We start from the raw sequence: 50595 nt of genomic DNA on the forward strand, positions 1-50595 counted from the left end.
GTCAGATGCCTCTGATTTACATTATGTATGTTAATCTGCTAAAATATGACAAATATATGCAATATGTGTGTTTGCAAAGAAGGAGGACATGTTAAAGCTGTAATTCGCAATGCTAATTTAAGAGTTTTCTTCATTAAGCTGACATAGAACAGCTGGTCTAGAATATTTAAATGAAGCATAGAAAGAAAAAAATCCTGAGTTCCTGCTGTACAGAATTATAGTATTTAACCGAAAACAAAAAAGCACCCCTAACCCAAAATTATCTGTGCAAATGGTTAATTTCCAACTGTTTTAATCATTTACAATTAACTATAAGAGGATAGGCTAATGTGAGATGTTGCATTAAGTACATAATTTACGCAAGGTGTATATCACTCAGATCTACGAGTACTTGTCACTTTTAAAAATGCATCTTGTCAGCCTCACATTTGGTATGGAAGAGTTGGCAGGAAAGAATTAGCATGCAAACAAGTAAGTGAGCAAGCAATAGAGGTTGCTTAGCCTGCTCTTTATTTTCCCACCCACTTTTCCCTTTAGCCCTCTATGCTTATTATTATTCAATTTATCTCATAAAATGTATAGGAATCACTAGGGATTTGCAAAACTCTGAGTTGTTTTTCTGATCGTGGTATGGTTTATAATGAGATAAAGTGCAGGTAATATAATAATGTGATTTTAAAGTTGACCCAACACAAACTGAAGATGTTTTTAGTCACTAATGCCATGATCTGCAGAAGAAAATAATATGTAAGCATTCAAAAGCAGCATTTTCCAGCTATTAGACAAAACCATGTGTCCATTAAACATTTATTCACTCTTTACATCTATTTCAAAATTTATTAAGATGAAAACTGTCTAGTTTTACTGTCTTGTTTTCCAGCTCCCAAGGAGTCTACAGGTCTAAGTTAGCAATCAGTTTACATATTGTAAAACAAAACCTGTGCATTATTTTTTTCTTAATTCTTGAAGCCTCTGTGTGAGGTAAAAATATTTCAGCACCTAATACAGGGGTGTCAAACTGCCAGCCTGCGGGCCAGACACATCACGTGGAAGCCGCGCCCACCCCATTGCCAGCAATGGCAAAATCGGCCCGATACGTTGCGCGATGTCATGTGACTTCGCGAGTTTGACATGCCTGATCTAATACATTAAAGCCTAAATTAAATATCTGCAATCTACATGACTTCCATCCTTTGACTTCATACAAATGAAAATTTAATAATTTGAAAGCCAGCTGTTTTACCTCTTTCTATTCCCCCATACTTGGTTTATAATCTTGAGACCAGGAAAACTCAAAAGCTTACTCTGTATTTTATGAACTAATGAGCCAAATAAAGAGATTTTTCTATATGGATTCCTAATATTTAAATCCATGGGCAAAACATTTTCCCATTTGACCATTAATTTATCTGTTGCAGCCTTGGAAAAATAGTTAAAATGCTATATTTAGCTTGATTCTATTTTCTTTTAATATGGATCATTTTCTTTATTCAAAAAATTTCCTCTGAAGGAACAATATACAGGTAGCCCTCGACTTACGACCACAGTTGAACTCAAAATTTTGTTGAGGCATTCGTTAAGTGAGCTTTGCCCCATTTTGTAACCTTTCTTGCCACAGTTGTTAAGTTAGTAACACAGTTGTTAAGTGAACCTGGCTTCCCCATTGACTTTGCTTATCAGAAAGTGATCACATGACCCCTGGACGCCGCAATCGTCATAAATATGAACAAGCTAATTAGATATATGGTAGAACCCTAATAAACATTCAGTTCTATTAAGGAGAATTTGAAGAGCATGCCTGTACAATTATTTACAATTCTTTTAATAAAACATCCTCTGCTAGGGTTTACTACGCTATGCATACGTCTATAGATTATTTTTTATGCTATATGTATGGAAAGCCTGTCGGCATCCTAATGCTGTTGTACACTACTCCAAATACTATTGTTCCTAAGCAAGAATGGGCAATAGAGGAACCCATTATATATAGTAGCAGAACATTGAAAATAATGGTCCCTTGCTGACATTTATCAATGATTAAGAAGTCCTTGTCTTTTACCTTATTTTTACACATTTTAAATTCATTAATTTCAAAAATTTTCGTTAGAGGAACAGCAATTTCCTTCTATTTCTTATTACCTGAACTAAATTTAAAAGTTCCTTACATCCCTAATGGCTTCCAGTAACAAAGACATGCAGTAAGATGAATATAGATTAGGAACTGATGGAAAGCTCTGCTTTTTTTCTACTACACTGATTCAGGCCCTACGCCCTTTTGCACTGAGCTGCCACAATTCCTTCGGCTACATTGCTCCTTCATTCTTCTGTATAATCCAATCCACAGGCCATAATCTTCCTGAGAGGAAAAAATAACTTGCAATTGTTAATTTTAATATTGTTATATAACTCTAAAAGGAATATGTATATTTTTATCTTCTGAGGTAGTTATGGTTTACAGTAATACTTTTTGGAACATGCCCATTTCACACAAAAAAAATGAAAAATCGAATATTTACTTTATGTGTTTTAAATATGGTTATCTGTGCTTTTGCCACCAAAGGGTCAAATGTGATTGACTGAAACTTACATTTGTTCATTTTTTTTCTTTAAAAAACAAATAAACATCAAAACAATGCCCAGGAAGTCAAATAGACTCTAAACTGAATTAAATAAAATGAAAAAGAAAAGAAGCTAAAAACAAATCATTTTAAAACAGTTTTAAGATTCCTGAAGCTGCAAGTGTTTCAAACCAAAGCATAAGGTTGTGTTTAGAGTTTCAGTTTTCCATTGAGGGAATAATAATCCTTAGTCAATCATCGCATTACTATCCTGTCAGCAAACCAGAGCCTTAGAATTTCTCATTTCACAATTCAAAATTCCTATGAAAAGCCTTACCTTCCTATTAAGCTCTGTTCCTCTTTTTTGTAAACTGGAACCCAACAACCATTGTTTCAGTAGTGTGGTAATCTTCCTCCTCTTGAATTGCACTCCATAACAGCAAACTATTATGCCAACAGTGGTTTTGTCCATGTATTTATTTAAACTGAGAGATGAACAAGATTTTAGAAAGTGAGCCACATTTCAGTTTCACACCTGTTCGTTTTCTTAAAAGATCCCATTCTCAGAGCCCAATGTCTATGGAGATTCTTAGTCATCCAGGTCATAGTTATCCCATAGTTATCTTGGATGAGAAGCGAAACGTCTTCAAAGAAAAACAAGAAAAGTCCAGTTGCCTCGTGGAAAAGCATCTTTAGGATCTCAGAGCCCAAGTTATGTCATTTGCAATATGTGATACTATTAAAATGAAAATTTATATAGTTTGTTCAGATCAATTTAGTTTGCACCCCATGAAAAAGCACTTACCTTTTCAAAATATAAATGCCAATAACTATTCTCATATAAAGAGCATAACATTTGTCTTTACTTTCTGACTTAGTAAAGGCCTAGAATTTCAGTTAAGGCAAAATACAACTATGAAAGTAACCTCTTTTTGCAAACAGCCATTGACTCTTGTCTCAAACAGAGTGTTCTATTTTTAAATACTGTATATTTCTATAACAGTAACAATTATATGTTCCTCTGTTTGTGTGCATTTGCATGTATTCCTTGCACCACCATTTTCTTTTTGTGTTTTTTTTTTAAGACCGTAAGGTAGGAAATTATTTTGCTTTTTACTGATCTATAAACTGTTCTGCAAACCATTCTGGCCATATAAGCAATATATACATTTAAAATAAATAACTTTGAAACCAATTTCCATTACTGGAGTACAAAGAAAATCTGGATCTATTTTTTAAAAATTAAAATTGAATAATTATCTCTGATGAAAGTTGTTCCCAATTTGATGCATATGACCTAAATGTTTACTGTTAAATATTATTTTATTTATTCACGTATTATCAGATTTATAAATTCATAAATTGCCTCACCCCAGAGGTCTCCTATTCAAGTAGGGGGTTGGATCATTAGAAGACTCCGAGGTCCCTTCCCAACTCTATTATTCTATGTTCTAAAGGATTAGATATTGTAAATGAGGTTACAATACAAATGCAATAGAATACAAAATAAACAAAAGCAGTATCATAGTATTGCAGATCTTAACTTTAGCTGTTTACTCTCCAAAGGCTTTCCAGAACAGCTTGGCCATAACTATTATCTGTAAAGCCATAAAGAGGGGAGGTGATTGTTGCCTTGAAGCATAAGACAGCAGTCAAGAATACCTGACTGTACGCCCCTCTCATTTATCTTCCTGAGATACCTCTTAATAGGAGGGGGCTTTCAGCTGCTCCCTAGTCACCCAGGATGGAGGGGCAAAATATCCTTGGGACAGGCAAAGATGATATATTATCTATCTAGAGATAAAAGAATAAGTAAGATATCCAGAAACTGGGCCATATAAGACTTCCAAGATGTTGCCAAATATATTTGTTTGCTTTTGTTGTATTCTGATAACTTTAGCAGATATTACTAAGATTATTGATAGTGATGCAACCAGGATTCTACTGGGACATTTTCTCTTTGCAACAGCAATAGCACTTAGACTTATATACCAGTCCATAGTGCTTTACAGCAGTTTCTGAGCTGTTTACCATGTCAGCACATTGTCCCAGTAGTCGACCTCAGAAGGATAAAAGGCTGAGTCAACCTTGAGCCCATCAGGATCAAACTCCAGGCTATGGGCAGAGTTACCCTGAAATACTGCATTCTAATCACTATGCCACCAGGGATCTAATGACCATTACCAAATATTCCAGTCCCAGCTTTGAGGGTGACTGAATGATTGGGACTGCTAATTATTCATTAGGATTTTGTTACATACAGGATATTTTGAGGTGTCCTAAAAATTTAACATGGCTACAAATTTTAAACAAGCCTTTGTGACAAACAATAAAGCATCTCTGAGTTGCAGTTAGGGAAACATGCAGTGAAATACAAGCAGAGTTCCCAAATTGCATAATTGTGCAACAACATCAGAACTACCCAATCAGATTGCTATGCCTCAATTAATATTTCCCTACTGGATGCTGAAGTGGTAAAGCAAAGCTAGAAGGAAAAATCAATAATCTTGCCTCTATGATCAGAATACCCACAAATAAGGATACTATGATCCAGAAGGGAGACAGGAAAGCAGTTGATGATGCAGACATAGTTTTGGGCAAACAGAAGTGTGTAGTGCTTAACTCAATATTGGAGAAAAGGTTTTAATCTTCTTCCTTTATCTCTTCTTTCTCCTTGTGCCTTAATTTGCAAGCCTGATAGCTGGGTCCTCTCTTTTTGTTAATGATATAAAAGCTTCAGAATATGTCTGAGAAGGGGAATAAAATTATAATCATTGATGAAAATATTATTTGGAAATGTGTATGATATGCCAATTAAAGATGTTTTAAATAACATTATGTACAAAAAGACCAAATCAAGAAAAAGTTTATTATATTGTGAGCATATATTGTGGTTTCTCCCTAGTAACTTTGAAAGTCAAGTGGCCCCATCATCATATTCTTCAGCAAATCATTTCTTGCCAAGTAGAATGTTGTGGTTAAGATATAAGATAAATTAAGATAACCTTTATTGTCATTTTTATACTGTGGGCACAATGGCATACATCAAAAATGAAATTTAGTTGCCCACTCTCAAAGTGAAACACATACATGGCACACACCTAAACATACTATGAACAACATATGTATAGACCACATCCCTACATATACGTAGGGACTAGAATGTGGGTCTTCTTCAGCCATGGAAACTTAGTGGAAAGGTGACTTTGGGCCATCAACGTTGTGGGAAGAACAAAACAAAGCAATGATTTACTAAATAAGCCATCCCTTGCATACCATGGAAAAGCCTAAATCATGAATTACGAAGTCCAATAGCTAGGATTACAACCTTAAGCCAAAACTTGAAAAGATGATTCCCCCCAGCTTAGCTACTAAGTCTTTCACCTATTATTGTGAAAGGGTTTTTTTTTTTTTACTAGTAACAAGGTAATCGTTTGCCCTTTCACCTTTTTCTTTCAAATGGGAGGCCAAGTCCTACCCTTGGCAAATCCAATAAGGAGTTTAGGTCTCCCTTATCCGCGATAAAATGCATTGCCTTTTTACGAATAAAGTTAGTAAACGACACGTGACTTCAAATTCTTTTGTTTCACAAATGTCTTACAAAATATCTTGATGAGATTCTCTCTTGGTGAAAAAAAAAAAAGGGACAGAAGATCTGAGAAAACCAGCGTACGAAGACAATCTTCCCGCCCATTCTTCGGCCGACCTTCCCAACCCAGCCGTAAAAACGAAAAGGCGAGGTACCCCCCCCCCTTCCTCCCAAATCGCTTCACTGAATCACGTGGCTCGGACAGGCTGCGTTTCTGAGCTTTGAATGAGCGGTTGCTAAGGACGCGCAGAATGAGAGACTGAGTCAATGACGTCAGAGCGGGTTCCCCTGGGCGGAGTCAGGCAAGTGAAGCCTGGCGAAGGGCGGGGCTCACAGGAGGCTTCTCTTTCCCGCGTGGCAAGCGAAAGGGGCGGGGCCCGAGGGAATCGATTTCGATTGTTGCGCCCTTTGCTCTAGTCTAGCTGAAGATTCCAAGCAAGTGCAGGAATCTGAGCGGCCTTGCGAGGCACCAAGGCGCTGTCCCGTCCCATCCGGGCCTGAAATCTGCCCGGCGGTCCCCGCTTTACCTTCGTCGGACCTGGCCATGCTGCCCAACACGGGGTAAGTAGAAATCACGATCAGGGGTCGTTCCTCTTCCTTCGGGACTTGCTGTGCCTGAGAGGTGATCCCCGGGGCTTCCGATCTCTGGGTGAAAGTGGTTTTCAAGGAGCTTGGGGATAAGGGTGACAATTGGCCAACCTGACCTACTTCCGACAACAGCTTGATTTGCTGAAATTCTGTAGAGAAACTTCTAGAGCCAACAAGGTACGTGACACTTCATATTCTCATCATCGCGTAGGTAGATCCATGAGAGCTGATGTGATTTGTTTTAGAAGAGAGGTCAGGATTTTTGGTTGTGATGCAATAGCCTAGTATAACTCTTATCTGGAAACCATTACAAACTTTACATCTTGGACTATTGGCTGGCTAGTTATGTTGGAAACCTGTTATGGTAGCATTGTAGAGGAACTTTTAATCTGAGCTAAAACTACTGTCATATTCTAATGCACACAAAAGTTTTTTTTATTAAAAGAAAACAATCACTTAAAGTAAAAAGTAAAAAGTTAAAATTGTTTGCATATACAGCGAACGGTTTAGTTAGTAAGAAAGCCTCTGATGTGGCTGATTTTGATGGATTGTTAGGATGAATGTAGAACGGAGATCTGTAATTGTGTTCACCCAAATAATTTTCTTGGGCTGCACAAGGCATTTTAAAGGGTGGCTTTGTAAAACAGGTGTATGGGAAGCAAAGCAGTTCTTGATATGTTAAAGCCTTTGTAATTTCTGGAAAGCTCAGAGGGGGGATAGTTCAGAGTCTTTCCTCAGTTGTTTCCACAGGTGTGTATGTACCCAGCTAGTTTGTTTCATTAGTGATCTCAATAAACAAGGGGCTTTCAAAGCAGCCATGTCAAGACCTTTCTGGGATGCTTCCTCAAACTTAATGATCTTTCTTCAGGTTTTTTTACTCAGAGTGTGAAAGACGGCATGGATTGAGCAGGGTATACAGTTCTTGTGTCTTTCAGGGCTGAATGCCCGCATACATGTTCTATTAGTATGAAAATACAGCTTTGCTCTTGGGCTCTTTGCTCCTTGAAGAATGTCTTTAGTAAATTTGGTGAGGGCTCTAAGATAAAATAGGCCAACCTTTATGAGCTAAGTGCTTATAAATTGTGAGGACATGTTGTGGGCATTCCACATTATATGGAGATTCAGGATTTCACAAATGGCCACTTACCAGAAAGCAGACAGATGAAGTTGTTCTCCCTCATGGGTTCTAGTCTTTCAGATATGTTCTTTATTATCTCAGTTTACTTTCCTTTTGGGGAGCTGATAAACACGGTTCTAACAAGTACTAAACTTGAGCCAACCACCTATGAGTCCATCAAAGGCGTTCTTGGGAGTAAAAATATGTAGGAGGGCATTTTGCTTAGCAGCATGCTAGCTTCTGTTCAGTTAAAAACATTAATTTTCAAAGAATTAAAATCTGGTGTGGAATGAAGTTTCTTGAGCAGCAAGGAAGATGTTTGTAAATACTTTGACATAGGAGTCCTCTAAAACAAGTACAGTAGGAGAGCAGGTTTTTTAAAATACTATTATGGTAGACATCATGCGGAGACTTGCAAATTTTCTGGAACACTTCTGAAATATTCAGTTAAATGAAGATTAAGAAATTATCCTTCTGCTGTGAATGAAATATGTGAAAAGTAAAAGCAATCCCTGATTTCAGGGACTGTTTCTGTCTTTTTTTCTGTCTTGTAACCTATCTAAGCTATGATCTCTTAGATGTACTTTAGTTGTTTTTAATTAAGAGCAAAACTATTTTCCCTTGGGAAATAGCTTCCTTGAAATATGTTGCATGAGCAGCTGCCCTTAACGTATTTTCTCCTCCTACTCCTTGCTGTAATTAAACTCAATTCTAGGTATGAGTTTTCAGTATTACTAAGTGTTGTACAAAGTTCATTGTAAACTGGTCCAACACAAAATAAATTGGATCCAACTATTTCAGCCCTCACAGTAATTATCAGTTTTACTACAGTGCAAAGACTTGTCTGTCAAAGAGCTGCCGTTAGTCTGGCCCCATGAACTGTAGCCATCTTGTCAATTCCACCTGCCACTTTAGACCTGAGTAGAACAGCATTGAAGTATTCCTGTCCTCTATTTGTGGAGTTGGCAATGATGTTGAATTGGAGATTTGGGTGCTCTCTGTTTTCTAACTGCTGCTGCTTAATATTGGTCAACCTTTACCATGATTCCCTCATCCCCATCTAATCAAGGAAAAGAAGGCTGCCTTTGCTTGCATTTCTCAAACCTGGCTGGGCACGGAGGGAGAGGTTACCCCCACTGGGTTTCATGTATGTGAACCCTGGGCTGGCAATATATCCATTGTTATCCACAAGATCCTGGTGGCTTCTAGGGGTGCTGCTCAACAGGTAGCTTGGTAGTGAGACCCTATTGTGAAGTATTCAGCTGCAGAACTTAGAAGGGACTGTTGCTCATGTACCAGCCTTCCTGCTATATGGCAACCTCTCTACCTGAGCTGCTAAGGTTTGTGATCAGGTAGAGGAGTTTCCCCAACTTATGGTTCTGGGGGACTTTAATTTGTTCCTGGGTGCAGACTTGGAGGCTGCTCAGGAGTTGATGGCAACCATGGACTGAGTCAAGCTATCTTTAGCCAGCTTCTGGCTAGAGAAGGGGGGGTTGCCACACATGTAATGGGTCAACTCGTCACATCTAACTTGCCATGGAACAACTTGCCACAGCCAAATTGCTGCAGGACAATTCAACAATTCCAATTAATTAAAATAATTTTAAATGATTTTAATTTTTCTCATTCACATTTCATTTTGTCCCTCCTTTGGCACCCTTTCTTTAGGGATTCCATTCCAACACCTCTTCGATATTAGTGTAACTCTTGTTCCACGGCAAATAGTCCCATGGCGAGTTGGCCATGGTAAGCTGTCCCACTGAGAGCTGGATGCTGTAAGTTGGGCTATGGTGAGTTGGCCACGGTGAGTTGCCCTAGACCTGCTACACATTGGACTTGGTTTTTTTTCTTGTAGTAGTGCCATTGTGATCTGGATTTGGAAGATATTATTTATCCCTTGTGAAAATATTGTTTCTTGTTGGGATTGGAGTTTTCTGAGATTGTACATCTCTGCAGAGACGCATACCTATTTGATTTGTCCATGACAGACACCCTACAGGGTTCCGGAGAAAGCTTGGGTTTATTCCTGGGATGATTGAGGCCTTACTCACCACTTGGGTTGTATTGCCCTTCAAGGATTCTCTGCGCAGTCATGCTCGCTGGAGGAAAACAAACAGCAAAGGTCTTTCTTAGGCAACAAGGGCACCTGTGGATAACTAGTCTGTGATCCTGATCAAAGTGATCCAATCATTCCTGGGCAGTGAAAGTTTTGGGACCATCGTAAGGATTATTCTAGGCATCTCTCAAATAAAATCACTTGGATTTGTTCAGAGTTGGACTGAATTGCCTGAAATGAGGTCTTTCCAGCTATCTGGAATGAGTCTGAACTGGTTGGTTCTGATGAAATGGACAGGGTACTTGTGAGTTTGACAATCTGTGTTTTAGAGCAGGGCTTTTCAACCTTTTCACCCATTGTACCACTTTTAGGATATGGCAATATCTGAGTACCACGTCGCCCAGCAAGATGTCAAACAAAAACGTGGTGACAAAAAAAGGAAAAAAGTGATAAAATACAAGTAGTCCTCGACTTACAACAATTCACTCAGTGACTGTTCGAAGTTACAATGGCACTAAAAAAAGTGCCCCCACCCAAGCCACAGCTGAAAAAGACACCTGCCTGCCCGCCCAGTGGTGCTCTTCCTCCTGTCCAAGGTTTTCATTGTTGTGAGCATTTCTGTTGAGGATTGGACACTGTGACCGTCATAAATATGAATCAGTTGCCAAGCATCTGAATGTAAATCACAAGACCCTGGAGATGCTGCAAAATTCCAGCTGATTGGCGCTTCTTCTGGGCTCAGCAGAAGCGCCAGGATCAGCGCTGAGCTCCAGGTGGAGCCTGGTGCTGATCCTGGCGCTTCCACTGAGCCCTGACAGCCCCGAAGAAGCGCCAATCAGCTGGAAAGCAGCACTGATCCTAGCGCTTCCGCTGAGCCCTGCAGCTCCAGCCATCTCACTCAGGCTTGTGCGGTGCTGCCACCAGTTCAGCTCATTCCCCTTCCCCACTACCACTTTTCTAGGATGGTTACTTACCACCTGTCAGGTGCCAATGTACCACAGGTGGTACCCGTACCACTGGTTGAAAAGCCCTGTTTTAGATCCCTATCCTTTCTGCTTGTTTAAAGCCTCATGTAATGGACTATAAAAATAACCTTAAGGAAGAGTTGAAATAGTAAAGTAATGATCAGATAAAAGAAATGTAACCCCAAAGCAGAAATGTAATTTGAAAAAAAAAAACCCCTCACATTTCACCTTTCCTAGTTCAAGAGGCAGGGAAAGAGGAGATGGATTCAGAATTGGCTGTTTGGATAAAACATTGTAAAGAAAGAAGGGGGAATCTCTCTAAGTTTTAAAGAAGAAGGTATTGCTTCTGAATTCATATTGTGCTTTCCTCAGGTCACCGGTACCAGTATTACTTTTAGGTAGTGAGAGTGCTGGTAAGAAAATGAGTTGGAGATAGTGCTTTTTTTTGTTTCTGCTTGGGATTTGTCATTTTTTTAATTTTTCTTTTCAAGGTTTGACTTGATATTCCTTACGAACTTTGCTGTAGCAAAAATGAAATAGCTGTTTCCCTTTATTTTGCTCTGGAGCACCGAAAATGAACTTCCAGAAGACACTATGGTTTTATATGTTTTGGCTGTTTTTGCTTATATTTTGCTTCATCTGCTGATGTTTTTATTGTTGGGGCCTGCCCAGAGTCATATATGTGAGACATACGATTGCATAAATTGACCCAATAAATAAACATACGTTCTGGCAGTGACAAGTCCATCTATTCCATCAAATAAACACTTTTAGTATATTATTGGTTTTAAAATGTGTGTTTGTGTGTACCTTCAAATCAGTCTTGACTCCTGGCAACTGGGTGGATTAGCTCCCTCTCTAGTTCTAAAATTCTTCTGTATGAAGTCACATAGACTAGTCAGCATTTAGAGTTAATTTCCCACTTTTTTAAAAAAAAGTTTGAAAACTGTTTCTAAGTTTTTAATAATGCATCACTTTTGTTTCAATAAGGGAAATCCTTCCTTGTATTGGATCATTAAGGATATTGTTCCACTCATTAAAACTCGGGCAAACAACTTCTTTGGACATTTAATAATAATAATTTAAACAACATTTAAATTATTTTCTTATATGTTTTATCATTGGCCCCAAGATAGATGCTTTTGTGGATGGATTGTGTTCTGCTGAAATAAGTAATCCACTTCAGTGAAGAAAGGGGGGTTTATTGTAGAAGCAAATCCTACAATATTTTCATTGATAATCTGTTGCTCAAATCTACTATTTTTAATGAAAACCTATTTATGCCTATTCATTGGTGACAGAGGGTAAAGGTTTGATGTGGTGAGGGAGAGTAACTTATAGTTGCAGGTCTCTCCTTTTTTTGGCAGCTTCGAGATTTTTCTCACTTAAACAGTGAAGATGACATTGTATGTAGACAGTCATCCAAAATCCCACATGCTTTCTCCTTACATAAAAAAAGTCAGTGTAATTAATCTCTACTGCTTTTTATTATCACTCATGGTTGGATGCCTTGAGCAAAATGAAACTATAAAAGAAATATTTTTTAATCTATTTATCTTGTTTTATTTTATTGCAGTTTTATTGCAAACGCACTGAAATAAAATTACTTATTAAGTCTTGTTAATGTTTCTCTAATCAAGTCTTATTAAATAAAGAAACTGTTCAAAAATCTATGGACATCAAAAATAAGCCTTTTTTTAAAAAAAAGTTATACGGTAAAAATAGTTATTGTTCTGAAAAATTCCTGTGTAATGCACATATGGTCTCTACAGTATTTTCAAAGATGTGTAGTTTGTACATGCTGTTTCAGGGAGTCAGTCACGTTTTGCATTTCTTTGCATTCATAACTACAGGTACAGGAGTTTTGACAAATTGTTCCCAGGCTAGAACTTATTTATAGCCCTCCAATAATTTTATCTTTTGTTTATGAGAGTTAATGGAGCACACTGAGATTACATTCCTTTTCAGCACTGTGAATGTCTTGTGCATACGTTCTGTTTCAGTTTAAGCTCATCTCTTCCTTCCATTGATAGGGATTACTTAGTTTTAGTTAAAGTTATAGAGTTAGGTTACTCTTAAGAACTTATTCTCAGAGTTAGGGTTGCTCTTAATGATGGTTTCTTTGAGCTTTCCTCAAAGCAATAGGAATATCACTTAGACTTACAGTATGTACTGCTTCATAGTGCTTTACAGCCCTCTGTAAACACTTTACATATTGCCCCCAACAATCTGGGTCCTCATTTCATCAACCTCGGAAGGATGGAAGGCTAAGTCAACCTTGAGCCTGTCAGGATCGAACTCCAGGCTGCGGGCAGAATTAGCTTGCAACACTGCATTCTAACCACTGCACCACCAAGTCTCATGGTGTCAAGTTGGTGTCAGCATTTAGTGACCACACAGTTATTCTTTATGATTTTATAGTAAACTATATTTTAACTTGCAGTATGTTAAATTGATCCTGATAGCACTGGGATAGCCTTTACTTTTTTAAGGAGTAAAATGATATTATCATCCATACTATAAAGCTGGCTCTAGGAGAAAGGAGCTCAGGACTTAAAGGAAGAATGTTTTTGAATAAATGAAGTGTAAGTGTTTGAAGAGAGCATAGCCCTAATATCTGCCTGATATCTGCCTGTCCAGAAGGTTTCAAGCATCCTAGTTACCTTAATCAGAAGAAAGTTTGAGGGTTTTTCCCCCCTCCTAAAACAGTTATCTGTGAGCTACCTGTGCATTTGGGGTGGGAGGAGCAGAAATAAAGAATAGTTTGACATTTGGTGAAAATAGAAGATACTATGTGTAAGTGCAAATGAGAAGCAGATTCATAGGAAGATTAATTTTCAATCCTAGATCTTTTTGACATTTGGCTTCTAGCAGTGCATATGTACATTCATGCTCATTATTCTTGGTACTGTTTCTAAGGCCCCAAACAATTCCTATGATTTCTTGGGTTTAGGATTGAAGCAAAGATCTCCTTATGTCTAAGAAGTCAACCATATATTTTGCATGCAAAAGGTCTCAGATTCAATTTTTAATATTGCTAAGTAAGATTGGGAAAAGCTGTATGTAAAAAACTAGGAGAGCACATGTCAGTCAAAGTAGACAGAGCTGAATTAGATGGTCCAATGACAAAATTGGGATGAGTTTGAATTGAATCTATTGGGATAAGTTTGAATTGGTGATGTTCCTGGGGTGAAATTAATACATTGTCCTGAAAATATTACTGGAAATTACGCTATCAGTTTTCTTTGCCATGTAGTTAATGCCAAAAATCCAAGAAAATATGCACATTTACCCAATTCATGCAATAAATGCATTTACTGGCTGGATGCCCTTCCTGACGCCTACGTGAAGTTCTCAGACATGCAGTACAATATTCCCAGTTACTGGATTTGAATCTAGTTGCGAAATTTAAATTTTCAGATATGTACCAACTTGAAGCAACTGAGATTTAAGATTCTCTATTTTTCTAATGTTTAAATGATTTTTTTTCCTGCTTGCATGGGTATATCCGTCTTTCATTTCTGATTTTCTATTTTTCTTTCTTTTATTTTTTTTAGGAAGTTGGCTGGATGCACTCTCTTTATAACTGGTGCAAGCCGTGGCATTGGAAAAGCGATTGCCTTGAAAGCAGCAAAGGATGGGGCAAATGTTGTTATAGCTGCTAAAACGGGTGTACCACATCGCACACTCCCAGGAACAATTTATACTGCTGCAGAAGAAAGTAAGCCTTGAGAAAGAGACATGGGCGATCTGAGTTCCGCTATTTGGTATAATCTCCAAATCATTTGGGAATTTGATCTTTCAACTGAATTGACAGATAGACAGACATGGCTAATCTGTTTCAATTCTGTTGCTTCCTCAAGGGGCATTTTCATGTTTACATTCTTCTGCTTAAATCAACCCAGAGTTGAATGCTGTGTTATAACTCAAAGCCATTCTTCCCTCCGCTCTATTCTCCCTGCCTAAACAATTCTTAAATTGTAATTGTGCAATAAGTTTTATTGATCTAGAACAAAGAACAAAGTGTGGATTTATGCTTAAGGTGTTGCACTGAGGAGTTCGCAGGTGTAAACCTTTGGATGACCAAAGGATGACCTTGAGATTATCTCTATTAGAATTAAATTTTTTTTCCTGCTAACATAACTTTAGGCAATAGGTGCAAAGGCTAAATACATTTGATGAATATCGATACATTTAACAAGATAAGCATACAAACAATACAGGTCACTTTATTAAAACTGTATTAACAACATAGCAAAATGTACAGTAAGGATTTATGCTAGGAATAGGATACTGAAATTTCTTTGTCCCAAGTAGTTATAGACAAAAGGCATGCATACAATGCACATTGCAACAACTCAATCAGGCAGGACTAGGAATAATAAACCCCAAATAAGTCATAAAGGGATACTTACACAATATCTAGAAAAGATCCCTATACATAACTGCAAATTACAATTTTTCACGGGTTTGGCCATATCATGATGAGTTATAACTAAGCTTGTGATTAACTTTAAAGTAATCATGTTTATTAACTTTGAATATGCAAAGGAAAAGTGATTCCTTTTCTAATGAACATAGTTTTTTGACATACACCCCCCTTCTCGTCCTTGTTATTCATATATCTGTCACTTGACAATGCTCTCTCTATATGCACACACAGCACACACACAACATACACGCTGTGGGAGAAAGAATAACAAGAACCAGGCGACTGTGGTAGTGACAGATGTTGTATTGCCAAGTGACAGTAGCATTAGAAAGGAGCATGAGAAGCCGGAGAACTACCAGGACCTGAAGAAAAAATTTGAGAGGGCATGGAAAGTCAAGGCTAAAGTGGTTTCAGTGATGGTAGGAACACTTAGGCCTGTGACTTTTAGCTGTGAAAGTAATTCCAACAGATCCCAAGAAGAACACTAGAGATCTCTGTCCAGAAGAGCGCAGTGTTAGGAACAGCTAAGATACTACACAAAACTCTCAAATTCCCTGGTCCCTGGTAGAGGATTTGAGATTGAGGAAGACACATACCATCCATAGCGGTGAGAAGGGCACTTTTTTTTTTTTACAGAATAAAGAATGAGTAGAGATTCTGAATAAAAATGCTAATTAAAGATCCCTTTAGCTGGATGCAAGATAACCTAGTGTGCACACACTTGATAAAATCTAAACAGAATTAGAAGCCTAAGTGTAGCATAGAAGTAGAATCTGGAAAGAATTATGTTGCTGTCAAGCAAAATAAGGAGTTGCTCAAAGTAGGAGCCTTTAGCACAGTGGTTCTCAACCTTCCTAATGCCGCGACCCTTTAATACAGTTCCTCATGTTGTGGTGACCCCCAACCCCCCATCCAGCTGGCCGGGGAGGGGGGGGCAGGAAGGTTGCTCCGCCGGCTCTGCCCAGCCTGGTTGGAGAAGCGCCATTCCTCTCCCTCTTTCTCTCTTTCTTTCTTCTCTTTCTCTTTCCTCTCTCTCTTCTCTCTCTTTCCTCTTTCTCTCTCTCTTTCCTCCCTCTTTCTCTTTCTCTCTTTCCTCTCTTTCTGTTTCTCTTTCCTCTCTCTTTCTTCTCTTTCTCTTTCCTCTCTCTCTTCTCTCTCTCCCTCTTTCTTCTCTTTCCCTCTTTCCTCTTTTTCTTTCTTCTCCCCGTTTCTCTCTCTCTCTTTCCTCTCTTTTTCTCTCTTTCCTCTCTTTCTCTCTTTCTCTGTTTCCTCCCTTTCTCTTTCTCTCTTTCCCCTCTCTTTCTCTTTCTCTCTCTCTTTCCTCTCTTTTCCTCTGTTTCTCTCTCTTTCCTCTCTTTCTCTCTCTCTCTTACGGCAGCATCGTCGGGGGTCCCCGCCGCCCCCAGCCTGGCCTCCGCTGTGTCCTCAGCTGAACGGGTGGGGAGGGGGAGCAGGATGGGAGGTAGTGGCTGCAGCAGCAGCCGCTGCTGCATCATCAGGAATTCCCGCTGCCCCTGCGCTGCCCGTCCTTGTCCTCCGTCCATTCATGGAGCCACGGTGGGGGCTGGTGCCACACGGCCCATCAGCCCCTTTGCCAGCCCGGCTGCTCCCCCCCAGGCACCCCTCTTCATCCCGACACGAGCCCGTGCCACTTTGGGGGCAGCAGGAGGAAGAAGGAGAGGAGAAGAGCGAGAAAACCACTGCTGCCATCCCCACTGCCCCTGCGCTGCTCGGCCTCGCCCTCCACCCATCCGATGGAGCCGCGGTGGGGCTGGTGCCGTGCGGTCCACCAGCCCCTCCACCAGCCCAGCTGCTCCCCCCCAGGCACCCCTCTTGCCCCGGCGCCCGCTCGAGCTGCCTTGGGGGCAGTAGGAGAAAGAAGGGGAGGAGGAAGAGGATGGCAAGGAAGCCGCCACCAGCGCTGGGCCCCAGGAGGCAGCTCTCCTCTCCTACCTTTGCTGAATCTCCTCTTTCCTTCCCAGCAGCCTGGACTCCGGTGCGCCTTCCTGGCCAGCGGGTCCAATAGTTGGGCTGGCTAGGGATTGCAGCAGCTGGTCTCCCTTGGGCTGCGGCTTGGGGAGGGCTGGCCCACTCAGCGGAGTCTCCAGTGGGCCGCTCCCAGCAGGGATCCCAGGGCTTCCCCGGGCAGCTCCAAGGCCACGAGGCTCTGGCTGTGCTTCTCCCAGGGGGTGGGGCACCCGGGCGCAGGGCCAATCAGGAGCCCTGCAGGAGATAAGTCTGCCTGAGAGAGAGAGAGAGAAGGGAAGCGAAAGTGCCTCTCTCTCTCTCTGCAAATGACGGAAGAGGCCGTGCGGAGACGGATACGGAGTGGTGTCTCGGTTCCTAAGACCATCGGAAATGTGTTTTCCGATGGTCTTAGGCGACCCCTGTGAAAGGGTCGTTCAACCCCCAAAAGGGTCACGACCCACAGGTTGAGAACTGTTGCTTTAGCAGATCACAAGGCTTATGTACCTCCTCTGTCAGGCCTGAGGGCTGCCAACTACAAGAAATATGGGAAACCAACATTTCCACATTCCAAATCTGAATCAAAATGGGCTAAAGGGATCAGAGAAAGCAAACATAAGCCAAACCACAAGAAACCAGGGATCACAAATATTTATGAGCAAAAAAGATAAGGAGTTCATGCTTTACAAACAAAGGAAGCAGTTATCAAAGATAGAAGGTTTTAAGATAAGCTAAGATACTAAACACAAAACATGGTTACCAAGCAGCAACAGGACCATCTTGAGATTATGAGTTGTCTGGAAGAAAGCAAACTGATGTTCATCAATAAGTGGGTCATTGTTCAGATTTCCAAGACCAGGAATTTACACACACACACACACACACACACACACACACACACACACACACACAAATCCTTTAATGAATCTAACAAGAAAAACAAAGCATTTGTCCTATAGGCCAAACACAACATTGGAAATGCATTTCTCAAGCAATATTGTGTTGAGTTACATCTGGAGTGAATGAAATCTCTGAACTGTTTGTGGTACAGATAGAGTAAGGAGTTTTGATGTTTAAACTCTTGCCTAAGTTTTTAACTATTTAGTCTCAGGAGAGTATAACTATTTTCATTTTTAAGCTACTTTATTGTAAAGCAGAGACCCTATTCTCTATTCAGATTGGTGACAATTCTGAGAAACTTATAACTGCTTTCATCAGTGACAAAAAAATAGGTATTGATTTGAAAATTTGATAATTGAATACCTTCACTGGACTTTAACACATCGAGGCCCACAAGCAGAGCTTTGGTCTTGAAAATTCCTATTTCATCCAATGAATCTGTAAATAGATTGGAGGTTACTCCCTTCTTCTATCACCTCCCACCTTTCGTCTTGGTTTTATTTTATTATTTTATTGTATTTTTTAATTTTCTAAAGAACCAGAGTTCTCTGGGTAGATTAACAAATAATTTCAAACAGGGAAACATCAATACAGCAATCAATTTCACAAGAGAAAAGCATAACGATACATATAAATATACATCAGTTGTAGTTCATGGACTTGACTTGTTTCATGTAATGGTATATACAGCTAACTACTGTTTAATATTTGGGACGTGCATTAACCTGTGGATAACCTAAAGAGGAGGAAGTAAAGGGGAAAGCACTGAAATCATGATTTATGGCAATTGAATTTCTAAGAATTCTGTAATCTCAGAGTTGTGTTTTCTTTGTTTTCAAATTTGGGGTGTAACATTAAAATTCTGGAGAGTTTGAAGACTTTCTTTCAAAATGCAATTAAATTTACATTTTTTACAGCTGGTTGATTCTTTTTTTTTAAAAAAAAAAGTTGACTGACTATATTGATTTTCTTATCAGTTGAAGCAGCTGGAGGAAAGGCTTTACCATGTATTGTTAATGTAAGGGAAGAAGATCAAATTGCGGATGCAGTAGTGCTGGCTGTTCAGAAATTTGGAGGTAATGCCTTGTGTCCAGTCTTGAAATATATACTAAATGTATGCATTTATTAAAAGCTATTTAAACGATAAATGCCTAACAGACAAATTGCTAGATTGAAAGATGAGTTCTCAGATATTAACTTGATTTATTTTTAAAACTAGGAATTGATGTTCTTGTGAACAATGCAAGTGCTATTTCTTTAACTGGAACGCTGGAGACACCTACGAAAAAAGTGGACCTTATGATGAGTGCTAACACAAGAGGAACTTACCTTACGTAAGTGATTGTGGATAATGCATCTTTTGAAATATTGAGATTTATGTACCCAATTTAATCCCCTGCATCTAAATGAGACACATTACAAATGAAACGTGTTTCTGGTTGACTCAGTTGCTCTTTAGAGGCTGTTTCAATTTTTGGTTAGAGAGAACCTGAATTAAATGAATGGATTGAGAAACTGTTGAGATGACAGAAACTAGGAAGGGCTAGGAAGACTGTTCTGTCCTTACTACACGTTATTGTGTGTGCAGCTTGACATGCAGCTAAACCCACTTATCCTCCAATAAAACAGACTGTGTTTGTAGATCTGAATGCTTTATTAAAGGAACAAGTTGGGTGAAACTGGGAAAAAATAGAAATACATCTATAATAAAAATCAAAATACAAAATAAGCAGTATTGAGCTACTGGTGGAAATAACAATCAGCAAATATAGATAAATCTAAATCTCACCAGGAATGCTGTGTGTTTGGAATGTGGTTTTTGTCCTCAGATGAGCCATTGCCACAGATTAGGCTGGATTTTTCCTGGTATTTCTATTTCCCTCCAAATGCTAAAGGAAATGGAATCTGGCTTCCCAGCGTGCTCTTGTTCTGGGACACACACATACACCCACACAAACACCCACAAATCAAATGCTGGGGCATGACAAAGACAATATAGAAAACTAGTAAATAACAGCCTCATTGAGCAAGTGGTCAAACTTATAATGGCACTGAAAAAGTAGATTTAGTCTTCCAATTTACCACATTTGCAGCATATCTGCACTTGTGTGATTGCAATTTGGGCTCTTAATAACTGTGATTGCGATTAAGATTCTTGATAACTGGAGCATACTTAAAACAGTCACAGTACAGGTAGTCTTTGACTTAACAACAGTTCCTTTAACGATCGTTCAAAGTTACAGCGCATTAAAAAAGTGACTTACCAGATGTCTGGTTTTCACTGCAGCATCCCCGTGATCATGTGCTCAAAACTCAGACACTTAGCAACTGACTTGTATTTATAATGGTTGCACTGTTCTGGAGTCATGCTATCAGCTTTTGTAACTTCCTGACCAGCAAAGTCAATAGGGAAGCTGGATTCACTTATAACAGCCACGTTACTAACTGAACAACCACAGTGATTCACTTAACAACTATAGGAAGAAAAGTCATAAAACGGGGCAAAACTCACTTAACAACTGTCTTACTTAGCAACATAAATTTTGGGCTCACTAACTTTGGGCTTACTAACATTGAGCACTCCCCTGTGGCCATGCATAAGAGATTCCCCTTGTCGTAAGTTGAGGACTATATGTATCCCACAGTTCCGAAGTAGCCATTTGTGACCTTCAAACTATCTTCAAAGCAGCAAAGACAATGAGGTAGCTAACTGGAAGTCATAAGTCATGTGACATTAGGCATAATGACCTGTGGTGATTTGCTTATTGACTACAATGGAACTCACATATCAGGCATGTCAGGTGATGCTTCATTTAATGGCCTCATTGCTTCGAGACAGAATTGCCAGCCCCAATTGCAATTGTTAAATGAGGCTTTGAAATTGGAAGGAATGTCTCTTCTCCCATATATTTCTATTTGAGCTCTAGAATCTTTAAAGTCCTTATTCCAAATCTCCCTATGTGCTGAGGGGCATCAAGTGACTGTATGGAGATAGGAATTTTCAGTAATTTCTTATCAAGTTTACAGTATTTTTCCCAGAGATGTTGATCTAATGTTGCCTTTGTTTTGCCTTTTAGAGGTCAGGTGAAGATTTTTTCTTGCCTTGAGCCTTTTATTTTTAATTTTCTGCAATATGGCCTCTTAATCACCCTCTTATTTCTGGTTAACAGCTGTCAAATTATTGCTTTATGTTTCTGTATGTATTTTTAGCAATTTTTGTTCATCACTCTTTGCCTTGCAGCTTTGAGATGACTAATATTTTTTGGCAGTAAATAAATGAAAACACATTTTGGAGAAACTGTTTCCACACTTCCTTGCTCCACCCTCAGACATGAAGTTTAGGCAATTTACAAATGAAATGGAGATTTAAGAGAATTGTAGAAATATTTTCAGGTATAAAGGTTCTATTTCACAACTGGATAACAGTGACTACCCAGATTGCTAAATCAGCGCTTTTAACAATGTGAAGTTTTTTTCTTTGTGTTTCATCTGCCAGTCTCTTATGCCTTCCATATTGGAACCATCCATTTAATTTTCTTGGCAACAATCCAAAACTTGTGATTTTTTAAAAGGATGTTTTTCAGTTCCCAGTGTGCTTTAGAGCAGGGCTTTTCAACCAGTGGTACGGGTACCACCTGTGGTACATTGGCACCTGGCAGGTGGTATGCGACCATCCTAGAAAAGTGGTAGCGGGAGAGGGGAATAAGCTGAATTGGTGGCAGCACTGCACAAGCCTGAGTGAGATGGCTGGAGCTGCAGGGCTGTCAGGGCTCAGCGGAAGCGCCAGGATCAGTGCCAGGCTCCAGCTGGAGCTTGGCGCTGATCCTGGCGCTTCTGCTGAGCCCAGAAGAAGCGCTGATCAGCTGGAATGTTACAGCATCTCCAGGGTCTTGTGATTTACATTCAGATGCTTGGCAACTGATTCATATTTATGACGGTCAGTGTCCCAGGGTCATATGAAGTGATCAAAACCTGCTGCAACCACCCAGCAGATGGGGGCAATAAAAACCAAACACCCCCACCGCACTCCCACTGCCAATCCTCAACAGAAAGGCTCACAACAATGAAAACCTCGGACAGGAGGAAGAGGATGGCCGGGCGGGCAGGCAGGTGTCTTGCTCGGCTGTGCCTTGGGTGGCACTTTTTTCAATGCCATTGTAACTTCGAACAGTCACTAAGCGAAGTGTTGTAAGTCGAGGACTACCTGTACTTTATCACTTTTTTCCTTTTTTTTTTTTTTTTTTTGGTCATCAAGTTTTTGACACCTTGCTAGGCGACTGGTGGTACTCGGATGTTGCCACATTCTAAAAGTGGTACAATGGCTGAAAAGGTTGAAAAGCCCTGCTTTAGAGTCCTGTTAATTCCTGGTAATTTCCCATTCAAATAATAAATATGTCCCGTTCTTAGCTTTTTTCTCTTCCTCCTTCCTAGTTCTATCCAGATTCCTAGGAAAGTTATCTTTGCTGATTTTCCTTTTCTGTTGCAGTCTATTGCCACCACTTCTGCAGTTTTAGTGAATCTCTTTGTATTTTCAGGGAGGAATAAAAAGCCAGTAAGGAAAGACGATATTAGACATATTGCCAATGTAACTGGTGTTGGAAGCATTTTACAAGGAAGATAGGAATCTTTTATTCATACAAGGAACACCTTGCTTTCAGAATGGTATCTTAAGATATCATTGTTACCTAAGTTTCTAAAAACAGTTTCTCCTTAATGTATTGTTGTTTGTTCTCTTTTCTAGCTTAATACATCCAAAATATACAAGGCATATTTTCACATTTCTTAAAGGAAGTGGTTTCTTTAAAAAAAAGGATTTTGTACGAAAGAAATATAAATCATTGATAATTAGTGAGAAAAACAGTGGCTTTACAATGTTGACTACATGTTTCTCAGAATAAATTATCTTGAAAATATAACTTTCCTGTGTGAAAATATTTCAGTCAATACTTTGTTCACACTTCTTGGTTTTTCTGTATGGGAGGCATTTATTGTTATATTTTATTTGCTAGTGATACATTCTCTTTGTGATTGTGTTCAATCACAAAGAGACTGTATCACTAGCAAAAAAAAAGTAGCATGGATACTTTTATTATTGTGGAGTATCAATATTAATTTTATTTTAATTTTGCAATATATTAAGTGGGGAAGGGACCTTTTTCCTGTTATTGCAGAACAAAACTGCGGAGAAAAGGAGGGAGACTGTAAATGTAATTTTATACAATCCACTAAAATGTTCTCAAGCATCTTTAAGCAATTTAGCACAATTTTACTCAGGTTCCTTTCAGCAATGCAGTTTAGGCAGTATGAATTCAGTCCATCTCTTTCTTAAAAACGTTTTGGAAAAAAATCTGAATTTGCATTAGGCTGTTATTTCTCTTCCCTTGAAATAAAGTTTGCAATATGCTTGCTTGCTTTTCATATATTTGCACTGGACCTTTCCCAACAATTAGGCCCTGCTTTTATTTAATGCTAATATTTCTGCCTCAATGATTTTTATTTTATTTTATTTTTTATTTTTGTTTGTTTGTCATGACTTCCAAAAATATAATGTTGCTACCGCTATGGATGAGGAAAATTGTTACAGATTAAGGGAAGAGGTTTGATTTCCCAAATGAAGCAGGAGATCAAGTCTGCACTCATGCAATTATGGACAGAGAATATTAGGGCAAGTCAAATATTAGACCCATGCTAAATATGTTGGCAACATTTTTATTGTGAACGGACAGAAATAAAATTACTTAAAATAACATCTCACATACGTGCAATATTGAACCCTCCTTACGTGGGAGAGAGATCTCTTAAGTTGTTACTGGTGTTCTTTGATTCTGCTTACACATGGATTCCAACAGACGATTTGGAAAGAAGGAAGTGAGAAACTGTACTGCTTTTAAGATGTCACAAATGGATAATGATGCTCCCTTGTTTTCATTCTGCTCTCAAATGTTTGTATTTATTTACTTTCGTGCCTAGAAAGAACTCCTAAAACAATTCTTTTTACGGTTATCTCTTAATTACTAAACTATAACAGTTATCATGAATCTGCTTTATTTATTTATTTAAAAACCAGGATGCATAATTTAAACTCATCCTTCTCCAACCTGGAACAAGAGTAGTAGCAGTGGTAGAAAGGTAAAATCTGACTAGAGATCCAAATACTTTGTTGTGTCTGTTTATATCCTCAGATCTAAACTGTGCCTTCCTTATTTGAGAAAGAGTAAGATCGGCCATATCCTTAATATCAGCCCACCCATCAATTTAAATCCTATCTGGTTCAAAAATCACTGTGGTAAGTACACTTTTACTGCCCATTGATAGTAATTTTTTTTTATATGAAGGAAGCAGTTGTATACCTGGGCATGAGGTGACAAAAATTTCAAGGAGGCCACTGTGATTGCATAATTGAAACTATTTGTTCATGTGTTCCCAGAATTCCCTAGCTAACAAAATCCTTGTTGAGAAACTAGAAGTTGCTGTAAGAAAAGAAATGGCAGAACTACGGGGAGAAGTAAAAAAAAGGGAGAAGTTTAGAATCATTACGTAATCACAAATGTCCTAAATCCAATCCCACTTGAGTGCCGTAGACCTTCTCTAACTCTAACCAGGTACTAACTGTTAGTTGAGAAGATTCCTGGGCATAGGCTTTTAGCAGAGCCCTGGTGGTGTAGTGGTTAGAATGCAGTAGTCAGGCTGACTCTGCTGACTGCCAGGAGTTCGATCCTGACCGGCTCAAGGTTGATTTAGGTTGACTCAGCTTCCATCCTTCCGAGGTTAGTAAAATGAGGACCCAGATTGTTGGGGGCAATATGCTGACTCTATAAACCACTTAGAGAATGCTGTAAATGACAAGGCTGCCTATGGTGATAGTCATACCACCCTTGTATTATGACAGTTTCTTGTTACCTGTTCAGGTGTGAAGTATCCTCTCTACAAGAATGCAGTTTGTTTGATCTTTTATTGTGGTTATATTTTTATATTCAAGATTATGCTTTCCAAAGTACATTTTAACATTTAAAATATGTCATAATGTTGCAATATAAAATATATAACCCGTCTCTCTCTCTCTCACTCACTCTCTCTCTCCCTCCCTCCCTCCCTCCCTCCCTCTCTCTCTCCTCTCTTTCTCTTTCTCTCTCTTACAATTCTTTGTGATCTAACCATGCATATATCCTTTTCTGGACTTAAGCTAAATGATTTCTTATATGTGGGATATTATTTGCAGAGACTATAAAGTCACCAGTGAGATTTAATTTCCTAGTCAAAAGGTCAGAAGATGTTTTTTTTCCTGTATAGAATGGCTCGACCATGTACTGTGGCATTGCAATTTATTTCTTATGCTTTTGAGAGACATAACCTAAAAGCAATCCAATTAATAATCTAAGAGGGAGCTCCAGCTGCCTTCCTTTCACTGATAGTATTGGTTAAGCTGTCATGTTAATGTTATTTTCAAAGATAAATGGCAAACCACTTTTAAAGCTGGATTACTTGCTGATGTAATTGCATCATCAGCAGGCAGCATTATGATTAGGAGATGTGTTTACCGAATTTTCAGAAAGATTATACTAACTAGAATGATATCTAGGCAAGATTTGTACCTAGGACACATGGGTGTATTTGAATTAGCATTGACTCCTGGCTACTGCCTGGATAAGTCCCTGAAATTTTCTTGGCAAGGGTTTTTGGAAATTGTTTTGCCACTGTGTCCTTCCTGGAACTGAGAGAGAATGACTGGCAGAAGGTCACTGAGAAGGGATTTGTGTCTCTTGGTCTCATGATGTCTAGCCTGTTACCTTAATCATTACATCAACTGGTGCTCTAGCTCTCTAGCTGGAGCATAGAAATGTTCAAATCATGGAAGGATATGTTGCTGAGTGAAGCTCTCCTCTTCATTTTGTACTTTCCTTACTTCCTTCCTCCTCCAGCAACTTGCCTTGTCTCAGGAAAGGCTTCCGCCATAGCAGAAGGATGTCCTTAGTCTTACAGCAGGGGTGTCAAACTCAATTTCACTGAGGGCCGCATCAGCATTGTGGTTGCCCTTGGGGGGCCGGGTGGATGTGGCCAGGGTGGGTGCGGCCTACTGGGTGGGCATGGATGGAGTGGGTGTGGCCTACTGGGTGGGTATGGCCAGCTCTACATCGTTCACGTCAAGGGTGCCTGTGGGGGCCTGGGCAGAAGTGGGATAGATCTGGGGGTCTCTGGCAGAAGGGAGTGGGACCAGGGCAAGTGCCAAGGCATGATCCACTGGAGGAGCCTCACTATTCAGCCATGCGGGGGGGGGGGCTTATGGACTGAATGCGTTTCAGCATAGATGGCCACCACAAAATTGTACATTGGCTCCCGGCTGGCCTGGGTCAGGGCCAAGGCAGTGGGGGCCGTTCCCTCACTGTTTCCAGGATGGCTTTGCAGGCCACATGAAATCACTTCGCAGGCCGCATCCAGCCCCCGGGCCTTGTGTTTGACATGTCTGTCTTACAGGCATGATGTATCCTATGTGGTGATAGAAGGATATTGGTGAAGGTTGAGAGCTAGGCAGATCAGCCAGCGGTTATTGCAAAAGTTGCTGCTTTTGTTGGTTTAACACTCATGTTCTTGAAGAATGTACAGGGAGTCCTCGACTAACAACAGTTTAGCAACCATTCGAAGTTAACAGCGGTACTGAGAAAAGTAACTTGTGGTAGTTTTTTTTTTTTATATGACCATTGCAGCCTCCCCACGGTCACGATCCTAATTCAGACTCTTGGCAACTGACTCCTATTTATGACGGTCGCAGTGTCTTGGGATCAAGGGATCAAGTTTTGCGAACTTCCAACGAGCAAAGTCAATGGGGAAGCCAGATCCACTTAACAACCACGTTACTAATTTAACAACTGCACTGATTCACTTAACAATTAGGGCAAGAAAGGTCATAAAAGGGGTTATATTTCACTTAACAACTGTCTCACTTAGCAACAAAAATTTGGGGCTCAATTGTGGTCATAAGTCGAGGACTAATTATACCTATACCAGCTGGGCCCAATTTCAGGTTAGCTGCTTACATACGTAGATGGGATCTCTATTTCTAAATCTTCTTTCTTGGATGAGGCACATAGTGTAACCATATAGGCTGTTAACTAGAACAGGGCTTTTCAACCTTTTCACCCATTGTACCACTTTTAGGATATGGAAACATCCAAGTACCACCAGTCGCCTAGCAAGGTGTCAAAAACTTGACGCCCCCCCAAAAAAAGGCAAAAAGTGATAAAGTACAGGTAGTCCTCGACTTACAACAGTTCGCTTAGTGACTGTTCGAAGTTACAATGGCACTGACAAAAGTACCCCCCAAGCCACAGCCAAGCAACAAGCGCACAGCAGCGCTCTTCCTCCTGTCCAAGGTTTTCATTGTTGTGAGCATTTGTGTTGAGGACTGGCAGCGGGGGTGGGGTGGGGGGGGTGTTTGGTTTTTATTCCCCCCATCTGCTAGGTGGTTGCAGCCGGTTTTGGTCACTTCACATGACCCTGGGACACTGTGACCATCATAAATATGAATCAGTTGCCAAGCATCTGAATGTAAATCACAAGACCCTGGAGATGCTGTAACATTCCAGCTGATCAGCGCTTCTTCTGGGCTCAGCAGAAGTGTCAGGATCAGCGCAGAGCTCCAGCTGGAGCCTGGCGCTGATCTGGTGCTTCCACTGAGCCCTGACATCCCGAAGAAGCACCGATCAGCTGGAAAGTGGCACTGATCCTGGTGCTTCCGCTGAGCCCTGACAGCCCTGCAGCTCTAGCCATCTCTTGCTCAGTCTTGTGCGGTGCTGCCACCGGTTCAGCTCCTTCCCCTCCCCGCTACCACTTTTCTAGGATAGTCGCATACCACCTGCTAGGTGCCAATGTACCACAGGTGGTACCCGTACCACTGGTTGAAAAGCCTTGAACTAGAAGACTGAAGTATCTAACTAGGATGCCCTTTGTGTTGTTTAGCGGAGGAAAAGATGCTTATGGAACAGCTATTATCTATCTATGAATTAAAGCAGAGTTCCCCAACCTTTCCTGGTTTGTGGACTGGCGGAGTGGGGGGGAAAGAGCGAATGGTTCCACACGAGTAGCTGGCAAACATGTACCCGCAGCTCCATTTGCACAAGTGGCATGCACATGTGACCATCGCTCACACAACTAGAGCACACATGCATGTACAGGCCCGCCGCTCACGCAAGTGGGGATGCTCATGCATGCTTGCTGTTTCCACGGCTGTTTCAAACACCGGCCCAGTTTCAAACACTAGTGGGCCGTGGCCCAGAGGTTGGGGACCCTTGAATTAAAGTAAATATTGGAGGGAGGGGAAAGAGACAAGAGAGATTATGCATTCCAGCATAGAAAAGACATAGGAAATGGTCTTATTTAAACTCTGCCTGATTTACTGGCACTGACTTGGGATTCATATAAGGTTTTTTAGTAATACAGGTAGTCCTCGACTTATGACCACAACTGAGCCCAAAATTTATGTTGCTAAGTGAGACACTTGTTAAATGAATTTTGCCCCATTTTACGACCTTTCTTGCCATAGTTGTTAAGTGAATAACTGCAGTTGTTAAGTTAGTAATATGGTTGTTAAGTGAATCTGGCTTCTCCATTGACTTTGCTTGTCAGAAGGTCACAAAAGGTGATCACATGATCCCGGGACACTGCAACTGTCATAAATATAAGTCAGTTGCCAAGTGTCTGAATTTTGACCACGTAACTATGGGGATGCTACAGTGGTCATAAGTGTGGGAAATGGTCATCACTTTTTTCAGTGCCCTTGTAACTTTGGTCACTAAATGAATTGTAAGTCGAGGACTACCTGTATTGAAAAGGTATAGATTAGGTTAGCAGCTTTATATGAATACAGTGAAATTATTGGAGTATTTGAAGACCATGAAAGAATGAAAATAGAGATAGATGAGTGTCTGCTTAGAAAATTGTATCTTACAATGGTGCTGAATGAGCAATACTTAATAACTGTTTCTCAAAGTTACAGCCTCCCTGCGGTTAGCGTGATTGCTGTTTGCAACCTTCAACCCCAGATTCCAATAAGCAAACAAGCAAAGTCATTGGGGAAGCCAGCAGGAACTTGAAAATAGTGACGGCATGATGTTGCACTTAAGAATGGCGCAGGATTTGCTTAATGACATCAATTGAAAGTGCCAGCATTTCCATCACTTAGTGGGGGGCCAAGTGACATTGCACTTTACAGCTGTGTCACTTAATGCAGCGACCCCCAACCTTTTGGGACCAGGGAGAGAGGTTTTTCCATGGACCGGAGGGGGCGTGGTTTCACATGTTGCCTGCATCCCGCGGATGGGGCTTTGCTTGTTTGCGTGGCCCACTTTCTGGCATGCCACATCCCGGTGCCGGTCCACGGACCACGGGTTTGGGAGACCCCTGACTTAGTCACTGCAATTCCAGTCCCAATTTCCATTGTTAACAGAAGGCTACCTGTAGACAAAGGAAGAGTACATGGAGCAAAAGAAAGGGGAAGACCGAGAAAGAGGAAGTCAGTGAAATCCACCAAGCGAGAGAAGAACAAAAGGAAATGCATGACATGCAGGGTGTAGACATGATGAAAGCAGGAATGTTTTGCAATTAGAGAAAAGAATAGAAAATTGTAGCAAATGGTGTTGTGTAAATTAGGTTTAGCTATGTTCCCTTTTTCCTTTTCTTATCAGACATGTTCTTTTTGGTGGCTTATTGTTTCTTACTTGTTTATTATACTTTTCACAATGCTGCTTATCCCAAAATGGAATTGTGAGTATGTGTGTTTGTACTCAGTGATATAGTCATCATCTGCTTCCTAATTCCCTTGGGTTTAGTCTCTTTTTTTCCTATGTGCCATGTAGTCAACTAGCCAGAATATTTAGCTCCTATCCAGTACAGGTAGTCCTCGACTTGTGACTATAATTGAGCCCAAAATTATGAATATAAGCCATAGCATTCATTAAGCCCAGTTTTACCATCTTTTTTGTGGCAGTTAAGCAAAAGCGGTAGTTGTTATGTGAACCCATTGTTCATGGTGGGTTTTTTTTATTGAAAAGCAGAAGTAAACACCCGTTTCTAAAAAAAAAGTTGCAAATCACAGTCATGTGACACTGGGATGCAGCATATCACCATAAATGGGGTCCAATTGCCAAGTGCCCAAAATGCAGTTGTGGTATGTGTGTGTAGGGGCAGCCGACAGAATTTTGAATTCTGATTATTTTCAGTATCCGTTGTAACTTTGAATGGTTGCTAAGCAACCGGTCATAAGTTGAGGACTACCTGAAATTGCAATTACAAAACTGGGTTCCAGGGTCAAGAGTTAAGTTGCCTTCATTAGGCTAGTTGGTAATATTTTTAGACTATCATACAGTATCAAGGAGCATCTATTTATGGCAGGAGTCCCCAACCTCTGAGCTGCGGCCCACTAGTGGGCCATGAGCTGTTTGCAACCAGGCCATGGAAACAGCGAGCCCGTGCACATGTGCATCCCCACTTGTGTGAACAGCAGGTAAAGGCATGCAAGTGCTCTCCATTTGTGTGAGCAGTGGGCACACATGTGCATGCCACTTGCGCAAATGGATCTGCGCATGCACCACTCGCACGGAACCATCCCCTCCTTCCCCACACCGGTCCACAAAGCTGGAAAGGTTGGGGACCTCTAATTTTTGAGATTACATTCTGTTTACAGTATTCCAATAAAGTGAAAAAGAAAGCAGATTAGGTGATCCTTGGTGGATCATATCAGAAGTGGGTCTGAGCCAGCTTTTTATTTCCCACAATGGTAAAGCAGATGTCTCTGTTTCATTTTCTATCTTTCTCTTCCCTCACAGTGGGATTTTTTTGTTGTTGTTTTATGAAATATAGCATGCTGTGTCTGCGTATAAAGGAAATTAAACTTTCAACTGTTGTAAAGGACTGAATCTTTGTGTTCTGTTTTAGCCTATACTATTTCTAAGTACGGAATGTCCATGTGTGTGCTGGGAATGGCGGAAGAATTTAGAGGAGAAGTCGCTGTTAATGCTTTATGGCCTCAAACAGGTATGAGTCTTTTATTATTGTTGTTGTTGTTGTTATTATTATTATTATGGATCATCGCACAGTCAGCCAGATGTTCAGACTGGATTTGGCATTTTGTCTACCTATCGAGTCCTTACCCAGGACCTGGGATAGGCAGATGTGGATGTTTGATGGTATTACAGGTATCGTCGCAGGATGGAAGCAGTTCCTAATAAGGCCGCCTTTTGCAATTGACTAATAGCGAATTTGTCAATGCCAATTGTGTTCAAGTGGTGCTCCAGTTGTTTTGGGATTGCACCCAAGGAGCCTATGACTATTGTACTACCCTTGCTTGCTTTTGCCACAGTCTTTCTATTTCTATTTGTAGGTCTTTGTATTTTGTTATCTTCTCCAGTTCTTTCTCTTCTATTCTGCTATCTCCAGGCACTGCCACGTCCACTATCCAGACTTTTTTGTCTTTCTTATCGACAATTGTTAAGTCTGGGGTGTTATGTTGCAGGTGCTTGTCTGTTTGAATTCTGAAGTCCCAGAGCAGTTTAATTTTATCATTTTCTATGACTTTCTCTATTTTATGATCCCACCAGTTTTTGCTTACAGGCAAATGATATTTTTTGCAGATCTTCCAATGCACCATTGTTGCTACTTTGTCATGCCGCTGCTTGTAATCAGTTTGTGCAATCTTCTTGCAACAGCTTACCAAGTGGTCCACTGTTTCTTCAGCTTCTTTGCATAGGCGGCACTTACTGTCTGTTGCTGTCTTCTCAATTTTGACTTTGTATGCATTTGTCCTTAAGGCTTGGTCTTGTGCAGCCAGAATTAGTCCCTCGGTCTCTTTCTTCAATTTTCCTGCTCTTAGCCATTGCCAGGTTTTATTATTATCTGCTTTCCCAGCTATTTTTTTCATGTATTGGCCATGTAGTGCTTTGTCTTCCCATGCCTCTATTCTGTTCTTCATTTGGTCTTTCTTGTAGGCCAGTTTGGTCTCTCCAGTAGTAGTAAGCCTTCCTGATATACTAATTTCAGTGCATCTTCATCATTGTTCTTCAGATATTCTTCCAAAGCCATTTTTTCTTCTTCAACCATCTGATGTACTTGTAGCATTCCACGCCCACCTATTTGCCTTGGTAGATAAAGTCTATCAATGTCACTGCGTGGATGAAGGGCATGATTCATTGTCATTATTTTTCTGGTCTGCCTATCCATTGCTTTTAGTTCTGCTTGAGTCCAGTCCACTATTCCAGCTGTGTACCTAATGACTGGGATTGCCCAAGTGTTGATTGCCTTTATGGTATTTCCTCCATTTAGTTTGGATTTTAAGATCTTCTTCACTCTCTTGATGTATTCACCTCTAATCTTTTTTTGACTTCAGTGTGCTTGATGTTGTCAGCTTGAAGGATACCCAAGTATTTGTAGTAATCTTCCTCATCCAGACTCTTAATGTTATTTTCGTGGGGCATCTTGATTCCTTCAGTTTTCACTATTTTTCCTTGTTTGATAGTAAGTGTGGCACATTTGTCCAAGCCAAACTCCATACAATATCTTGGCTATATATACGGACAGTGTTGAGCAGCGATTCTATTTCAGATGATGTTTTTCCATACAGCTTCAGATCATCCATGTAAAGGAGGTGGGATAGTCTGGCAGATGTTTTTGATGTTTGATAGCCATGTCCTGAGTTATTCAGTATTGTTGACAGAGGAAACAGTGCAATAACAAATAGTAATGGTGATAATGAATCTCCTTGAAATATTCCTCTCTTGATATTAACCTCTCCCAGCTTCTCACCATTGATCTGCAATTGTGTCTTCCATTGTGCCATCGATCTTTGCACAAATTTTCTGATGTTTCTACTGACTCCTGTTATTTCTAGGCACTTTATTATGCAATCATGTGGCAGAGAGTCAAATGCCTTTTTGTAGTCAATCCATGCCACATTCAGGTTGGTCTTCCTTCTCTTGCAGTTTTCCAAGATCATTTTGTCTATTAGGAGTTGATCTTTTGTTCCTCTGCTGTTGGGGCGGTTTCCTTTCTGCTCAGGGGGAAAGAGATTGTTTTCAACTAGATGCTGTTGCACTGCATCAGCTACTACACCAGTTAGTAATTTGAAAGTTGTTGGTAAGCAGGTAATTGGCATGTAGTTACCTGGTGTTGCCCCTTTTGCTGGATTTTTCATTATTAGGTAGGTTTTCCCAGTTGTTAGCCACTTTTCAATTTCTCCTCCTTGTAGTATATTGTTGAATTGCTTGGCAATGAGTGGGTGTATAACAGTTAGATGTTTCAACCACAACCCATGCAGTTCATCTTCACCTGGTGCTGACCAATTTTTGATTTTCTTTGCTCTTTTTTCTACCATTTTTGTTGTTATTACTAGTTCTTTCATTTCAACTTCTGTTTTATTTGCATCCACCTCTTTTAACCAAGCCGCATCCTTGTTGTTTTTCTTTGGGTTATCCCATATCTGCTTCCAGAACTGCACTGTTTCTTCCTTGTCAGGTACTGACTGATTCTTTGCAGTTTCTCCATTGATGGATTGGTTGCCCCACAACCACGTCAAGGTAGTGCCTCACTGGGGGAGGTAGTGCCTCACTGGGGGTATTATTATTATTATTATTGAAAGGTTTACTGATCGCTTCTGATTTTTAAAGTGCTAAGTAAGTTTGGATTAGAATCTCATTTATTCAGTCATTCAGTTGCATTTGACTGTTCTTGATCTGATGGAAAAAGAACCGTGGTGGCGCAGTGGTTAGAATGCAGTATTGCAGACTAATTCACTGCTCACTGCCAGGAGTTTGATCCTGACCGGCTCAGGGTTGACTCAGCCTTCCATTCTTCCGAAGTCAGTAAAATGAGGACCCAGATTGTTGGAGATAATATGCTGACTCTGCAAACTGCTCAGAGAGTGCTGTAAAGCACTATGGAACGGTATATAAGTCTAAGTGCTGTTGTTATTGGATATCATTTCTCCATTCGTTGAGTCTTTGTATGCTCCTCTTTGTGTCATCTATTATTATACCGGGCCAGTTTATCTTTCATCTAATCTCTTTTTTGATTGCCCTCCATTTTTGCAAGTATTGGGAGTCACACTCCAAGTTTGGTCCAGTTGTTTTTGTTTTTAGAGTGTTATCAGTGGATAGATAGGATCCTGAACGTCTTTACATAATTTCTTTCCAATGTACTGATGGAGTCGAAAGATTAATCATTATGAAATGGAGGTGCCCAAAACAAGCTGTTCTTGGAATTGGGCTTGGTAAGACAAAGTGAAGAATAGAGCCAGATAAAAGGCTCTTGGGGTGGCTGAGAATGGGCAGGAAATGCAACAGGTGTCTGGAGTGTGAGTGGATATTGGGAGTTGCATCTGGCTAGTTACCCAAGGCTGCACTTTCTATATTCCTTTTGCAGTGCAGGCAGAATAACAGTTTAACAGAGTTGAAAGAGACCTTGGAGGTCTTCTAGTCCACCCCCTGCTCTGGCAGGAAACCCTATACCAGTGGTTCTCAACCTTTTTAATGCCGTGACCCCCAACCGGTCGTACGTTGAGGACTACTCAACCGGTCGTAAGTCGAGGACTACTCAACTGGTGCAGCACCGTTTGCAGAATGGGACTTTTGGCGGGCTCAGCAGGGCAGAGACAGCCTGGACAATTCCTATTGGCTTTTGAAAGCCAATAAATTAGACTCTATTCAAGAGAGTCTATTCTATTGGCTTTCAAAAGCCAATAGAATAAAAGGGAGTAGCACAGCTAAGGAAAATGGGGAAAAAATGGCGGACTGTGTTGTTTGGCGACCCCCGTGAAATGGTCGTTCGACCCCAAATGGGGTCCCGACCAACAGGTTGAGAACCACTGCCCTATACCATTTCAGAAAAATGGTTGTCCAATCTCTTCTTTAAAATCACCAGTGTTGGAATATTCACAATTTCTAGAGGCAAATTGTTCCACTGATTAATTGTTCTGATTGTCAGGAAATTTCTCCTTAATTCTAGATTGGTTTTCTCCTTGATTAGTTTCCATCCATTGCTTCTTGTCCTGCCTTCAGGTGCTTTGGAGAATAGCTTGACCATTTCTTCCTTGTGGCAGCCCCTTAGATATTGGAAAACTGCTATCATGTCCCCCCTCGTTCTTCTCTTCATTAGACTAGACCTACCCAATTCTTGCAACTGTTCTTTATATGTTTTAGCCTCCAGCCCCTAATCATCTTTGTTGCTCTTCTCTGCACTTTTTCTAGAATGTCAATATCTTTTTTACATTGTGGCCATCAAAACTGGATGCAGTATTTCCAAGTGTGGTCTTACCAAAGCATTATAAAGTAATATTAACATGATCTTGATTCTATCTCTCTGTTAATACAGCCTAGAACTGAGTTGGCTTTTTTGGCAGCTGCAGCACACTGCTGGCTCCTATTTAAATGATTGTCCACTAGGACTCCGAGATCCCTCTCACAATTACTACTATTGAGCCAGGTACCACCTATACTGTCAAAAAATCATTATTAAACAAACCTCTTCATTCTTTTGTATTTTTAGCTATATACACTTCTGCAATGGATATGCTGGGAGGAGCTAATGTGGAAAAACAGTGCAGGAAAGCGGACATTCTAGCAGATGCTGCCTATTGTATTTTATCAAAACCCAAAAGTTTCACAGGCAACTTCATTATTGATGAGGTTTTATTGAGAGAAGAAGGGATTAAGAATTTTGATGTATATGCAGTTGCTCCAGGTAATGTGGCTGTAATTTTTAATACATTGACTTGTGTACTACACCAAAATTACTACAAATGATATGTCACACGCCTAATTGACACATAATTGCTAGCATAAATCACATTGATTTCAGTTGTTCTACTTTTATGTATTGCTAAGTCTATGCCCAATCCAATACATTTCTAGTTGCATTACCTCCATTATGTCAATATTTTCAATTTACCCCCCCCCCCAAAAGACTTTTAATTACACCAGTTTGCTTCGTAACCGCTCAGAGTTATAACGGCACTGGAAAAAAAGTTACTTGCAATTTTCACACTTAAAACTGTTGTAGTATCTCCATGGTCATGTGATCCAAATCCAGACACTTGGCAACTGGCTCATATTTTACGACTGTTGCGGTGTCCCAGGGCCATGTGATCACATTTTGCTGCCTTCTGACAAGCAAAGTCAATGGGGAAGGCAGGTTCACTTAACAACTGTGTTACTAACTTAACAACAACAACACGTGATTCATTTTGGGATTTATAGGGGATCATTAATATCTTGAATTGTGTCTGGAAGCCTACTAACCACCAGTGAAGTTCCTGCAAGATAAGTGTCATTCTGTTATACTAATTAGTACCAATCACTGAATCAACCCCCCCCCCCATGTTCTATATCAGTTGTGGCTTTTGGAACAAAAGGGCAACCCAATTGTAGAGCAGACTGCCCTCCTTTAATTGAGATGCAACCAGGGCATCATGGGTCAATGACCTCGATGCCTCATGGAACCCAGGAAAGGTTGCAACATGTGACACAGCTGGAGCTTGTCCAAAGTTCTCCTAGGCTTCACCTGATGCTTCAACAGGAGCAAAGTCCAAGAAAACCTCCCCACTGTAACCCTGTTTGTGACGAGCTTTTTGTGAATTCTCACGATTTCATGGAAGTCGAATTTGAATATGCTTCTTGATGCATTTTAAATTGCTTTACTAACACAAGCAATATGTATGGTCTGGTATAAATTACATTCTTTAGCAAGGGGTTAAGCGCGGTTACTTACACTAGGTATGCCCTGTTTGGAGTCTCCTCTTTTCCTCTCCCTTTTCATTGATAACCAGCAGGAAAGTAATGAAATACACAGCATGAGGTTTAAAATCCATTGAAAAAAAGTGTTTTTTCTTCTATTGAATGTCATGCAGCTTGCATGCTCCTTAATGTCATAGGTATCCCTCTGTATGATATTGGTTGAATGTATTGGCACACTGCTATGTTTCTGAAATCCAACCGGAATGGGTTCTGATAATCCACTTGATCCATGATTCATTTGCTCCAAAATTCTCTGCCCAAGCACTTTCTCAACAGTGTTCTCCCCAAAGGGAAAGTAGGGATCGGATGATAACTTTCCAGGATTGAAGTGTCCATCAACAGCTTCTTGAGAAGCTTTCAAGGCTGAAGAACCATCTCCTCACTCAAGGAGATATTGTATGGACCCACCCATCTCCTGAGCACCTTAACAACTCAGGAGGGAACTGGAACTAACAGACAGCTGAACGTGTAGTGCCAAAAACCTTATATGTGATATATGACCATAATGGTGCCTGTCTGTAGGGATCATATGTTATGACGGTTGTATATCATGTGATGGACTTGATTTTCTAATCTTTTTTGCGGTGGTCATTAAGCGAACACCACAGTCATTAAACAAACACAGGGCCGGCACACATGTGCAAGCAGCTCATGCGAGTGGTAAGCAGGTGCCCACGTGCATGTGGCTCCATTGCAAGTGGACCTGCGCATGCATGTATATGTGCCTGGGCCACTGCTCGTGCGAGTGAGCTGCATGTGCGCCAGCTTGCTGCTTGCATAGCCCGATTCTGGATAGTGGGCTGGTGTTGGGGACCCTTGTGTTATGGTGCACAGTTTTGCTGAAGAACAAAAGTGCCAATTTTCAGCAAAATATGGTCATGTGACCACAGGATGCTGCATACAGCTGTAAATGCAGTTGTATTGCTGACATCCAGCAAGTTTTCCCCAAACTTACATCTCTCCCATGAAATTCTGTGTCCTAAACAATTGGTTGAAAAAATAATTCTGATGCACTAGCGGCTTCCATACCTTTGGAAATCATAGCCCATTCTGGTTTCTGAAATGGATATTTGTAAATATTTAAAGATATGTATGCACGTATGATTGCAGTTTGTGTGTTTGCTTTAAATAACAGCAATAAGTGCCACAGCAGATTTAAATTATTAGTTTGATACGAACGGTATTTTTTTTTAAAAAAAATATATATTTTTTTCTATCTGCATTTTAGGTTATCCTTTGATACCAGATTTTTTTTTAGATGTGGATTCTGATACGATAGCAATGAAAATGGAAACACAAGGTGAGAAACTACTTTGTCTCTATCACTTGCTAGCCCAGGATTGAAGAAGGGGAAGTGGGAGGGGTCTCCCCCTGTCCCTCATCATTTCCATTCTTCTCCAGATCAGTTTTTGGAAAGAATTCTGGAATTATGCAGAACATGAAAAATCTGCAAGACTTGGGAAAAATGGATTGGTTGTATCAAGACTTTGGCCATTGAACAAACTCATTTGGATACAACCCAGTGGCTGGATTCGCAAATCACAATAAACCATAATGTAGTTCGTTTGGTTTTTATTTTAGCATATTCAGATAATAATTGTAGAATTCAGACAATATTGTAGAATATCATTTAGAACAGGAGGCATGGTGGCTCAGAGGCTTAATGACATTGGAGATGGTCCTTGCTCCAGCAGTTTGAGTCCTCGCACTGTGTGGTGGGTTGAGCTCCTATCACTCACCTCAGCTTCTGCCCACCTAGCAGTAGGAAAGCATGTTCTGTGCCAGGGGTGTTAAACTGCCGGCCCATGGGCCAGTTGCATCATGCCGCGCCCACCCTAGCTCCGGCAATGCAAAGAAAGTCACGATATGTCGTGACACGTCACGTGACATGTCGAGTTTGAGACCCGTGTTCTATGCGAATAGATAAATAGGTGCCACTTTGGAGGGGGGGGGAGATAAGCCAGTGCTTCGTACAGAGTTAGAATCCTGCTGGCACTGGACCTTCTTGGTTGCAGTGCCTGTTTGTCAGGTGGCTTCGGTGGAAGATGGCCAGGATGACGCTGCAGGAAAGCCACTTGTCTTCCTTTCTGGTGCCCTTTGTGACACACCTTGGAAAGTGTGCAAGCGTGAACCAAGCAAAGCTAGCAGCCTTAGGCAGCCAAGCTACTACTCTGAATTAGCATTGTAGACTGGCTAATTGTCATATGCTAAATAAATAAATTAATGAATTTATGACAAAGCATTTTTTTGTGGCTAATTGTGGCTCATTCAGTTGGTTGGTTAAGTAAAACTGGCGTAACTCTCTCTCTGCTTATTTCAATTGTAAATAAATATGTGCTTTCATTGTTATCAAGCTATGTAGTACCACCAGACTATCGCCCTTTAGTTTAGTTTGTTCTCCCATGATAGCTTTTATGATTGCTGATCTTTTTTTTCTGTTCAATAGAAATTCTGAGAACATTCTTGAAGAAAGTCTTGGTCCTGAATATAGAATGGTAGAATCAGACCAAATTAAGAATAGGTCTCTCTAGAGATTTTAAATCATCATCTACTAAAACACAAGCACTAATTTTACTTGTTGCTGATGGTCCTATAGGAGCTTCTCCAACCTTCAAAGAAGAAAAAAAACCAGATATTGTAAAAAATGAAGTTCCTGATAAAACAAAGGCCGAAGGTCCCGATAGAGACAAACCACATGTACACTTTGCTGCAGAAAAACCAGCAGGGCCCGTAGCAGAAACATTTAAACTTATAAAAGTAATGATAAATGAAGATATTGTAAAGACAACTCAAGGAGTTTATCAGTTTGAATTATCCGGTAAGGATTCTGTACACATTTTAAGACATTGCATTGTACTGGATGGCCTGAGGTTCCTCATGTAACTAAGAGTTTAGGAATCCACTAGACAATCTATGTCCTGTTGGGTCATTTCCGAGATATCTCCTTAACTAAACAGGGAAACAGACCACATGTAGGCAAAAGAGCAGTGGGAGCAGGCATGACTTCTGACTTCCTGCCAGCTTCCCCATTTACTTTGCTTGTGGTACACTAACAAGGAGATTGTCTGGGGAAGCCAGCAGGAAACTGCAGGTTCAAGGCCAACAAGGCAGGTAGATAGCCACCGCCAGGAGGGGAAGGGAGCAAGGGGATGTGGTGGGGTGTGGGTCAGGAATTGAGGTGTAATGATAAACAAGAGATGCTGCTCAGATTTGGAAGGGGGTGCGGGGGTGTGCCATAGATGCTGTGTAGGTCAGTAGGCCATAGTGGGGAAGTGGAGCTGTTCAAAAAAGTTGCATGAAGATCATGGAGCTGTGTGAGGGATGCACCATAGTTTCAGGGCATGCAGGTAGAGAAGGGTGTCTGGGGGTGCTTAAAAATGTATGAGAGGTACTGAACAAGTCAGGGACATTGGGTGGGGGGGCAGCATTGGTTGGGAAGAGTACATTGGGGTAACTAATAGCTGTAACATGGGTCAGGGAAGACATGTACAGAGCAGCATGGATGGGAAAGAGTGGGGGGGTTGTGCAAGAGAACCACATGGTTTCAGTAGAGCATGCGGGAGAGGTGCAGGTCAAGAAGGGTGCATGGGGAGGGTGCAGCAGTTGCTAAATGAGGACTTCCTATATGGTGAAATCAGTAGTCCTTCACTAATTTACAACTGACTTAGATGCCACTGATGTTTGTGTACCTGTCCCGCATGACTGAATTTGGACCAAAGTCTATATGATTCCTGCTCTTTTAAATAATACTATTGCTAAGTAGCTGTAAAGCTTACATAACATGCCCTGAAACTGAGAGAGCAGGATACAAATCTAAATTACAAAGGGAAATCAAAAGATCAAGTTGAAGGTGATTTAAAAGTTATTTAAATCATTATCAGCAGACGAAGGATCACGTATAATTGGCTTTTAGTTATGTTCTCTTTTTTTTAACAGGTATTTCATTGAAATATATTGAAGTTATTTAGTTTGTAAATGAAAGAAACGACTAATTTATCTCGTATATGTGGATTGTTATTCTTTTTTTAGGTGAAGAAGGAGGAACATGGTACATTGATCTTAAGAACAAAGGCGGCAGTGCAGGAATTGGTGAGCCACCTGGAAAAGTGGATGTGATTATGAACATGTCTGGTAGTGACTTTGTAAAAATGTTTTCAGGTAAGTATCTTGAAAATGTTTATCCTTGTTAAATCAGATTTTTTTTTTCCAATTCTTCGTTTGGGCTATTGCTTTTTGAAATGGTTACTATTTTTAGAGGCAGCTAGCTATACAGTGGGAATAGTATTGAATTTTATGTTCAGTTGATGGAGGTATTCAGAAGTAGGACTGGATAGTACTAAACTCAACTTTTGGTTTCTGTTCAAAACCCTTCGCTAACATTTGGCACCATTAGTTTCGCCAAGACTGACTTTTGTACTTCTGCACTTAATGATGTACAGGTATTCAAATGAATTAATGGGGAAAAAATACCTACTCTAAAACAACAATGGTACGGTAGTTACTCAAAACTGACACCAACTTCACGTTTTACTGAAGTTCTACTTTTGTACCCATCATCCTTTGGGTGACAGACAGGACCTAAAGCAGGAGTAGGCAACCTTGGCTCTTTTAAGACTTGTGGACTTCAACTCCCAGAATTCCTGAGTCACCTGGCTCAGGAATTCTGGGAGTTGAAGTCCACAAGTCACAAAAGAGCCAAGGTTGCCTACTCCTGACCTAAGGTTTAAAAAAAGTTACCCTCCTTCCGTTGAAGGCAAATTGCTTGAAACCAACAGATCAAAGTTAACCCTTAACAAGAAAGCAGAAACACAAAGAACTTTCCTACACATGAGCAGATGCCTACTTCTGTCTCTGAATAAGTTTCTTAGAGGAGAGAAGGAGTCCTTCAGCCTTGACATTCTCAGATTTCCTATCCCAAGGGCCTTAACTTGATGACTGAAATCATCTTCTTCTCAACGCTTTCTGCCACCACAAAAATCTACTTGTGAACATTCCCCGCCCCCCACGTTTCAAAGATGGTGCAGGAGAAGAATATAGAGGAAAACTGAGCAAAGTTCTAGAGCGCTTAATCTTTTAGTCTGGAAGAGGGAAATTTGTTGTTGTTAATTGCGAAGTCGTGTCTGACCCATCGCGACCCCATGGACAACGTTCCTCTAGGTCAGTGGTTCTCAACCTTTCTAATGCCGTGACCCCATAATACAGTTCCCCATGTTGTGGTGACCCCCAACCACTTATACATCACTGGGTGCCAGGGGCATGGCCAAAGAAAAAGGGGAAAAATGGCGGACAGCCTTGTTTGGCGACCCCCGTGAAATGGTCGTTCGACCCCAAATGGGGTCCTGACCCACAGGTTGAGAACCACTGCTCTAGGTCTTCCTGTCCTCTACCATCTTCTGGAGTCCATTTAAGTTCTCACCTACTGCTTCAGTGACTCCATCCAGCCATCTCATTCTCTGTCGTCCCCTTCTTCTATTGCCCTCAATCTTTCCCAGCATTAGGCCCTTCTCCAGTGAGTCCTTCCTTCTCATTAGGTGGCCAAAGTATTTGAGCTTCAACTTCAGGATCTGGCCTTCTAAAGAGCGGTCGGGGTTGATCTCTTCTAGGACTGACCGGTTTGAACGCCTTGCAGTCCAAGGGAAGAGGGAAATAATTGGCAGCAAATTAGAAGTTGCAGCAATTGTACTGAGTTCTATCCTTCTGAATTGTGGAGGTGCCCATGACCAAATCAGTCACAACTTCAGAGATCCTCTTTCTCTTATTAGCAAGGACATTCTTCCTTACTTAGGATCTAATTCTAGTTCATCAGTTTCTGATGGCACCATATGAGTCCATTGTAACAGTCTAATCTGGAATATTGTGTTTCTGATGTCATTCATCTCAGCCTGGAAGGTAAAGGAACTTTCAGTGAAAAGGTTTTGTGTATCTTCCATCAAGGCAGGGTAGCCTAAGAACGGATGCCTGCCTGGCTTTAAAGATGGGTTCAAGCTGTCAAAGATCATAAGCAGTTGGATTACTGCAGTGTTTCCCAAACTTGACAATTTTAAGGCATGTGGACTTCAACTCCCAGAATTCCACAGCCAGCAATGCTGGCTGTGGAATTCTGGGAGTTGAAGTCCACATGCCTTAAAATTGTCAAGTTTGGGAAACACTAGATTACTGGATTGCAATTGGATTACTGGATTTTTGGATTTGTGCTCAATTTTAGCACAGGTTTTGGATAGTTGCAAGGTCGTGTGTTTAATTTTAGCTTAGCTTTGGCAAACCCAGCCAAGTGTAATGTATGCAGTAAACCACAGATAAATTCTGATTTAACAAAATATGCAAATCCGATTACTCTATTTTGCTTGGCGAAATATGGTTGACGTTTTGTTTAATTGAAAACATAAAGTGCTTGTTCCAGAGCCCTTTCATCGGAAAACAAGACAAAATAGTTATAGTGTACATTTTCTGTGTCCTTTTCTTGTATTATTTGCCGGAGAGGTTAAGGAAACTATGATTTTAATAAAAATTACAGCCATGTTGATTCTTACAGGAGATACAGAACATCAATCCATACTTTAGTGATATCTTTATTAAAAGCATTAAAATGACATAGGGTTGACTTTTCAAACTTTCAGGATCTTTGGTGGTCATCTTTAGATAATATGTTCTCATACAGAGAAGAAAGAAGAAACTTTAAAAATTAAACCAGAAGTTAAACTTTGACCAGCAGGCTTAATGGTCTGATATTTAGAGTTTCATGCTTCTTGTCTATTTTTTTTTTTTTTTTGGTAGCATCTTGAATTCTTCTGGAGAACTTGAAAGATCATATATCCTTCTAGATCATTTTGGTAGTATCGCAGAGAGATGGATTTTGGCCATTTTAAAAATGAAATTAGTAAACAAAAAATTATAGAATCTCATATTACATCACTGCTATTTAAAATAAGGAGATGTATTTACTGAAAATTCACTCAGGTGCTATTATTAAATTTAATAGAAGGATTCAGGGAGGGAGAGATTCCAAATGCTTATGATGCCTTAAATTATTTTATCCTTTTTTTCCTCAGGCAAACTAAAGCCAACTATGGCTTTCATGTCCGGAAAGCTGACAATCAGGGGTGACGTGGGCTTAGCAATCCGATTGGAAAAACTGATGGCTCAATTCAATGCCAAACTTTGAAAATAAATGGGGGAAATTGGTATCACACTGAACTTTCAATAAATACGTAATGCTTTGCTGTTGAAGATAACGTCTCTTATTTAGCATCCTTTGATTTAATATGTAATTTTCCAGATGGATAATATTTACATAATAACTGGGCCATTTTTAACCAGTTTTGCTTGGAATTAAAGACTCTTGATTAAAGCACATATTTGCTGTAATCGCAGCACACCTGACAAGAATTAATGGGCCATCGACTGACATTAAAAACACTGATTTGTTTTAATTAGACCCTTAGAGTATTTCTATTTTATTGTATTTTATTTTTGAAAATATCACCATTTTGGTTTTTTCCTGAGATTTCTATGCTTTTCTAAATTGAAGACGCTATAAGCAAGAACTTTAATACCATGCAGAAGACTCAGTTCTGTTAATATTTTTGAAAAATTGACATAAGTGTAATTTTTTTTATAAATAACTATTACATCTGGTGAGAGGGTTTTTTTTTTGCTATATTATTAATGCTTGGAAGCAGAAGTGCCTTTTAGTTTTTTTTCATATGTTTCAATAATTAAATGTAACATTTTGGGGGTGCAAAATACTAATAACCAAAAGATGGCAGAGGAAAGTTAATGTTTTCTGTCTCTATCTCTCTCCTTCCACTTATCAACTATCTAGATTTTTTGCAATCCAGTTTGGTATCTCTACAATAATAAAATCAGGTACTGTATTTTATTAAGGAGTTTTACCTCTCTGGAAATACTTAGATATTAACGATCAAAAGATTTCTATGACCTGGTAAGATTGCCTCAGATAGTATTTTAAAATAATAACTTTTTGAAAATACTGACTGCTGTCAAGGCTTGATTTCTGTCAAACTGTAACTACAGAAATAGTGGAAATAAAATAAGTTTATGTGTGTTATGTGTGGTTAAATACATGGTTTGTATACGATGCTTATATTTCTAAGCGTGAGAACCAGTTTGGAGTAGTGGTTAAGCCATCACATCAGAAACTGGAGACTGGGAGTTCTAGTCCCTCCTTGGGCATAAAGCCAACTGGGTCACCTTAGGCTAGTCACTTTCTCTCCGCCGTAAGAAAAAGACAATGGCAAACCACTTTTGAAACACATTGCCCAAAAAATTGCAGGGTCTTGTCCAGGCAGTCCTCAAGAATTAGACATGATTGAATGGGAGAAAAAAAATTGTTTGTAAACATTTCACTAAACATTGAGGCTGCAGAATGAGGAAATGATATAGAAACATTCTAGCATATTTTTTCTCTCAATATCATTGAAATATTTTACATTGTAATATTAGCCTAAAGTTAGAACATATAAGAAGCCTGATTTCTGCAGGGGTAGAAAAGGAGACATATAGCAATAGCATTTAGACTTATATACTGCTTCATAGTGCTTTACAGTGCTCTCTAAACGATTTACAGAGTCAGCATATTGCCCCCCAACAATCTGGGTCCTCATTTTACTAACCTCGGAAGGATGGAAGGCTGAGTCAACCCTAAGGCGGTCAAGATCGAGCTCCTGGCAGTGAGCAGTGAGTTAGCCTGCAGTACTGCGTCCTAACCACTGCGCCACCAGGGCTATGCAGTAGATAAATGTTTTCTTCTGGCACAATACTTGTATTATTCTCTCTTAATGAATAAAATGTGCCTTTTCATATATAACTGAGTAGAGGAAATCAGTTGTACCCAGCATTTTGGACAATGTTGACTTAATACAATATATTCATTTGGACCAAAAATTAGCAGGATGTTGGTTAGGAAACATTTCTACATTCAAACATTTTCCTCAGCCAACCCGCCACTGCAAAGGCCTGTGGGCCAGAAATTCTCTACTGCTTGATAGGGCAAAGCGGTTGTGCTTGGCCTTTGAAATGTCACGACATTACACTGCTTGTAATGTTGGAGTCCGAGAGAAGAGATAATGGGTTTTTTTTTCCTTCCAAAGTTTCGTTTATTTCAGAAGCTAATAATAGAAAGCATCGATGGAACAATAATTAAGTGTGGAAATACAGATTGCGATTGTGTTTGTCAATACATTTTCTAAGTGATATGCTTAGAATAGAATAGAATAGAGTAGAGTAGAGTAGAATAGAATAGAATAAAATAGAATAGAATAGAATAGAATAGAATAACAGAGTCTGATGGGACCTTGGAGGTCTTCTAGTCCAACCCCCTGCTCAGGCAGGAAACCCTATACCATTTCAGACAAATGGTTGTCCAGTCTCTTCTTAAAAACTTCCAGTGTTGGACAATTTACAACTTTCGGAGGCAGGTTGTTTCACTGATTAACTGTTCTAACCACTGATTGAATGTAGACGCCTGAGCAAGCATTTGTAGGTTTACGTGGTTAGGGCTTAGACCCTAAGGTCGGGTTGTGTAATTTCCCCATGTTTTTAAGTGTGTGTTTGTATTCCTCTGGACTATGGTTTCCAATCAAATCCAGCAGTTTGGAGGCACATTTACAGCTAGTCTTCAGCCTACAACCATTTGTTTAGTGACTGAAGTTACAATGACCCTGAAAAAGTGATTTATGACAGTTTTGGAAATTTATGACAGTTGCATCATCCCCATGATCATATGATCGAGGTTTGGATACTTGGCTCATATTTATGATGGTTGCTATGTCCTGGGGTCATGTGATCAACTTTTGCGACCTTTTGGCAAGCAAAGTCAACGGAAAGCCAGCAAAAAAATTAGCAAAAATGTTTAAAAATATGTCAGATAGATGTTGGAAATGTAAACATAAGTCAGGCACGCATTATCATGTTTGGTGGACATGTGATAAAGTAAAGAAGTATTGGAAAAAGATTCATACTTGGCTAGAACAGATGTTAGGAGAACATGTTGATTTTAAACCTGAACTTTTTTTATTAGGTATAATGCCAGAAAAGACTAATAAAAAAAGCTTATACTTGACTTTGCATGTCACAACAGCGGCAAGAATTATATTTGCACAACACTGGAAAAATGAAGGAATACCATCAGATGAAGAAGTAATTAAAAAAATACTAGAATGCGCAGAGATGGACAGATTGACAATGAGACTGGAAAAAAAAAGAAACAGATTTTACTTTTACAGCTGTGTTACTAACTTGACAAGCTGAAGTGATTCCCTTAAAACAACTGAGGCCAAAAAGGTGGTAAAATGGGGCAGAACTCACTTAACAGTTAGCAACAGAAATTTTGGGCTCAATTGTGGTTGTAAGTCGAGGACTACCTGTAAATCTCTCCATCTGTCCTGATTTTCAGTTCTCAACTGGAGGAGCATCTTAAAAGATAAAAAAAAAAAACACCTAGAAAATTGCACTACCTTCTTTTCCCTCACTCTCCCCCCCCCAATCTTCAGCTTCTACATTACTGAAAGAGAGCAAACGTTAAGCGTTGGGTCAGCAATCTAAGTGTCTGATGTTTTGTTTCATTTAAGCAATGAGTTCCCTGATGGACTAAATCAATGGCAAAGCCCTCCTCTTTCAGATTGTAGGTGTAAATTCTTCTCTGTATAAGAAACAAAATTCCTATAAGAGAAACCAAGGTAAATTCCAGAAAACCAATGAGGAAAAGGCCACCTTTATGGATTCCCTTGGTTTGTAAAAAAGAAAACAATTCCAGTTGCAAAGGTGTACAGGTTGCTTCAACAGATACATTCAGACTATTCAGAATTTGATAATTTGTATGGTGATTTTTCATACACAGGACAGTATATGAAAATCTGCCCATCCGATTCCAGCTGAGCCAAAAACTGCCTGCATTCCTTTTTTTCTTTTTTCTTTTCTAGTGCAAGGCCCCAGTCTAGTCCAAGAGCTATTTGCAAAGAGGTGTTTTTGTATATTGCAGCTCAGGCTGCTTTTAGGGGAGTTTGGGGGGGATTTCTTTTGCATCATAAAACCAGTCCCAATCCAGCCTAAGGGTGTGGTGCAAAGGGGGGCATTGGTGCAAAAAGTAGCCCCTGAGCCTCAGCTTAACACAAAGCCCAACCCTCAGTTTGGATGGCAGCCAGGCTGGGCATGCCTTGTCAGCAGCAGGAGCAAGAAGGTAGTGAAGGCCAGTTGGGGTGGCAGAGGTCTCAGAGTCCAGGGTGGGACTGGGCTAGGGCAGCTGTAGCTGCCTGGGGTGTGATAAGCAGTCCCAGTGCCCTGAGGTTCTGGGACTGCTTGCTGCATGGGACTGGATGTAAGGCAGCCAAAAAAGCAGAGATGGAGGGCGGGTTAGAAACACGTGGGTGGAAAAAATTGGAAGCCCTCCTTTACCTAATTGGGACTCAGGGCTGAGAGGGACCAAGCCTGGAATGGCTTGGATTGTGCTGGGCCTCGGCTAACAAGTGGTAAAATTCACTTAACGCAGTGTTTCTCAACCTTGACAATTTTAAGGCATGTGGACTTCAACTCCCAGAATTCCACAGCCAGCATTGCTGGCTGTGGAATTCTGGGAGTTGAAGTCCACATGCCTTAAAATTGTCAAGGTTGAGAAACACTGACTTAACGACATAAGGGATTGCTGGGAATTGAGGTTGTTAAGTTATCTGCTCATGTGACGTCTTGCTTTCCTGATTGTATCAGCTGGCAAATGAAATTCCAGCCTCAACTGTGGGATTGCCATAATTCAAGGAGTGCCTGTATTTCTCTGTCTCAGTTTCTTCATCCCCAGTGCAAAAAAACAATAATATTGATCTATATTTCAGGTTTATTGTTCTCCGTTAACATGTGAAGTATTCTGAAAACTTGAGAATGTTCTTACTAAAAATCAGGAATTTTAAAACGATGGAATAAGAAAGATAGGTACTTCCCTGAAAGCGACTTTGTTTCCACGTGATTCATCCTTCCATAGAAGTGCTTTCTCCAAACTTTGATCTGGAAGTTATAAAAGATGAAGGATAAGAAATGTTTGATACACGGTTTAATTTAATTTCTATAAGGCTTCAGCAAACTGAATGGACTCCATCTGGAATATGCTCCATATTTTTTTTTTCAACATGGAAGAAATTATTTAATCACATTTATATAGTTCCCCATCTGACATATTATAGTAACTCTGGGTACTGTACATAATAAAATCCAAACACACAAACATCATTCAAAAGCAATCAGTTTAAATTAAAAAGGCTTTTTAAAAAAGTTAATAAAACAAGAACAAAGACTAAATGGCAGAAAAACACACTTGTAGAGAAAAATTAAATGAAAATAAGATATTTCAGTCTATAAAAGAATGCTTGATTTTACATTTATTCTTTTTATATATCAGATCTTATATTGTCCCTGTCACTCATCACACCCGGCAAAAGGTGATAAACTGAACTAATTCTCCACAGAGGAATTATCTCAAAATAGTGGTAGTGTGCCATGAACAAGCCTTTTAAAATTTGTGCATGTGTTGTTTTCTGTAGTCAAAATGCTTGTGTTGGCCAGACTGCCAGTCATTTATTTAAAGAGACACATTAGGAATGTGTGTGTTTACAATTCCCTCCATATTTTCTTTTATGATTCTTTAGGAATCTATTAGCTTCTGCGATATTGCAACATAATACTACATCCTGAATGTGTGATTGTATATATTTTGTTCTCAGCTGGATTTTATCTGGACCAACTCCTACCATTTCCCTGTTGGAAACTAAAGCAAACAGTTCATACCAGTGTGAATTGAGAGGCAGTGGTAAACAGCAGCGAGAGAAAGAAAAAGGAAGAGAAATAATTAGCACCTGCAAAAAATATAATGAGATTGCCCTTTATTGTCTCCAATTAAATGTATAGATGTACTCTGAGCTTCTATTAGGAGGAACTTTTATATCTTAACCTCCACCACTCTTTATTTTCTTCACAACTGAATGTTAGACCATGTTATTTATGGGGATAATATTCTACTATCAACAATGGATAGGAAGACAATAACCCTATGGGAATTCAGGTGCTGGAGTGCTAGAAAATGATTGAAAAATAATCAAAAATACAAGAAAAAGCAAGAGCTGTAAGACCTAAGATCATAACTTCAGATAGATGAACGTGAGCCAGTCACTTCATCACAGCCCTAAGAAGGAGGCAATGGCAACCCACTTCCAAAAATTTTGCTAAGAAAATTAAAATCACCCAGTCAATGCTCAAAATCTCTCTCTCTCTCTCTCTCTCACACACACACACACACACACACTATCTGTCTGTCTGTCTATCTGTCTGTCTGTCTATTGTATGAAGAAAAAGCTGCAAGTCCTATACTGTATCTTGGTCAACCACTGTACCTCTGCTTGTAGTTTATTATTTATTTATTTATGAGACTTATATACCGCTTTAAGTGCGAGCACTCTCTAAGCGGTGTACACCAGTAAGCAATGTATATATATATTTACATTGCCCCCAACAATCTGGGTCCTCATTTTACCTACCCCGAAAGGATGGAAGGCTGAGTCAACCTTGAGCCGGTGAGATTTGAACCGCTGACCTGCTGAACACAGTCAGCTAAAGTGGCCTGCAGTACTGCACCCTAACTGCTGCGCCACCTC

The 50595-nt window shown here is 40.0% G+C and overlaps 1 protein-coding gene across 1 annotated transcript; it reads left to right on the forward strand.

Annotated features, from left to right (window-relative positions):
• Positions 1-6506: 6506 nt before the first annotated feature.
• Positions 6507-45011, forward strand: HSDL2 (hydroxysteroid dehydrogenase like 2). The gene is made up of 11 exons (XM_039334421.1): positions 6507-6708; positions 14431-14594; positions 19148-19246; positions 19390-19504; positions 24353-24456; positions 31098-31196; positions 35697-35891; positions 38172-38243; positions 39540-39761; positions 40973-41101; positions 43993-45011. Exons 1-11 carry the CDS (start codon positions 6692-6694, stop codon positions 44103-44105), a joined length of 1329 nt encoding a protein of 442 aa, XP_039190355.1. The 5' UTR covers positions 6507-6691; the 3' UTR covers positions 44106-45011.
• The last annotated feature ends 5584 nt before the right edge of the window (positions 45012-50595 follow it).

Source organism: Crotalus tigris, unplaced genomic scaffold (assembly GCF_016545835.1).
Source record: "Crotalus tigris isolate CLP2741 ecotype Arizona unplaced genomic scaffold, ASM1654583v1 scf7180000017630.2799268, whole genome shotgun sequence".
Taxonomy (NCBI): domain Eukaryota; kingdom Metazoa; phylum Chordata; class Lepidosauria; order Squamata; family Viperidae; genus Crotalus; species Crotalus tigris.

Excerpts from the sequence above, each read along its gene's own strand:
- HSDL2 (XM_039334421.1), top strand. Across the intron at positions 19,247-19,389 it reads GGCTGTTCAGAAATTTGGAG|GAATTGATGTTCTTGTGAAC; the intron begins GTAATGCCTTGT and ends TTTTAAAACTAG. Across the intron at positions 41,102-43,992 it reads CTTTGTAAAAATGTTTTCAG|GCAAACTAAAGCCAACTATG; the intron begins GTAAGTATCTTG and ends TTTTTTCCTCAG.